Source organism: Peromyscus maniculatus, chromosome 1, assembly GCF_049852395.1.
Source record: "Peromyscus maniculatus bairdii isolate BWxNUB_F1_BW_parent chromosome 1, HU_Pman_BW_mat_3.1, whole genome shotgun sequence".
NCBI lineage: Eukaryota > Metazoa > Chordata > Mammalia > Rodentia > Cricetidae > Peromyscus > Peromyscus maniculatus.
Genome location: NC_134852.1, coordinates 152,692,180 through 152,748,910, shown reverse-complemented (window position 1 = coordinate 152,748,910; position 56,731 = coordinate 152,692,180). Strand labels below are relative to the sequence as shown.

At 47.3% G+C, this 56,731-nt stretch overlaps 2 protein-coding genes and 1 pseudogene across 2 annotated transcripts; all 3 read right to left on the bottom strand.

Moving 5' to 3' along the window:
• Positions 1 to 21,447: 21,447 nt before the first annotated feature.
• LOC102917319 (hyccin pseudogene) lies at positions 21,448 to 23,033 on the bottom strand (annotated as a pseudogene).
• A 1,745-nt stretch (positions 23,034 to 24,778) lies between these two features.
• Positions 24,779 to 25,402, bottom strand: LOC143272411 (uncharacterized). Its single transcript, XM_076567013.1, has one exon. It carries the CDS (start codon positions 25,400 to 25,402, stop codon positions 24,779 to 24,781), a length of 624 nt encoding a protein of 207 aa, XP_076423128.1.
• A 16,989-nt stretch (positions 25,403 to 42,391) lies between these two features.
• LOC143272410 (uncharacterized) lies at positions 42,392 to 43,099 on the bottom strand. The gene has a single exon (XM_076567004.1). It carries the CDS (start codon positions 43,097 to 43,099, stop codon positions 42,392 to 42,394), a length of 708 nt encoding a protein of 235 aa, XP_076423119.1.
• Between the last annotated feature and the right edge of the window lie 13,632 nt (positions 43,100 to 56,731).

Here is a 56,731-nt window from a genome sequence, read left to right as displayed (position 1 = left end):
TATTACAGAAGGGAGAATGGACTTGAGCAGGCTGTCCTCTGACCTCCACACATACACTACCATTCTCCTTCTCTCTCTCTCTCTCTCTCTCTCTCTCTCTCTCTCTCTCTCTCTCTCTCTTCCTCCCTCCTCTCTCTTTTTCTCTCTCTCTCAAACATAATGATTAAAACAAAGTCTTTCTGAGATCACTAAGTTTTCATGGACAAGAGGAGAAGGCAAGGGTGTGAAGACACTTGGACCCTGTGTTTTGGGTGGTCTATTAAATGACGGGGCCGCTCTGGCAAACGGCTTTGCTGTGTCTCTATACACAGACTTACCATGTTTCAACAGCTCCACCTGAGCACACCATTGAGAAAGGAAAGCATGTGCCCACATAAAACCTGGCTCACACATGGGCCAATGAGATGGTTCAGCAGGTGAAGAAGCTTGCAGCCAAACCTTAGAACCCACATTCAATCCCTGGGACCCACACTGGGTAAGGAGAGAACCAATCCTCACGGGTAGTCCTCTGACCTCCACTCATACACCACAGTACACGCATGGCCTCCTCCATAAGTAATAGATGTAAAAATTATCTTAAAAATTTGCATGCGTGGGTTCATAGCAGTAAAATCCCCAGAAGCCCCAAAGTGGAAACAAGGAACATCCCTCCATGTATATATGTGGGTTAATGCATTGTGGTATATCCATGCAATGGAACTGCGTTCAGCTGTAAGACGGGAGGAGACATGGATGAATCTAGAGTGAAAGAGACTAGTCACAAAGACCACATCTCAGGCGAGATTGAGAACATTCCATTTCTATCCAGGGCAAAGGGAGAAGGAGAAAGGGGATTCGCTGGTGTGTGGCCTTGGAGCAATGGTGGAGACGCAGGGCAGGCTGGTTGCTGACAGCTTTACAGTCCTTTGGGAATGGACTGGGCAATGTGGCCCAGCTCTGTGACTGAGTCCAGACCCACTGACTGCGCAACACTGTGCAATGTTGTATCTCAAGGAAGCCGTGAGTCCATTGGTCTGTGTTCTGGACCTGACGACTGCAAAGGTGAGCCATTGTTCTTTTCTAAGGCATGGTCTCGCTGTGGTACCCAGGCTGGCCTAGAACTCTCAGCCTTCCTTCCCCTACCTGTCCAGTGCTGGGACTGCATGCGTACACCACTACACTGGCCCCCAGCCTCTTACACAGCTGATCTCTCCAGCACCCTGTGAGAGAAAACAAGATCACTTGACCTCTTAGGCCCACACCCAGCTGCCCCATCTTCACCTCTCTATGCTGTCTCCTGCCTGCCCCACCATATCTCATGAGAGGACCAGACTGACAGGCCAGCGTTGGGACTCTAGTCCCCAAGATGGGCTCGGCCCTGTACCAATGGAAGAGTGTCTGCATCTCCCAGGGTGGATATCCTCTTCTCCTCTCCTCTCCTCTCCTCTCCTCTCCTCTCCTCTCCTCTCCTCTCCTCTCCTCTCCTCTCCTCTCTCTTAATTTTAAGGGCTGGCGAGCTGGCTCAGCAGGTAAAGGCACCTACACTAGACACAACCAGCTGAGTTTGGTTCTGGACCCACACAGTGGAAGGTGAGAACTGACTTCTGCCAGCCTTTCTCTGACCTCCACATGTGCCAAGGCGTGTGACTATCCTCCCCCCCCACCCCAAAATAAGTAAATAAATAACCTCATAAAGTGAATATTTTTAAAAACACCATTTGAAAAATATCCAAAGTGTTCATAGTTTCTTGTAATTTCTTTACCAGTGTAAGATTTTGGTGGTGCCGTTTCAGGGAGCTGGCATGGCGAGGCTCCAGAGTGGGCTGCAAGCCCACCTCCGACGGCTCTCAGGAGCACGTGGCTCTGAGGTGGCCTCACCGGGTTTGCTCTCTGTCACGTGACTGTCACTCCAGTGCAGTCGCCGCTTCTCTGGTGGAAGCTCCCATCTTCCCGTTAACTCATGGCCCGAGGAGGCACGAGCAGTGGCCGAGACAGTCTCCGTGGCCTTTTCCCTCTCCATTGCTCTGCTATCAGAAGATTCTTCTTTGATTCCACAGGAATGCTGTGCTTTCCTAGCGAGATGGAGGTAAAGTGTGCCACCCATGTCCCACAGAACCCTGCCTTGACCCCCAACATGGGCTCGCTCTCTCCCGGGAAGGTCATCTTGTACCCTCTAGAGCAGTGGTTCCCAGTCTTCCTAATGCTGCAGAGCCCTTAACACAGTTCCTCATGTCGTGGTGACCCCCACCCGTAAAGCTATCTTCATTGTTCCTTCATAACTGTAGCTACTGTTATGAGCTGTAATGTAAATATCTGTGTTTTCTGATGGTTTGGGGGGGGGGGGTTGTGACCTGCAGGTTGAGAACCACTGCTCTAGAGGCTAGGTTCAAATAGGTCTGAGTGTTTGGGAGAAGCAGATTACAGTCCCACTGTGGGACACCTGGGGCTGAGAAGCCAGGGACAGGCAGGCACTTCAAGGCCAAGGCTAGAAAAGAGTCTAAGGGCCTTGTGTAGGAGAGGCAGACCTGTATGTACAGCCTCCTCACAGGCAGGCCCCACTGTGAGCGGATTCCCACGGAAGAGCCATGAGGATTGACTCTGACCCTGTGTACTTTTCCCATGCCAGAGGAAAGCCGTTCCTGGCTCCGGAGGAGGGTGCTGGGCCAGCATCTGCTGATACTCACACTTGACATGTGGTACAATCAGGACTCCCGAGGGAGCCACCCTCCTCCAGCATGGTCAGCATGCCTGCCTGTGATCTGGCTGAGCTGCTTCCGGGCCCTGAGTCTCGATTTCCTTCAACGGGAAGCAAAGGGCCCAGGGGATGAGGCCAGCCTCAAAGCTGTCCTGGGAGCTGGGCATACACAGCTGATAAGGGATTATCTTCTCAGCCCTCACCTCTTTCCCTACCCTGTAGCCTGAAAGCTAATGGTGGGAGAGGCCTCTCTGCAGGATGTGTTTAGCAGGGTTTGATAAGGGTAGTTATGCACAGGCCTCCTAGGTCTCCCATAGCCGCAGACAAGAGGCCTGGTGTCACTCATTACAGACGTGTGTGTTTGTGAGTTAGCACTGAGGTCTCAGGGAATGGGCTGCCTTATCAGAGAGGCAAAGGTAAAGTCAAACGGCAAGTTCACAGTGTTATCCTCTGGCTGACATTCCTACGAGAGGGGCCTCTCATGGCCAGCAATGAAAATGTGCTGCGCTCTGCATGGCCACCCAGCCCTTCTGGTCTTGTGGCTCCCTTGGCTCTGCCGTTGGCTGGGACGGCCTCCTTCGACAGAGAGTTAGGAATGGCCACTGACCTCCACCACTCAGTGTCGGAAGCTGGGCATGCCCATGAAGGCAGCAAGGTGCCTGTCCTTAGTCCCTGGTAGTGTTGAGTATTGATTTCCACCCCCCCTGCCAGGCCAGCGGGCCTCACTGCTTTCTACCCCTAACAGAAGGCCACGACCGCCGCTCACTGGCACCACACTGCTCACCTCAAGAGCTTTGACAGTGCAGTAACAGATTGCCTATCCTGTGTGGAGTGTACCCCGTATACTCAACACGGAGCCAGGCCTGTCCTCGCAGCCATGACAGCAATGTCCACGTCTGACCTGCCTTTGTGTCCCCATGGAAACCGCACCACCTGACATGTGGGCACACACACAGCTGTGTGCAAAGAGCTGTGAGCCTAAGTAAGGAGCGCAGCCTAGCAATGTCCTGGAGAAGGAAATGGAGGGGACATCGGCATGTGCTCACAGTTTACACCCCTTCTACCGGAGAGAGGGGACCAGGGAGCTAGGACAGTGCCACATGAGAGCTAAGGTTACTGCTGTACCAGGCTGCTGAGCAGGGCCCCATGATGGCCACCTTTATCCCATCTGAGTAGATTAGGTTGTCCCCAAAGACTGAGACTGTCCCCAGCTGCTGGCCCATAGGCAGGGAGTGCTCTAGAACAAGGACACACTTTTTCTACACACAGCTCTCTTTTAATGTGAGCAATTCTAACACAAGCCCGGATGTATAGGTATACAGATAAGCACGCATTCATTTCCCACTGCTGACAAGCTCGCCTGCGGCCTGCTGTCAGGCAAAAATAGGGATGCAGAGCAACCATTTCCTGATAATTAATGTAATATTAAACTTTTGTGTAAATAAAATTATTTTAAAACAATTCTTCAGTAGGCATATCATTTTACCACTTAGTAAAGATGAGAAATTTGCTCCAGTGGAGAGATGGCTAAGCAGGTCAAGGAACTTGCTGTAAAAGAGCCTGGAGCCCTGAATTGTTCTGGGACTCACAGGAAGGCAGGAGAGAACCAGCTCTGTCAAGATGTCCTCTGACTTCCACATATGCTCTGTGTCACACACCCCCACACTCACACCACACCATACCGCCATACCACACATTCCACCCCCACCCCCCCACCTACCCACACATACCCCACCCCACACACACCACCCGCCCACCCACCCACCCATACCACACCACACCCCCATACCACACATACCACACACCCCCACACCCTACCTACCCCCACACACCATGCATACACCACACCCCCCACCACACATACCACTCCCACACACCACACACACACACCATACACACCCCCACACCAGACATACCACACCCTTCCCACCCTTCCCACACACACCATACAGGCACACCACACACACACACACACACACACACACACACACACACACACACACACACACAAATAAATTAAAAGAAAAGAACATGAGACAACCTTACCAGAAACACCATGGGTTCAGGACACGTTTGATTGTGAATTAAGTTTTTGTCTTTGTGAGTCCAGAACCTGTTACGGCTATCACATTTTCCACTACCCACATCCCACAGTTTGAGAAGCTGAGATCCATCTGTTTTTATGGGGCAGAATGCCTAGGATCCAAAGGGTCTAGAGACAACAGCCCAATACTTAGAGTGAGACCTGGAGCGCTGCACACACCCTCAACACCAGCACTCAGGAGGCAGACGCCATCGGATCTCTGGGAATTCAAGGCTAGCCTGTTCCTTCCGCATAGACAGTTCCAGCCAAGGCTCCATAGTGAGACCCTGCCTCCAACAAACAAATCAACAAGACCCAAAGCAACACTTTGGATGAAGCGAAAGCCCTCTCAGGGAGCACACAGAAACTGAGACAGGGAGAGTGGAGTGTCACAGAGATGGAGACCCCACCCTCAAATTCCACCCTGAGCCAGAAGACTTGACTGTGTGGGCCTGGGGCTTGTTCAGCAAGCTCTTCCTGTAAAGGACTCAACAACAAGCATTAACAAAATGCTTTGTGTCTGTGCACACACGTGCACATGTGTTCCCGGTGTCTGAAGAGGCCAGAAGAGGGTGCTGGGTCTCCTGGAGTTGGATCTCACACAAGCAGTTAATTGTGAGCCATCCAATATAGGTGCTGGGAACCAAACTCAGAGCTCTGGAAGACCGGCAAGTGCTCTTAGCCACTGAGCCAAGTGGGAGGTTGGGTGTGTGGGGTGGGTGTTTACCATCACTATGCTGGACCTCACCTCTTTCCAGTGTCTATGTGTCTAGGTCCACTCTTTCCTTGGTCTGGTATGTCTAGTGAGTTCTTGGGCCTGGATTCTCTGCTGTGATTCAAATACACCCATGTGCCTCTGTGGTTTCAATTCACTTTGATAAAACTCCCAGAGTTTTTTTATTTATCAATGTGGTGATGGACAGATGGTGCCATTCATGTGTCCACCAGGCACAGTCATCCTTCAATCTCAGAATGAAGTCAAACGCTACTCATAAAATGGAGTCTCTCTGGGCGACACATATCCTGAAAAACACTGTTGTTCGCAATATGGAGTCGCTTATGATGGGACACAGCCTGACCTCAACAATTCCCTGATGAAGACACTATCCTTGGTGCTGCCAACAGGCATGGCACAGGCCATAGGGGCCTAAGAGCCTCACACTCCACCAGCAGGGATCCAAGACCAGGTCTGGCTGCCCCCTTCCCCCAGGCCCCCAGGCCCTGAGAACAAGGCCATGGTTAATCCACTTCCCAGCAGATCCTCTGTCCAGCCAAGGTGGGTGGGAAACCAGAGCTGCTTCCTCAGCCAGAGAACATTCTATACCATTCTTGCTCATGCTGTTTAATTACCCGATGTTTTCCTTTGGGGGAGACCCGAAATTGCAGAGATCTTGGGGATTTTGGAGGAATGCAAGGCCTAATTTTGCCTAATTAGGAACCGTCTGGGCGGTGACGGTGATGCATCCCAGAGTTGGGCCATGCAGACCCTGGGCCTCCTGGGCGGCGGGGGGCTGGGGGCCGCTGACGCACATGTTTACCTGAGGTCCTGGGCCACAATCTGGTTCGCATTGGGAAATCAGACTGTTTACAGGAGGCCGCAGCTGTCTCCCTGTCTCCTTGCCTTTCATTTCTCTGTGACGTTTTGCAGGTCTCCCTGAGCCCCCTCGGGAGGGTCAGCAGCATCCTTCGAGTCTGCCCACCCCGTGCTGTGTGTGTCCCCTGCTCTCGCCAAGGCAGGAGTGTTGCTCTTGTGGAGACTCTGGGCCCATTTTGTCCTGGGATTTCTAGAAGTGTCCAATCTTCCCACCAGTGTCGGTCAGCACTCTGCACCCACGCAGCAGCAGCTGACTGCCGTAGCTGGTTCACTCTGCACCCATGCGGTGGCTGGCTGCAGTTATCTTAGCATTCTACACTCAGGCAGGTACTGACTGCAGCAGTGACCCAGTACAGCAACGTCCCAGGGATGAAGCACAGACACAGGGCTGCTTGCGGCCCTTCTCTTCCCTCCCCTCCCCTCCCCTCCCCTCCCCTCCCCTCCCCTCCCCTTCCTTCCCCTTCTCCTTTCCTCTCCCCATTTCCACATCTTCTCTTTTCACCGTGGTTCGATGCAGTTCGTACTCATGGTCACAGCTCCCTTAGGCCCACGATTCACTGGCTAGAACACTTAGCTCCTTAATAACTTCTGCGAGTTCTGGGTGTCAGTGAGGCCGACTGTGTCCTCCTAGGACACATTTGTCACTGCTGGAATTTGCTGGCTGTCGTTTAGCTTGTCATCTTGAACACTTTTCATTTGTTCTCTTGAGCACAAAGAGACAGGCGCCCGCGCAAGCACAAGCAAGCTGTCCCCTGAGTAAGAGAGACAAGGACCGTGACCTGCCTTCTGACTTCAAGCCTAGCGGCAGCAGAGCAGTAAACATCACTAATCACTCCTGATAATGAAGGGACAAGATCATGACCCCAACACCAGATCACCGCCACCGCCCCAGGGAGGACCCCAAGAAACTCAAGGCCTCCCCAGAGTCCTGGCATTCCACTCACACCCAGAGGGTTGGCAAACCGAGGAGTGGAAGGGGACAGCGACTCCTGGCTCAGAATACTATCCGCACCGAGATGGAGGTTTCCGAGCAGAGGGTGGTGAGGTGGGAACTACAGAGAGTCTTACAGAGGGGACAACACAGCCAGGTGGACGTCCTCTCTGTCTCCCGGAACCCCGACCTTGCCGGAGGAGACACTGTGAGCCTTTGGGCCCAGCACGGCTCTGACACTCGGGCCCCCACCCGGCCCAGTGTCTTCTCATGCTGTTAGTGTGTGTCCTGGGCTCATAGTATCATCCAGTGCAGTAAAGACTCTCGTTGCCAGCCAGCTCTGCCTGTTCCTGTCTGGGGTCAGTCCCCTCAGCCTCACTGTCCTCTGCTGATCAACAGTTTCTGTGAGGAACTCACAGACCCCAGAGTGGCCATCTGTGCCTTCCTCACCTCCTGGGCTGGGAGGGACCCCTTCCCTGCTGGCTGCCATGCTGCCATTAGCTGTGACACATGCTATGTGACAGCAAAACTGTGCCACATGATGGCCTCTGCGCTCACTGTCTCAATGCCCCATTCCCCTGCCATATGACTCAGGGTCACAGGGAACCAGAACTGAGTCAACCACCCTGGGCTGTACCTCTTTCTTCCTGCACAGTGGTCCTCACATCAGCTTCCCTTAGCTTCATTCTGCATGACCACACCTCTAGCCTTTCCCATCCTCCTTTGCGGCCATCCCAAAGCTCTCTTCCTATTGCTTGTGCCCGGTCTCTCCCATACCCCCCACTCCGACAACCCTGCAGCAGACACGACAGGGCCTCTCAGCCCCACCACCCAACACCCCTTTGCCCACTCTGGGGCCTCCCTGCCATCCCTGGGCGCAGGGCACAGCTCAAGGCCTTGAGAAGCCTGGCACTGAGGGGACTCGATGCAGCACAGACTTCCCATGGGACATGGAAGATGTGCTTTGTGTGCCTGGACAGACTAACAGCTCCCAAGTTTGATTATGAAATATTCGGGCTAAATCAGTTTTGTAGTCTCTTGCCCAAGGCTGCAAACCTTTTGTGTTAATTGATTTCGGCCGCCTCCATCCTCAGCCATGTTGTTGCCAAGGCTCTGTATATTTATGCTGTCGAAGCTGCCACCCCACACATAAACACCGTCTCCCCGGGATGGAAAAGCATGTCCTGCCAGGGGCTGTGTGCTCCACCTTGCAGGCAGCTTGCTTTTGTCTCTGGCGGGGGTTGGCTTGTCAGACGCTAGCCTCTGGCCCTCACTCTCTCTGCTTCTCATTTTTCCCTCCTTCTCATCTTTACCAAGACACTTCTTTTTCTCTTAAAAAATTATTAGGTTACAGGCTTTGCTCCTAATTTCTCTATAAATTGTCTTTAGCTGAGTGCCTAGGATATGCATGCAACTCTGCATCCTGGCACTATTATTACCTCTGTTTGATGCACAGCTCTAATTATTGGATAGATATTTGATCGCAGAGCCCGGGCGTCACTATCCTGGTTAATAAACTCACAGCAAGGCCTGAGAAGATGGCTCTGTTGGCAAAATGCTTGCCTTGCAAGTATGAAGCTTGGGGAACTGAATTTGGGGCCCGTGCGATAAGCCAGGTTCAGTGACACACATTTGTAACTCCAGTGTGGGTAAGATGGAGGCAGAGGCAGGGGCCTCCCAGACAGAGGACGGGCCAGCTAGCCTGGCCTACATGACGAAGTTCCAGGCCAATGAGAGACCCTGTCTCAAACAAAGGTTGAAGGAGTCAGAGGACCGGCATCTGGGTTGTCCTCTTACCTCCATACATCACACACATACACACACACACACACACACACACACACACGCACGCACGCACGCACGCACGCACGCACGCACGCATGCGCATGCAGGCACACTCACAGTGAACCCTCCCTCTGAATCCTTCTCACCCTGATCTTTGCAGCAGCCCATCTGTGCCCCAGCACCACCAGAGACAGAAGAGGACATCAGATCCCCTGGAAATGGAGTCATAGGTAGTTGTGAGTCACTGTACGGTGCTAGGAAGCGAGCCTTGGGCCTCTGCAGGAGCAGCAAGTGCTCTCGGCCTATGCGTCATCTCCCTGGCCCAATGTTTTCTTTTTTCTTTTTCTTTCTTTCTTTTTTTGCCACACAATGGGTACAGTACCACAACTTTCTTCAAACTTCATTGAGTCCAGGTTGCTTGGCAATACTTGATGTTGTACTGTTGCCTCCAAGACACAGGAACCTCTGCACATGCCCTATTTGTGACCATCTCTGTGCTGACAAGTGATCGTTAGAACTGACACCCAAAATAGGAGCAAGTCCTATGCCCAGAGGCTCACGGGAAGAGAGGCCAGCAGCGGCTGAACCTATGCCGTAGAAGGGCCAGAGCAGATGGGCTGCCTGCTCTCCAGAGGACTGGGGGTGGGGTGCCTGCCATCAGCCAACGGTGGTGGTAGGCAGCCACGGGGCCTGGTCTAAGAAAGCCCCCTTTTAGCACCAAAGGTTCAGTAGCCCTGGAACCTCCCACACCTGGACAAACCATGCGTCCAGACAGCAACCCTGCAGGGATCCAGCAAAGCAAGCTAACACTGGCCGTGCACACTGCCCGCCAGCCCTCCCCACCGGCCGGCGGCATCTTTGTGTGCAGCTCCAAGGTCTTAACCCACTGTGGTGGTCGGACTCACAGTCACTCACAGTGGTGACAGAGGCTCCTTCCTGGCTGTCCTCTGATTCAATGGCAACAGTTTGAGCTTCTAATCTGAGTGTGGGGGGCTCACACTAACTTTGAGAAAGTTCTGGGTTATCGTGTCGTGTTGTCCCCCCCCCCCCCCCGCCCCAACCCCCGGTGTTCAAGCATTTTCTTTCTGCCTTTGAGGCCGCGTCCCTTTACAAGCAGCTGTGGTACTTTATCCGGGGCATCTGCGTTAGGCACGGATATAGAATTCTCGCGTTTTATTAGCTTAGGCGGAAGTCATCTTTCACTGCTGCTGCTTTGGGGGGAAACCCTAGCCTGGGTGACTTTTGCAGGATGAGTGACCTTCCTCCAACAACAGAAGCCAATAAGCCAGGTCCTTCCTGCCCCCTTGGAGTGGAGGTCAGGTGAGCCTGGCCCGGAGGGTCATGGTGACAGCAGGCCCCGTGTGCAGGAGACACCTTCCGTCCCCTGGGACTTCCCCCACATGGCTTGTCCCTGTCTGAGTGCCCCCGAGTTGAGTGAGGAGCATGTTAGCCCCAAAGGTCTGTCAAGAGAGATAGGAGCGACTTCCTCCTCTCATTTCCGGCTGAGGCCTAACTGGGCCAGCGTGTGTATCCCCGGGCCACTGAACCCAGGCACAGAGCAGTAATCATGATGTCAGGCCGAGGGAGCGGAGTCCTGTGATAAGGTAGGCCGTAGGGGAAGACTTCCTACATTCTACAGGAGAGTCTCATGGAAAAGGCCGCAGGCCTGGAGCTGCTTTGCTGCACGTACACCAAGAAGAATGTGGACTCCGGCCCTAACCCCGCAGGGCCTGGGGCTTTCTGCCTTATGACTTCCAAACCTGGGAGTAAAGACAGGCAGACGCTAAGCAGGGCCATCAATATCTGACTATGGAGAGCCGAGTCCACCCCTAAGTTCCAAGGACCCCTTCAGGTCCTACCTGAAGTGTGTCTGCTGAGCGTCAGTCAAGCCCAGCCTGCAGAGCGCCGGCCACTCAACTGTGCATCCACTGAGGCCAGGTTCAGGACCTCTGGGCAGGAATGTGCTGTGCTTCATAGGTAGAAAGGGGCAGTTCTGGGACACGGGGACCACCCCCTCCGGCTTACAGGGTTTCAGCTGGAGACAAGGGAGGCAGGGTGGGGATACTGAGATGGGCAGTCACATTCTGCTCACAAATTGCAGAGCTGAGCCCAGATCCACAGATTACCTTCACCTCTCAGAAAGAATTGAGCCACCAGGACAGCACTCGCCACTCGCCCACTGCTCTGCCAGCACAGCCTCTCAACGCAGGGCAGGGCAGGGTGCTTCACATGGGCATCCAGTTCAGTGTGGTCGCTGCTGCCCTGCCTGAGTGAGGGGCTCTAGGCAGCCCAGCCAGCCACGACTTGTTCATTTTCTCAATCAACACTGCCACCTGGTGGTAGCCTCCTGCAACTGCAGTCAGCCTGTCCTTTAATTCCCAAGCCTGAAACTTTGGGTCCTTTTGGAGCCCAAGGTCCTTGTACTAGTCATTTTGTTCGGTGTTGTTTACGTTACTGAGACAAGTAGAGGCATCCATGCTGAATTCTGCAATCAGGTGTTGAAGTTGGGGCTGGAGAGAGCTCACCGGTTAAGAGAAGTTGCTTCTCTTGCAGAGGACTTGAGTTCAATTCTTAGCACCTACATGGCAGCTCACAACCACACCTGTAACCTCAGTTCCAGGAGATATGACACCCTCTTCTGACTTCCTCAGGCACCAGCTCCACTCTGGAAGTGGAGGCAGGAGGGTCAGAAGTTCTAATCATTATCAACTACACAGTGAGTTTGAGACCAGCCTGGTCTCCACGAGCCTCGGTCTGAAAACTATATATGCTCAAACTAGATCTATGTATACATAAAACATTCAAACTAAAAAACACACAAGTATCCTGGTGGTGTACGAGTTTAATCTTAGCATTCAAGAGACAAAGGCAGATGGATCTCTAAGTTTGAGGCCAGCCTAGTCTATAGAGCAAGTTCCAGGATGACCAGGGCTACACAGAGAAATCCTGTCTCCCCCCCCCCAAAAAAAAACCCAAAAAGAAAGAAAGAAAGAAAGAAAGAAAGAAGGAAGGAAGGAAGGAAGGAAGGAAAGAAAGAAAGAAAGAAAGAAAGAAAGAAAGAAAGAAAGAAAGAAAGAAAGAAAGAAAGAAAGAAAGAAGAAAAGAAAAGAAACATGTAAGTAAAATGGCCCAGCCATGCACCTGCTCAGGAGACCGCAATGGAGACAGTAATCAGAAGCCACCTCAGGTGGAAGCCATTTCTACGCTTCCCTTTAATTCTTTAGTTTCTCACAGTATACAGTTTGTAAATCAGCCAGTGCTTCCTCACGCTGGACAATGCTACACTAAGGTCCTGAGGAAGATGGTCCCTAAGCCACACCTTCTTGTCCTCCAGGCCCTGAGGTGACAGGGTTTTCTCAGCAGTTAATCTTTCCTGGAGCTGCTGTGGTCTCTGCTACAGATGATCACACGGGTGTGGGCATCCTTGGGAAAGTCAAAGGCCGAGTGCAGCAGCATTTCTCTGTTTTTAAACACACGCACATACACACGCACAAACACACAACACACAACACATACACATACACACCACACACCCACACCACACATCCACACACTCACACCACACACATATACACACGACACACCACATACACATACACACCACACACCCACACCACACATACACACAACACACACATACACCACATACACCATACACCTACATACCACACACACAGATATCACAAACACACCACATACATACACACTACACAAACACCACACACACACATAGACACCACACACACTGCACACATGCACACTACACAAATACCACACACACACACACACACACAAAGAGATGAGGAAGTCAGAGATAGACCTCAGATGTCATTCCTCGGGTGCCAACCTACCTGTTTTTCCTGACAGGATTTCTCACTAGAAGTGGAGATAACCAATTAGGCTAGACTGACTGGCCAGTGAGCCTCAGAGACCTCTAGTCTTTGCTTCCTCACTGCTGTGATTGACACATGCCACTGTACCCAGATTTTCACATGGGGGCTGGGGATTGATGCTTAGATGAAAAGCCCTTACTGACCGAGCCATTTCCACAGCCCATGTTGTTGGGTTTGTTTGTTTGTGTGACTAGTATACCTTTGTTGTACAAAGCAATGGGGTTCGCATGACATTTTAATTAAAGATATCAGCCACTTGGACTATGGTGGCCCCCACTACCCTCCCTGACTCCCCCCACTTTCACACCTGTCAAGTCCCATTCATCTCCTCAAACAGTGGGACTCCAGCCAGCTGGGCAGCCAGGCCTTGCCCTGCAGCCTATGGACACAGCTGCAGGCTCAGGCAGGGGCTGCATTCTCTAGTGCATGCTGGGAGTCATTCTCTGCATTGTTCCCTACTGGAAAATTCAAGTTCTCTGTCTTCCCAGAGGTGGGGGCTACATCTCCAGCTGAAAGATGGCCAGCTGCAAGGCTGCAGTTTAAACACCCTAAATCATGATGCCAGAGCACTCCCAAACCTGACAGAGTCTGTTACTGAAGTCATGGCACCATTTGAACCAGGATTTTATGGGCAGATCTCTCCAGATTGCCAAAGCCTACACAATCTCCAGGACATGGTGTTGAGATCTGGCTATTCCCTGATCTAAGTTACTCTATATTGTGTAAACAGTGGCTTTCAGGCTATGCCTTGCCCTGGGTGACTCCATTTCACAAAGTGAAATTTGGCTCCATTGTGAGGGCAAATATAGAGTCAGGATGATTCTACACTTCCCCGTGCAAGTAGACACCATTCCCTATCCCGGACCAGCCATGAAGCACAGACTGACAACCTAGTTCTAAATGTCACAAGGGGCCATGCCACAAACTCAGCAAAGCAAACTGGGACCATGTGAGCACAGGGGCACAGCAAGAATATTTTCAGGAAAGCTGGGGTCAAGAACTTACTGAACACTCCAGACCGACAACAGGGTGCAATACTCTCATCTGGAATCCATAAAGATGAAGACACCTAACATGTCGATGGCAGCAGCTCACCCACCTGTAATCTGACCACTCGGCATCAAGGAACCAAAAGAGAACTCCCAACTGTTTCAGGAGCTTCAGCTCAGCTTACCCCCACTGCTGACACAGCCTACTTAAATAGTCACCTCTCCATGCACCCATCTCTCCATCCACCCACCTATCCATTCATCTATCCATCCACCCATCTACCCCCAACCCATCCATCCATCTATCCATCCATCTAACTATCCCCAAACCATCCATCCATCTATGCACCCATCTACCTGTCCATCCACCTATTCACTTATTCACCCACCCTTTCATCTATCCACCCATCTATCCATTCAAATGCAGTTTTCCATCTAATCACTGCAACTCCACTCCACTTTGAGTTTTGGTGTGTCCTCCCCAACAGAGTTTCTTATCTGATCACCTCCATCCCCCTGCTCCCCATCTCTATCAATTCTCTGCTTCTGCCTTCAGTTAGGCCTCTCTGAACTCCTTGAATTCTGTGGTGGCCTTTTAGCTCTTTATTGTCAGTCTGTAGTAGCCTGAATATTTAATATATAAAGCAATTAATTACCATGTGAAGTATAATGTATGATCTGAGAATTGATACTGGTATTAAACACCATATTTGCAGATATGTGTGTAAGCCTTTGTCCTTCTTGTAGATGGTGTAGTGTTTGTGGGGATATCACTCAATCCTCTTGGTTTTGATTTTTATTTTGTTTTGTTTTGTAATACTATTTTTTGAGGCAGAGTCTTGAAATGTCTTAGTAGTTAAGATAGGAATAACTTTGGCAATAGTAAGGTATTGTGGGAAATTGAAACCACTTGGCAGATTATAGCCAATGAAACCAATGTACCTTGTGTACTTATTGTATTTAACCCACAGCAACACCGTGGAGTCCATCTCTGTTTTGGAAATGCTCACAACAGACACCTCTGGGTGTCTTGTAAGCCACTGCCAAGGGACAGTCTCCCACTGACAAAGGACAATTCTGGTTTTGTGTGGGAACAGCAGGATGCTACCATGTTTTCCTCCCCTTTTTTTTCTTTTTTATTGAATCATAAGAATGTGTGCTGTGTACCACTTGAAACCCAACCATGCATGAACCACTGTGTTAGAGGTTCAGAGAAAATCTGGGGCTTTGTTCCCATCCAGCTCTCACAAACCCCACATACCTCCCACCCCCTACTCCAACTGCAGGCCACTTTTGCAATGGCCACAACAGGCAGCTGCTTGCTGTCTGTTAAGGAGGGGGAGGAGGGGGAAAAAGGAGGAGGAGGAAGGGGGAGAGGAGGGGGAGAAGGGGATGAGGAGGAGAAGGGGAGGGGGAGGAGAAGGGGGAGGAGGAGGAGGAGAAGGGTGAAGAGAAGGAGGAGAAGGGAAGAAAAGGAGGGGAGGAGGAAGAGAAGGGGATGAGAACAGAGAGGAGTAAGGAAGGGGAAGGAGAAGAGGAGGGAAGAGGAGGAGAAGAAGGGAGAGAAAAACAGCTTGAAAAACCCAGACTCCATGTTATTTCCATTTCAAAAAACTATTTTCCCAAGAGAAAAGACCTCATCAGTGCTCACTAGCATAGCCCATTTTAACAAAGATGCCTGAGACATGGTTCCCATGAGGAGTGAGCATCACTAGACCATAACCAGAAATATTGTCTTCCCTCAGCATCCACAGGGGAATGGTCCCTAGAGTACCTGAACTTCAGAACGTTGAATATTCTGTTCCTTAGGCTGAGATGGTACGTGTATGAATTTTTTTCTATCTTATAATTTGACTCTACTCTACTTTAGAAGTGGGGTCTTAGTTGCAGCACTCAGGAGAGTGCCCCCTGCACCTCACCTGGGCAACAACAGTAGAGCTGGTCCTGATGGTGGAGGTGTGGGGGAGCCAACCCTGAGGAACATAAAAGCAGGACTGACTCTGCCCCTTGCTCATGCTACAAGGGGTGAACTAGCCAGGACAATGCAGGAGAGCTCCCCCTGGTGGTGAAGACAAGGGAGAGCTGGCAGGCTGAGCAACCCTGCAACTACCCAGGCCTAGAACCAGGGTTATGTGTTGGCCCACCCCAACATTCACCCAATCTATTATCTCCTGGAGCATGTGAAGGAGCCGGTCCTGAAAACCCAAAGCTGCAGGATCTCCGTGACACAGGGCAACAACAGGATATCCAAGAGGAGTCCCAGTGAGGACCCAGCATCAACAGTGTAGCAGAGACCAGAGGCCTCGAACCTCGAACCAGACTGATGACTCTTTGCAATGAACACTTGCAAGTCACTATATATGGATAAAAGGGTTTACTGTGTGACTCACTGTGACACACTACAGCTTCCATGACAAGACTGATTTTTTTTTCTTTTTTCTTTTCTCTTAAATTTTATTTTATTTTGGGAGGGGGTTGTAAGAGCAGAGGGTGGATACAAAGGGATTAGGAAATGAATGGGATGCAGATGCATGATGTGAGAGACACAAAGAATAAACAAAGAGAAGGTTAAAAAAAGAAGTGGGGTCTTGCTTTGGGATTATAGTGGGTACGGATGCACTCCCATGCTCAAAGTGAACTTTAACCCATGCCTGACCTCTGGAAACCCAGCAGTGTCAGCACCATTGATCAGCTGCTATTCTATATTGCCAAGAGCACAACTTCAAGTCCAAGTCATGGACACATAAGGGGAACAGGTGCAAGACACTTGACCTGGTCACCTATTCTGAAACCTACCCCTGTAGATGTAACCAACCGTCTTATTAAATAAGAAACACAGAAACAATGTAAAAGAGAAAGCCGAGAAGTCAGAGCTCAGAGCTAAAATCTCACCCTTCTTCCTGCTGTCCCAGCTTCGCGAAAAGAGACCTACTTCCTGTCGGTTCGTTTTTTTATAGTATGTTGTTCTGCCTTCTCATTGGTTGTAAACCCAAACACATGACTGCCTCGTCACTGTCTGAATGTACAGCCCCCTAGGTCTTAAAGGCATATGTCTCCAATGCTGACTATATCCCTGAACACACAGAGATCTTATGGGATTAAAGGCGTGTGCCACCACCGCCACACTCTTGCTATGGCTCTAATAGCTCTGACCCTGAACACACAGATATCTATGGGATTAAAGGCGTGTGCCACCACCGCCCGGCTCTTGCTATGGCTCTAATAGCTCTGACCCCCGGACAACTTTATTTATTAACATACAATCAAAATAATAATTCAGTACAATTAGATTACCACCACATACCCCTTACTTTAAGAAAGCTATAACATGTGATTTAAGGTTCTCAGAATGGAAAGAAGAAATGCCTGGGTGAGGTTCTACCAGGCTGAGCAAACAATTCAAACTCCTGTGGCTGTGGAGAGCTGGGGTTTTGTAGAAGAGGGGGGTCTTAGGCTCTTCAGCAGCCATTCATTGCAAACCTCCATTTCTGAACTAAAAAACTTAACATTCTTATGACCATGAGGTAAAATCCTTCAGAATACACAAATAGACTCTGATCTCCCCAAAGCTGAGGATGCCCCCAGGTAACACCTGAGGCCTACAGCAGAGGTGCCCTGCTTGGCTATAACTATTCTATCTGATGTTTCTACCAAAGAATTTGGGAAGTGTTATGGCTTATGGTTTTCTTCAGAACATGGAATTTGGGGTAACACAAATCTGTGTTCTGGATCATGGTCATTCATGCTTGGCTCCAGTATAAACTTGTGTTTATGCACTGGCAAAAATGATTATTTTGAACACAGGAAATGTTATCAGCACACACACACTGAATGTCCATCACACACATACACACACACACACACACACACACAAAACACATTTTATTATGACTTAAAATTATTTGAACATTTTGAAGTAGAGTTCAAAGATCATCATCTTGGTATGACTGATATATTTATACTGTTTTAAACTCCTTGTAGCATCTACAAAATGTAACAGTTTGAGGGGAGGACCTGGAGATGAGGCATCCAAAGATACAGCTGAACCTCTACTTATGTCTGAATGGAGAAGAAAATAGAGTTCCGAGTGCCCACAGGGGACACAGCCACACCAGGCTGCCCAGCAGGCAGCCGGCGAAGCTGTTGCATCCACTCCCTGGCATGTGTGTGTGGAGGGCTTGAGGTCAACCCTGAATGTTGTTCTTCCTGTGTTTATTTTGTTTTTGAGGCAGGGTCTCTCACTGACCGAGAACCTATGGCTAGGCTCCCAGGCGAGCAAGCAGGTCAGAGAGGCAGGATTCCTTATCGCTGCCTTCCTGGGGCTAATGTTATCAGTGCACACCATAGCACCCAACATTTTCACTTGAATTCTTGGGAATGAACTTGGGTTCTCTTGCTTGTAAGGCAGCCTCTTTATGAGTAAAGCCGTCTCCCCAGCCATGCATATACCTTTAAAATCATCCTATCAGTGTAAGCACAGGCAGACTGGGGCTTGGATTATGATAAGTTTGAGACCTTTCTAGTCTACATATCAGGTTCCAGGATAGCCAGTGCTACATAGTGAGAGAAAAAAAAAAAAAACCAGACAGCCGGGGGGGGGGGGGGGTGGGGGGGGGTGGGGGGGGGTGGGGGTGGGGGGTGGTGGTGGTGGTGGTGGTGGTGGTGGTGGTGGTGGTGGTGGTGGTGGTGGTGGTGGCACATGCCTTTAATCCCAGCACTTGGGAGGCAGAGGCAGGCAGATCTCTGTGAGTTCGAGGCCAGCCTGGTCTACAAAGAAAGTTCCAGGAAAGGTGCAAAGCTACACAGAGAAACCCTGTCTCGAAAAACAAAACAAAACAAAACAAAACAAAAACCAAACAGACAACAAATGCATGGTTGGTTTTCATCAGGTCTTTGTTTGGTTTCAGAACAAGGTTACTTTTTACATGGGCATGTGATGTGGTTTGGTCCTATCCTCTCCATCATTTCTTTTTTTTTTTCCACAAAGATGAATGCATCACTAGGGGCCTTGCTAAAATGCCAGTTTTCATTTACTAGGTCTGCCCCTAAAATTGTGAAGTTTTATTAAAATACCAGGCAATACCAATGGTTTTTGTATCACATGAGTAGCAAATGTCTTCAACAATATCAAAATGAGGTTTCATTATGGTAGCTGAACATTATCCTGATCTCTCATTTATGCCAGATAATGTTTCTTTGAACTTATTCTATGCTGAGGCAAGCACCTCAACTTGCCTAATGACAATCTTTTCAATTTCTTCTTAATGTTATCAATACTGCTAGTAACTAGGTGTAAGAAAAATTCTTTGTTAAAGAATTACAAAAAGACAACAGGAAATTCACAGTGACATTTTACAAACATTTTCAACTCTACACAAGATTACTACTGAATCATTCCACTATTAATTTTACTGTCTACTTACAAACTTGAGGACAGTTTAAGCCAACAGTTCATTCTATTACTGAAACTAAAGTGGTATACTCATTTATGCTAAGAAGCACAGGTCTTGGATAATTAGGCTTAACCTGGTAGGGAAGCATGTAAAACTGTGTCTCAGCTGTAAATGTTTCACACTCTACAACATGTGCAGTTTTGTCCTCTATATGAGCTGGACCCATGCAGGTTCAAAAGGGAAACACACGCATGTTCTTGTGATCCCAGCTAGGGACCATGAATAAGGAGACCTTGATGGACCGAGAGTCAATGAAACCAATGAAACCAATAAGTGGTCAGCTTCCCAGGTCTTTCCCACTGCCCTTGCTTCCTCTCACTCCAATCTCTACTCGAACACACCAGCCTCAGAGCTGCTTCACCAACCACAGACCACCGCAGACACCGAGCTCTTGAGTCCACAGAATTCACAGAGGTCACAAAGTTCACAGAGTTCTCGAGAGCTACATTTGGTTAGCTTCTGCCTTATCACCTTCCTTAGCACAGGCGTTTGATTGGCAGGATGGGTGTGTAACTGAATTATTCTTTCTACATAACAAGAACACTTAAAGCTCACAAACAAGAAGCACATTCTTCTTTTCTTATGTTAAATTTAACAAGACAAACACAAGCAATCCTAAGTTAAAAATGCACAAGTGTCCTTTGTCCATATTCACTAGCTTCGTTTTCTTTTATCACATTCTGTAGATGAAAAATGATCTAATTTCCTTCATGTGTAGACAATTCACTATTAAACGCTTGATACTGGTGTCTTGGGAGCTGTGTTGCCAGATTTACAGTGGTTTCCAGGAAGTCTTCTGGGATGCGAGCTCTGAACTCCAAAATACAAACTAACCAGGGCTTCCAAAGTCGAGCAGCAGAGTCAAGCAGCTTTATGGCTGGTTACACTTTAGAAACCGGAAGGGCCTTTCACGGTGGAATCCAGATCAAACACTTGACAACGTTGCCTACCAGCAATTTCAGTTCGCTGTTTAACGTTCTAAGGACACCAACAGCAATCCCCCCACCTTCCCTTCGCAACTGTCCTGCCCACCACTCAGTGTGTGAGGCACCTGTCCTCACTTAAGGGAGGAGACTGCTCGCAGAGCTCACGTGGCACTTGGCGTCCCCAGTGCTCCAGGGCTCCGTCCCGTCACACGCCTGTTTGTCACCGTGGCTTCATGGACTCGCTCCTCTGTCCAGGCTCTACAGCCGCGTCCTCTCACACACAGACTCTCATGACTTCTCAGGGCAAATACTCAGACGCTAAAATATGAGGTATTAAAAACGACCTTACCGAGGATGGAACCAACTCAGACGACTGCAAAAACGGATCGTCACACTGACAATCTTAGAGCACCAGTAACAAACAACAGGAAGGAGGAAGAAAAGAATAGAGAACTCAATCAAGGGGCGAAGGGTACCCAAGAAATAACAAGCCCATATCTCAGCTTACTGCAAACTAGACATTGTTCCCTTCATAGTCCAAGGAGCCTTCAGAAGTCAAGACACAGGCCAGGAGCAGGCATGAAGGACTCGGGACTTTCATACAGGAGCAAAGCCATATTCGGGCTTCCCTGCTTATCGGAGAGAAGGAAGTTACAAGTTAGTCTGCAGACAGCGTGATGCTAATACTGGGCGGTCCGACCGCCTGGTGCTTCATCGCAAGCTCAGTCCTTTCTGACACGTAAGTAAGCTTTTCTTCTTGGAGACTACAAGCAGAAAATCTATGGGCATCTGCCCCAGCAACACAGCCAACGGCAGGAGAGGGGCTGCGTGGGCCTGGGTCGCCACTGACCTGTTCAAAGGATTTACTAAACACAGTGGCTGCAGTCTTGGCCAAGCCTTGGCTGCTGGGCTTGGGCAGGGACCGGCTGGAGGTCAAGGTCAGTCTCTTCAGAGAGAGAAGCTCGAGGTTCTCGCTCTGGGCTCTCTGGGTTTGTTTGCCAGCAAAGTGGTCTCTGCAAGACTCCCCTGCCGTTTCTCTCTCTCTTGCTCCCGCTCTGCTTCCTCCTGACCGTCTCTGGTTCTTCCCTACACTTGTCTTGTTACTACAGTTGTGACTACTGTTTGATAGACCCGACTGGCTGGTGCTAGACGCAGCCCTGGAATAAAATCCCTCGTCAACTTCAGTTATGTCCGTCAGTTCTTCTTGACCTGTTAATTCTGTGTCTCCTTGGGGTGTGGCTATAAAGTGCTCTGCTAAAACTGCACTCTGCCAGCTGTGGCCATTCCATCTTCCATCATTTTTCTTACCGATTTCTGCCTCCTGAGCTCAGGCAAGCCTTTGCTCTCACTTCTAGGGTCTGTGGCTGTCTCCTGCATGCCCTGAATATGCTGGGCATCAATGTCTCCTAGCGCTCTGCCTTTTTCCCCATTCCCGGGTCTCTCTCCGGACACATTTATGACACTAATCTCAGGAATGACAAGGATGCCCACTTCAGTAGCATCATTATTGCTGTCAGGTTGCTCATGTCTTTTCCACCTGTGACCTCTAATTGACATGCTGGTAACTGCATTTCTTGATATTCTAGAGGAAGTTGGTGTGATTTCAACTTGAATACACACCTTGTACCTTCCTTACTAGATTTCATGGCACCATGAGGCAATGAAGCCTTTATTGCATTAGCAACCAACAGTGGCCCTGGATATAATTCTAGCTGGGCTCTGTATATAATATCATTCAATGCTTTCTGAGCTAGATCCCATTCACCATTGTATAAGGCAAAATAGACTCCTGTTAGCATCTGCACCATGAATCCGGATGAAATTGGTATCCTGCTACTTACACCTTTGTATTTTCTTACATGTTGTCGAGGATAGCCACAGACACAGATTCTTGAACAAATCTGACACAGTGATTGAAGAGAAACACTGGGCATATAGGTTAAGGCAGCATTGTAACACAACAAAAGGAATGTCAACACTTCAAACCTGTTCTGTGCTGTAAGCATTTCCCTTTGAGGATGGGGCCCACTGTACACAACTTTGGATAAGCCATGCTGGGATAGCGCACTCTCAGTCAGAGCCATAGACCCAATGCTGGAAGGTTCATGATATACAGATGGTTTGGATAAAGATGGAATTGTAAAACTCAATACTTTACTATGTCCCTGTTTGTCAACTATTTCCAGGTTGTAAACCCCTAGAAGAAGGGCCTCGATGCAGCCACTGCTGTGCACATTTCTGCTGGCTGACACGGCGAGGTAGCACCAGACCAGCTCCGGGAGGAACTGCAGGGTGAACCGCAGCAGCTGCTCCTCCCAGCTGCGGTAGAACTCAAAGAGCTGGTGACACACAGGCTCTAGCAACTCACTTTGTGGCTCCTGGATAACTTTGTAGAGAGATGAAACTAAAGAACTCTTGTCTTTCAAATTTGTGGCATAATTTGGCAAAGATGTTTCTGGGAGTGTCTTAAATTCTGACAGCCATTCTTCCACAACCCCTATCTCTGAGGTGAACATCTTTCCACATTTGTTCTGAACCTTCAACCAGAGCAGCCCTGGGACCCACCGCGGCCTCGCCTCGCGACCACCACGGCGACCACAGCCACCGGGTGACTGCGCTCCGCCAGCAGCCGCGCCACCTGCCCCTCTCCTCCTAGCAGCACCGGTCCGGGCAGCCATCTTCCCTCCTGTCTCTGACTGACAATCCAGCCCCGACAGCCTCCACTCTCCATCATTTCTTAATCCCCTCCCCTTTGCACTTCTGCAAACTCCACCATCCCCTTTCACATTCATCTCCATTTTTTAAAAGCAAACACATATTTGTAATGATATAATTATAAATAAAATCTTTTATATAATTGTTTATGAAAGCACCATTATTTTTTTTATTTGTTTGCAGTGCTGGGGAAGAAGCCACAGCCTTGGTCTACCAGGCAAGGGCTCTACTACTGAGCTACACTCTATGCTCCCTGCCCTAAACCCCATTCATCTGCCTGTAGGTCTTGTTTCCTGCCATCTAATTACATTGGCTTATTAGTTCAAGTAAACTGTTTGAATCTCATACATAAAAACACATTGTTTATGATCTGTAGCATTTTTTCTACCCAATATTAGCTTTTCTTGCCTTATTGAAGTGGTCACCATCACATGACATCCTCCTCTGTGTGCCTGTCTGTGCCCTTAGTTTCCTTCTGAGTGGTAGATCCCACTCAGTATTTGACAGGATTGTCTCTTGTAAAAATCTAGTCTGATCAAGATCCTCCATGGAGGACCAAGCTGTTGAGCTTCATTAGGTGACCTCAAGGATGACTTGTCATTTGTCTTAGTTGGGGTTTCTATTGCTTGGACAAAATACCATGATCGAAAAGCAAGTTGTGAGGAGAGGGTTTATTTGCCTTACATTGGCAGATCATAGTCCATCATTGGAGGAAGTCCAAACAGGAACTCAAATAGGGCAGGATCCTAGAGGCAGAAGCTGATGCAGAGGCCATGGAGGAGAGCTGATTACTGGCTTCTTCCCCATGGCTTGCTCAGCCTGTTTTCTTATAGAAACCAGGACCACCAGCCCAGGGATGGTACCACATTCTATTGGCTGGGCCCTCCCTCATTGATTACTATCTGAGAAAATGCCTTACGGCTGGATCTCACGGAGGCGTTTCCTCAACTGAGGCTTTTCCTCTCTGATGACTCTACTTTGTGTCACATTGACACAAAACTAGCCTGTGCATCATGCCTATCCAGTATGCATAGAAGACTTGTTACACCAGTCTTCCTGGAGTGTCTTGGGATAAAACTCAACAACTGCAATCCCTCTAAGTAAGGCTTTCTCCAGACACCAGGCTTCTGAGATACCATGTGCCAGAGGAGCACTGCTTGCCCATACATCGACCCCTCCATCACATGATCCCAACTACCGGTTCCTTCCCACACCAGTCACTGCACCTGTCTTCAATGCTGCCCACCCACATTCAATGGACAACTAAACTCTAATTGGCTTTATACCTAGCGCACAACAGAGGGGAGGTATAGCACAGAAAACCATGAGGTCAGTTCTAAGGGGCAAACTAAATGGGTTGGGTGTGGGTGAAGGGAATGAGAGGAGGAAAAGAAGAAGGCAGGAGACTGAGTTTGTGCTGTGTACACTTTATTTAGGACTCCAGAACCAGGACCTGATCCACAGGAAGCCAGGATGTTCAAGACTGGTCAATCTGGGTGAAAGGGCAGCTGTCAGATTAGACTTACAAAGAGGGTCAGACAAGGAAATAACCTACCAGAGAAGAGGTGAGGATAGAGCCAGGAGTGGAGTCCAGTAGAAGGAATCCTGGACTCGTCTCCATGATGCAAACATCTTTGGCGGCAGTAGTGTGAAAAGTATTGAGCTTCAGAACAAAGCAACTAGACAGCCAGGGTACCTGAACCAGCTCTGCCACCTGATGTCAGAGGCCAGAGTCTCAGATCTTACACTGGCAGCACACAGGGGCACAGCAGCTGGACTGACAGCAGCAGGGCTTGCAGCAGCTGCACTCACAGCAGCAGGGTTTGCAGCAGCTGGACTGACAGCAGCAGGGCTTGCAGCAGCTGGACTGACAGCAACAGGGCTTGCAGCAGCTGGACTGGCAGCAGCAGGGCTTGCAGCAGCTGCACTCACAGCAGCAGGGCTTGCAGCAGCTGGACTGACAGCAACAAGGCTTGCAGCAGCTGGACTGGCAGCAGCAGGGCTTGCAACAGCTGGACTGACAGCAGCAGGGCTTGCAACAGCTGGACTGACAGCAGCAGGGCTTACAACAACCACAGGAGCCACAGCCTCCCTTGCAGCCCCCACAGGAACCACAGCCTCCCTTGCAGCCTCCACAGGAGCCACAGCCTCCCTTGCAGCCTCCACAGGAACCACAGCCTCCCTTGCAGCCTCCACAGGAACCACAGCCCCCACAGGAACCACAGCCTCCACAGCTGGAGCAGGAACAGGCAGGCACACAGCAGCACACAGGTTTGCAGCAGCACACAGGCTTGCAGCAGCTGGAGCCACAGCCTCCACAGCTGGAGCCACAGCCTCCTGAACAGCCACAGCAGCTCATGGTTCTGGTGTTTGGTTGAGGATGCAGTAGTTTAGAGGAGCAGATAGAGGGAAGTGTGCAGGTGTGGAGTCTCCTGAGTCTGGGCCCTTTATATCCCTGCCAGGGTCAAGTGTGAGGTTGCACGTGGTCACTTCCTGGTTCCTGTCTGTGTCATAGTCTAGGACTCTCTTCTGCATGGTGTTGTCTATTACCTCTGCTTTCCTTGTGCCTTTCCCAAACAGACGGCCATGTCCCCCAAAGAATGTTCCTCCTCAGTAAACATTAACAAGAGTCCAGGAGGTGTCCCCTTTCTTTGGGGCTGTAGCAAAGCACAGAGAACAGGAATGAATGACTCAGGTACATTGGACTTGCAGGTTTACTTGAGCACAGCTTCTGTATTGTTCTTCCCAAGGCCACTTTTTAACATTTTCTGTAAAGACAGAGTTTCTCTATAGGTAGCTCAGGTTGGCCATGCTCCCATTTTGTAGCTCAGGCTGACCTGGAACTACAGCTCTCCTCTCTGCCTCATGCCTTCTAGTGCTGGTATTACAGGTGTGCTCCACATGTCTGGCCCAGCATTGCCTTCTAATGCTATGTTTCTTGCTGAAGCAGAACCAGAGCACTGTGGTCCTGGCCTTTAGAAGTCCAACCTAGGGACTGATTTTTCAGATCTGGGGCCTTGGCTCAGCTCTGATGTATGCTGGGCTCCTTTCTGCTCAAGACATCATGGGAAGCTGTGAGTGTAGACTAAAAAACACCATCAAAAGACTTGACCCCAGAGCTCAGCTCCACTCCACATAGTGAGTATTTCTATTTAGAAAGACACATTCTAGACCTTTCAGACTATTGCCCAGTGGTAGACAGGTGTAGGGAAGACACCAGCTGTCCAAGGACACTTTAATGCAATTTCCTGTAGATATGTCTAGAGTCCTGCCTGGGGTCTGGGCAGGGGAAGATGCTCCATGCTGTTCCCCCAGAGGCCACAGGGTGGCACTGTGAGAGGCCGGCTGTCCTGCAGCCTCACACTCTCCAGAGGTTCCTCCAGCTGAAGGGTCCTCTTGCTGCCTTTCCCATTCCACCTTCCTCACTTCCTGTCTTGTTTGAGAAGTAGTAGCTGCATCTGGAAGCAGGTGCAAAGATGCCAAAGAAAACTCTGGGCAGCCGAAGCACATCCAGAAGCAGCCAGCCCATCCAGGTCCTCATCCAATCCCTGCAGCCTTTCTTCATTATCTACTCAGATCCAAGTGCTTGAATAATTTACCAAGTTCAGTCAGAGCTCCTCTAACTGTACTTGGCCAGGCTCTCTCTGGGCTTAGAGGGGACCTCACTCCCACAGGCCCTTGTTCTTCACACTCCATTTAATGTCTTTAGGATTTTAGCTCTAACAGTAAAGGGGGAAATAATAAGCCATCCCCACTGAACCATTAACATGGAACAACACACCAGGACTCTCCTGTTTTGATAGTTGCCATCCCTAAATGGGTTTTGAGCCCTGTCCTCCAGTGTGCTTATATGATGTAGGCATGCTTCTATCTAAGTGTCCATTATTTATTGTCAGTATACAAATTTGATCATTTTAGGCTTAAAATACTAGTGTATTTTAGCATCCTGGTTTTGTTGGGGTGTGGGGGCATGTCCTGCAGATTAAACTCCTTCAGAAAGGAGTTTAAAGAGCTCTAAAGACAACAGACTAAATCTGGGCATGGTGGTGCACCCCTGAGACAGGAGGATTGCCACAAGTTCCAAGCATGGCTATAGAGCAAGATCATGGCAAAAAGTTTAAACATACAGCTACAACTGTTTAAAAAGCAATTTGATAAAACCAGAAGCAACTTTTATTAGTGGACTTGAAAACTTGAAGAAATGGACATATTTTTGGAAAAGTATGAAATTGTCAAATTCATAGGAAATAATTTTGAAAAGCTGGACAAACCAACAAAACCTTGAAAGGCACTGAAATGATCCTCGATTTAAGTCCAAACACCCAAGAAGTGCAGCATTTGTGGAATGGGAGAAAGACTTGATGTTGTCTCTTTACAGCTCAAAGGAAGGGGGCTGAGTATCACCTAGATACTTGTCAGTGTTTACTGGGGAGCATTATTTCCTGGGAGATGTGGCAGTCTGTCAGGAAAAGGCACAAGGATATAGAGGTAATAAGTAGCACCATGCAGAAGACAGTCCTAGACTATGACACAAACAGGAACCAGGAAGTGACCACGTGCAACCTCACACTTTATCCTGGGCAGGGATATAAAGGGCCCAGGAGCAGGAGGCTCCACACCTGCACACTTCCCTCTATCTGCTCCTCTAAACTACTGCATCCTCAACCAAACACCAGAACCATGAGCTGCTGTGGCTGTTCAGGAGGCTGTGGCTCCAGCTGTGGAGGCTGTGGCTCCAGCTGTGGAGGCTGTGGCTCCAGCTGTGGAGGCTGTGGCTCCAGCTGTGGAGGCTGTGGTTCCTGTGGGGGCTGTGGCTCCAGCTGTGGAGGTTGTAGCTCCTGCTGCTGCAAGCCTGTGTGCTGCTGCAAGCCTGTGTGCTGCTGTGTGCCTGTCTGTTCCTGCTCCAGCTGTGGGAGCTGCAAGCCCTGCTGCTGTCAATCAAGTTGCTGCAAGCCCTGCTGCTCTTCAGGCTGCGGGTCTTCCTGCTGTCAATCCAGCTGCTGCAAACCCTGCTGCTGCCAGTCCAGCTGCTGCAAACCCTGCTGCTGCCAGTCCAGCTGCTGCAAACCCTGCTGCTGTCAGTCCAGCTGTTGCAAGCCCTGCTGCTGTCAGTCCAGCTGCTGCAAACCCTGCTGCTGTCAGTCCTGCTGCTGCAAGCCCTGCTGCTCTTCAGACTGTGGGTCTTCCTGTTGCCAGTCTAGCTGCTGCAAGCCTTGCTGCTGCCAGTCCAGCTGCTGCAAACCCTGCTGCTGTCAGTCCAGCTGCTGCAAGCCCTGCTGCTCTCAGTCCAGCTGCTGCTGTAAGCCCTGCTGCTCTTCAGGCTGTGGGTCTTCCTGCTGTTAGTCCAGCTGCCAAAGCCATCATGCTATGTCCCCATGTCCTGCCAGTGCAAGATCTGAAGCTCTCATCTTGACATTGTCTTTCTGAATGAGCTTCTTCAGCTGTGTCCTTCAGTTTATCACTGGGTCTCAGACTATGATGCATGTTCCCTTAGTACCCCTGCTTCCCACAGGACCAAATCAATATTGGCTTCCAGTTCCCAAGAAGAGGTCATCTTCTTATCAACTGTCTCTTAACAAATTCTTTTCTGGAGTCATACTACCTACAGTGTCCTCACCATAGCCTGCCCACTTAGCCATCTGAGCTCACGAGACCATTCCTGCCATGGCTTTTTATCTTAGCAGGAGTCAACACTTGGTGTTGCCACAAAAAGGTGAGTATAAAGACTTTCTTGGACTAGTATGCAGAGAAACAACCTCTGCTTTCTCTCAAACTGAGTAACACAAACCAATAAAAAGTATCACATGGACCAACTGTAACCATGCCTCATTCATTCTGACAGTTGCTCATCACTCCATGGTTTCCACATTGTCTTGTTTTGTGTGGGATTCCACCAGCATGATGGTGGTGCTGAAGGCAGTTAGGGTCTCTCCTGCCTCCCATCTCCTTCTACCTCTCTCTTCTCCCTCTCTTGGGACCCTGCTCCATTCATGCCTTACTAGATTTGGTAGGAGAGAAACCAGACTGCTAGGCCAAAAGAGGCTCTGAAGCTGTGACAGGTCCTGGCCGGGTCAGACCCACTCCTCCGACAACTCCCTTTGGAAGGCTCTGACTTTCTCAGCAGACATTTAAGTGGCCTGAGGATCTCTGAGAGCACCCACATGCCTAGCCTCACCAAGCTCTTCTCTCTGGATATTTTCTTCTAGCTTCCAGCAGGTGGCATTCTTTCCTAACATGGAGCTGTCTGTAAAGAAGACCTAACTGTCATGTCCTTCAGCAGAGGAGGGCTGTACACCCAGCCTGCCCTCTAAAAGCTCTCCAAAGCCCCCTGAGCTAGGAGAAGTGGAGACATTCATTCACGAGCAGCCTGTGTCCTATGTAAAGGGGAGCCCCAAAAGCAAAGGTCTGGTCCTGCTCTTCAGGACCTGTGTAGGGGTGGCAGTGAAAATGGCGTCACTCCAGCACCGCAAACACGTGACCAGGTTGATAAAGGGAACTAGGAACTGGGGATGCTTGGCGGAGAGAGCAAAGCTCTACTTCTTGAATCGGGCACTTCAGTAGGAAAACTAGATGTGTTTTTCTTTAATTTAATAGATTATTATTTAGCAATATATACATGTGCACACACACATACACACACACATTTCAGGAGAAGGTTTCTCCTTTCTCTTGGATTCTGGGATTCAAACTCAGGTTGTCAGGCTTACATGGAAAACACTTTTACCCATGGGGACATCTTGATAGTCTTACTTCTTTCTTTAAAATATTGTATCTAAGCTGGACATGGAGACTCACACCTACAATCCAACACTCGGGAGGCTGAGGATTCTCAAGTGTCATAGTTTGCTTCAGCTGTCAACTTGACACAAACCTTAAGTCACTTGGGAAGAAGGAACCTTCACTGAAGAATTGCCCAGATCAGATTGCCCTGTGGGAATATTTGGGGCATTTTCTTGATTAATGACTTATTTGGAAAAGCCCAGGCCACTGTGGGCACTGCCCCCCTGGGAAGATGGTTTTGCATTGTATGAAAAAGCAAATAGAACAAGCCATGGGGAGCAACCCAGTAAGCAGTGCTCCTCCATGGCCTCTGCTTCAGCTCCTTCTCCAAACTCCTGCTCTGACTTCCCTTCCTTCCTACCAAATTCGCTTTTGGTCATGGTGTTCATCACAGCCTGAGGCCAAATAAGACACACTGTTGTGTAACCTCCCAGAGAGCAGGGGGTGCTGCTCTGGATGGCATAATTGGGTCCATGTGGGTTGACCCAGAAACCTCATTACAGGAATTGTGGCCTTAGTTTATTGGCTGGGTGGTGAGTGAGGTGGGAGGTTTTAGCCTCTTACCTCTGGGGTGAAGTTGGGAAAACACACTGTCCCCTTCATGCTGGCTGCTGTAGCAGCAGTTAGTGAAGAAGTGGGATACATGAACTAAAGGGAGTATCTCACATGCAGAAGAAAAGATGTAGAAAATGAATGGAAATTTAGGAAAACTACATAGTCTCCTAAATTAAATTAAAGATAAAATGAACGCAATTTACTTTATTTTGTTTTAATGTGTGTGAATAAATCGTTTCTATTGCTATGATGAAACACCATGACCAAAACAACTTGGAGAGGAAGGGATTTGTGTGGCTTACACTTCCATATCACTGTTCATCACTGAAGGACAGGAACTCAAGCAGGGAGGAACCTGGAGGCAGGAGCTGATGCAGAGACTATGGAGGGTGCTGCTTACTGGATTGCTCCCCATGTTTTGCTGGGCTTCTTTCTTCTACAGCACGGGACCACCTGCCCACACCACAGGCCCCCTAATGGACTGGGGCCTCTTCCAATATCAAAAGAAAATGCTATACAGGCTTGCTTACAACCGCACCATATGGAGGCATTCTCTTAATTGAGGTTTCCTCCTCTCCGATGACATTAGCTTGTATTAAGTTGATGTAAAACTAGCCAATACAACGTGTGAACACATGTGTGGAGACCAGAGAGCAACTTCAGGTCTCACTATCAGGACCTTTGTCCACTTCTATTGAGGCAGGGTCTCTCATGAGAATGAGGCTTGCTGACTAGACTAGGCTGGCTGGCCAGTGATCCCCAGAGACTTTGCTATCTCTGTCTTCCTTGAGATGAGACACTACCTGGCATTTCACATGGTTCCTGGGGATGAATCAGGGGTCTTTGTACTTGCAAAGTGCATGGCAAGTGCTTTTTCAAAGGAGCTGTCCTGCCAGATCTTAACAACCCCATTTTAAATGTGCATCTCCATGCTGCACAAGGTTAAGCAACACACACACACACACACACACACACACACACACACACACACACACACATACCACAAAATACAATAGATGCGTCTTCCTAGATGGTAGGGTGGGAACTGCCGAGGAACTAGTATTTCCAGGAATGATCACTGCTCACCTTTCACAGTAGTTTTTATAGGTATCTGTCTTGCTGATTGAAAGTAGTTCTTCCTTGGAAGATGAGAAGCCTATAGCCCAGAAAACCTTGAAGCCTACAGCACAAGATCAGACCAACCAACACCACAATTGGCAGAGAAAGGCCTGCTGCTACTGTAGGTCCATTGAAAATGGATGGGCCAAGATTGTGCATGAAATGGTTACAGGTTGAGGGAGAGAAGGGAAGGGTGCTGGTTAGCTAACTGGAAAAGGTCTCAAAGAGGGATTGTCTACATTGAGTTGACTTGTGTGGGATTGTCTACATTGAGTTGACTTGTGTGGGATTGTCTTGATTAAGTTCATTGATGTGGGCAGCACCATTCCCTAGGCAGAGTACTGAATTGCATGAGAGTTGAGAAATGAAGCTGAGCACAAGGAAGCAAGCAAGCACACATGCATTCACTTCTCTAAGTTCTTGACTGCACAGATGTTGTGACTAGCTTTCTGAAGTTCCTGTCTTGACTTCCTTACAGTGAGTGTCCATAATTGTAAGCTGAAATAAACCTTGATTTTCCATAACTGTCCTCTTGCCGGGGTATTTTATTGCAGCAACAAAAGTAAAACTAAAACAGGAAGAAATGAAAGAAAAACTAAAATCCTTTCACTGCATTGCAGTCATGCCTCTGTGGCTGCAACTGTCTTAGGTACATTTCCTCTGCTAGCATTACACACAAACTGAATGCAGCTATAACTCAAGGGATGCTGCACATCCCACAAAACACAGAGGATCCATGACACTATGAAAGTGACCAAAGAACAGTGGCTGAACAGTGCCAAAGCCAGAGACAGTAAACTCCAGCACTTAGAACAAGAAACAGGTCCTGGTTGACAAGTGTAGGGGCTCTGGTGTGGGTGGAACATAGACAGGTGAATGTGATAAAAGTGGGCTCCACCACCCTTTTTTTTTTTTTTGTATGGGAATCCTCCTTTGCAGAATGATTAACTATCTGGCAATAAGAGGAGGATTTCCATACCATTGACATCATGGAATCCTCTGTGTTTTGTGGTTTGTGGTGTGTGTGTGTGTGTGTGTGTGTGTGTGTGTGTGTGTGTGTCTATCTGTTAGTGCACACTTGCATGTATCTGTAAAGATATTTGCTATTGGTTAGTGGATGAGCTCCAGAGAGCTGCATTATTCCACATATGATCAAAGAGCGTGTGAGTTAATTTTTTCAAGTCTTAATGATTTATTTCCTGATTGGGAACTTGAATAATCCAAACTGAGGGAGAATCACAGGATGTCTGCTCTAAGGGCAAAGACAAACTGTCCTGAAGTGAATGGATGGTGACAGCTCAGGCCTGAAGAATTCTCTTGACTCCCAGGAGCCTCATCTCCTGGGCTCCTTCTACACTATCTGTCTGGAGACATGTTTGGAAGGATAGACCATGTGACAATGACTAGCAAGCACTAACTAAGGCCATGTCTTAGTTAGGTTTACTATTGCTGTGAAGAGACACCTTGTCCACAGCAACTCTTATAAAATATTTAATTGGGTGGCTCACTTACAGTTTTAGAAGTTCAATCCATTATGATCATGATGGGGATCATGGCAATGTGCAGCAGAGGTGGTTTTGGCTACATCCTGCAGGCAAAAAGGAAGTTGATTGACTGTCACACTCAATGAAGTTTGAGAAAAACACATCTCAAGGCCCACCCACACAGTGACATGCTTCCTCCAACAAGACCACACCTACTCCAACAAAGCCACACCTCCTAATAGTGCCACTCCCTTTGAGGGCCATTTTCTTTCAAAGCACCACAGGCCTGTGAGGGTGAAGTCCAGACAGAAAGCTGAGGTTACAGGGGAAGGAAGAGAAACGCACGAGTGAGCCTGGTCCAGGAGATCAGTCAATGGGGCCACCAATAGCCCCCGATCTGCTTTGGAACCTGCCCCTTCCAAGCCAGTTCCATCATGGTAATAATGGGTGGCCCCACTGTCCCAGTACTCAGACCCACCTCCTTATTATCACCACCTACTTCCAAACAGAGACAACTCATATTCATTAATTATAAACATCAACTCACCCCAGCAATCAAAAACTCTTCTGAACTGTCCACTCCTTTCTTAGAGATTTAATGGTTCATTTTTGGATAGCTCTGAGTTCATGTATAGTATTCACAGAGCATAAAGGGGATCCAAGTTCTCTGTCATAGCTTTCACATGGCACCGTCCTAAAAATAGTGTCACCCCAGGATGCTTTTATTAATATAGTACAGATAGGGTGGACATGATTAAAATACATTGTATACATGTATAAAACTCTCAAAAATTAAATAAAAGTCAATATCATATTTTAAAATGAACTAAATGAATAGCATTTTTCAAAAAAGAAAGAAAAGCCTGGAGAGATGGCTCAGCAGTTAAAATCACTGGGTGCTATTCCAGAGGTGCCAGGGTTCATTTCCAAGCACACATAGGGCAACTCACAATTATCTGTAATTCCAGTCCTAGGGGCATCTGACACCCTCTACTGGCCTCCTCAGGCACTGCATACATGTAGTGCAGATACATACATGCAAGAAAACACCCATACAACTATAATAAATAAACAAATCTTTAAAAAACCCTGTCTTGCAAAACCAAGATGAATGAATGAATGAATGAATGAATGAATGAATGAATGAATGAATGAATGAAAAGAAACTACCCTAACAGTTGACAGCATCATCTCACCGGCTTGGGTCTAGAGTGAATAAGGAGAGAGGGAGCATCCATCTCTCTGTTCCTGCTGCCATACCTTTCAGCACTCTGAAACTGTGAGCCATAATATTCATACACATAAAATAAATAAACCTCAAAAATTAATAAAAGATAAAGTACAGATTACCAGGAATTACACTAAGAAAATCAACATCGGTATTATAAGAGAAATGAAAAATCCAAACTATACTGGGTTCTGCCTCATCCCAGTCAAAATAGTTCCCATTAAAAATGAATAACAATGCAAGCAGTGACACACACCGTTAATCCCAGCACTCAGGAGACAGAGGCAGGTGGATATCTGTGAGTTTGAGGGCAGCCTGGTCTACAGATCAAGTTCCAGGATGAAAAGACCTATGCAGAGAAATCCTGTCTTGAAAAAACAAACAAATAAATAAATAAAAAAGGAAAAGAAAGAAATAGAGAGGAAGGAAGGAAGAAAAAAACCAAAGAAAGAAAGAAGAGTGAAAAAAAAGAAGAAAAGAAGAGAAACATGTAAGTAAAATGGCCCGGCCATGCACCATGCATTGTGCTCAGGAGCCACAGTGGAGACAGTGCTCAGAAGCCGCTCTTACACGTACAGTGGAAGCCATTTCTACACTTCCCTTTAATTCTTTAGTTTCTCACAGTATACAGTTTGTAAATCAGCCAGTGCTTCCTCACGCTGGACAATGCTACACTAAGGTCCTGAAGAAGATGGTCCATAAGTCACACCTTCTTGTTCTCCAGGCCCTGAGGCGGCAGGGTTTTCTCAGCAGTTAATCTTTCCTGGTGCTGCTGTGGTCTCTGCTACAGATGATCACACAGGTGTGGGCATCCTTGGGAAAGTCAAAGGCCGAGTGCAGCACCATTTCTCTGTTTTTACACACACACACACACACACACACACACACACACACACACACACACACCACAGCGTACACACATACACACCACACACATAGTACACACACATACCACACACACCACACACACAGTGCACACACAACACACATACACAGTGCACACACACGGTACACACACACACATACATACCACCCATACCATACACACACACACACACACACACACACACACCACACTTACATACACACCACACACAAACACATGCTGTAGGATGATGCTTTTGTACACTGGTTTAATAAGACACTGATTGGCCAGTAGCAAAGCAGGAATTATAGGCGGCACGAGCAGACCAGGAGAATTCTGGAAAGAGGAAGGCTGAGTCAGGAGTCACCAGCCAGACACAAGGAAGCGAGATGTGAATGCAGAACTGAGAAAAGGTACCAAGACACATGGCTAAACCTAAATAAGAATTATGGGTTAATTTAAGTGTAAGAGCTGGTCAGTAACAAGCTTGAGCTAAGATCTTATAGTTCATAAATAATTTAAGCCTCTGTGTGTTTCCTCGGGTCCGAACAGCAGTGTGACCAGTGGGTGAGAGAGATTTTTCCTGACTATGGTCCAGGCAGAACACAGGAAAACTTCAGTTATAAACACATACACACAACATACACTGCATACACAAACACTGCACACACATACACTCACACACACACACCACAAACACATAAACACACCACAGATACACCACACACATACATACCACACAAATACATCATACCACACACACCACACTACACCATACACCATATATACACATACATACCACACACACCACACACACACATACATACCACACAAATAACACATACCACATATACCACACACAAACATCACACACCACACATACACCACACAACACCATACACCATACATACACATACATACCATACACACACCACACACACACACAAACACCCACACCCACAGACCACACACACAAACACCCACACACTACACACCACACACACACACAGAGCGATGAGAAAGTAAGAGATAGACCTCAGGTGTCATTCCTCAGGTGCCAACCTACCTGTTTTTCCTGACAGGATTTCTCACTAGAAGTGGAGATAATCAATTAGGCTAGACTGACTGGCCAGTGAGCCTCAGAGACCTTCAGTCTTTGCTTCCTCACTGCTGTGATTGACACATGCCACTGTACCCAGCTTTTCACATGGGGGCTGGGGATTGATGCTTAGATGAAAAGCCCTTACTGACCGAGCCATTTCCACAGCCCATGTTGTTGGGTTTGTTTGTTTGTTTGTTTGTTTGTTTGACTAGTATACCTTTGTTGTACAAAGCAATGGGGTTCACATGACACTTTAATTAAAGACATCAGCCACTTGGACTATGGTGGCCCCCACTACCCTCCCCTGACTCCCCCTACTTTCACACCTGTCAAGTCCCATTCATCTCCTCAAACAGTGGGACTCCAGCCAGCTGGGCAGCCAGGCCTTGCCCTGCAGCCTATGGACACAGCTGCAGGCTCAGGCAGGGGCTACATTCTCTAGTGCATGCTGGGAGTCATTCTCTGCATTGTTTCCTACTGGAAAATTCAAGTTCTCTGTCTTCCCAGAGGTGGGGGCTACATCTCCAGCTGAAAGATGGCCAGCTGCAAGGCTGCAGTTTAAACACCCTAAATCACGATGCCCGAGCACTCCCAAACCTGACAGAGTCTGTTACTGAAGTCATGGCACCATTTGAACCAGGATTTTATGGGCAGATCTGTCCAGATTGCCAAAGCCAACACAATATTCAGGACATGGTGTTGAGATCTGGCTATTCCCTGATCTAAGTTACTCTATATTGTGTAAACAGTGGCTTTCAGGCTATGCCTTGCCCTGGGTGACTCCATTTCACAAAGTGAAATTTGGCTCCATTGTGAGTGCAAATATAGAGTGTCAGGATGATTCTACACTTCCCCGTGCAAGTAGACACCATTCCCTGCCCAGCAGCAGCCATGAAGCACAGACTGACAACCTAGTTCTAAATGTCACAAGGGGCCACGCCACACACTTAGCAAAGCAGACTGGGACCATGTGGGCACAGGGGCACAGCAAGAATATTTTCAGGAAAGCTAGGGTCAAGGACTTACTGAACACTCCAGAACGACAACAGGGTGCCATACTCTCTTCTGGAATCCATAAAGAGGAAGACACCTAACATGTCGATGGCCACAGACCACTCACCTGTAATCTGACCACTCGGCATCAAGGAACCAAAAGAGAACTCCCAACTGTCTCAGGAGCTTCAGCTCAGCTTACCCCCACTGCTGACACAGCCTACTTAAATAGCCACCTCTCCATGCACCCATCTCTCGATCCACCCACCTATCCATCTATCCATCCATCTATTCATCCATCTAACTATCTCACAATCCAACCATCCACCTATTCACCTATTATCTGTCCATCTACCAATCCATCTATATATCTAACCTTCCATCCATTCATCTATCTACTCATCCATCTAACTATCCACCAATCCATCCATCCCCTATCCACACATCTATGCATCCACTTATCTATTCATCCACCCATCTACCCATCCATCCATTCATCCATCCATCCATCCATCCACCCATCCATTCATCCGCCCATCTATTCACCCACACATTCATCTATCCATCCATCCACTCATCTATCCACCCACCCATCCTTCCAGATCCCGTTTTCCATCTAATCTCTGCAACTCCACTCCACTTTGAGGCTTGGTGTGTCCTCCCCAACAGAGTTTCTTATCTGATCACCTCCATCCCCCTGCTCCCCATCTCTATCAGTTCTCTGCTTCTGCCTTCAGTTAGACCTCTCTGAACTCCTTGAATTCTGTCTTGGCCTTTTAGCTCTTTATTGCCATCTGAATATTGATATATAAAGCAATTAATTACCCTGTGAAGTATAATGTATGATCTGAGAGTTGATTCTGATATTAAACATATTTGCAGGTATGTGTGTAAGCCTTGGTCCTTCTTGTAGATGGTGTAGTGTTATGGTGATATTTGTGCTGAAAAATGATTTCATTTGTATGATAATAAATAAAGTTGCCTGGGGGTCAGAGCTAATAGCAAGCCATACCAGAAGCTGGGCAGTGGTGCCTCACAACTTTAATCTGATCACATGACAGGCAGATCTCTGTGTGATCAAGGATACAGACACCATGGAGACACACGCCTTTAATCTCAATACCAACCATAGAGACCTTGAGGTCTGGATAGACATGCAGTGATGAGGAGGTCATGTAGTTGTGTTTACAACCAATAAGAAGGCAGAACAGGAAGTCAATAAAAAGAGAGACACACAGGAAGTAGGCCTCTTTCTGAGGGGAAGGACTGTAGCGGCAGGAAGGGTAAGAAGGTGGTTTTAAGTCTCAGCTCTTAGCTACTGCTCTGAACTCTTGGGCTTTAACTCTACATTTGGCTCTGTGTTTCTTATTTAATAAGACTGTTACATCTACATAGTGTTTATGTGGATATCACTCAATCCTCTTGGTTTTGATTTTTATTTTGTTTTTGTTTTACATTACTATTATTATAGACAGAGTCTTGCCATGTCTTAGTAGTTAAGATAGGAATAACTTTGCCAATAGTAAGGTATTGTGGGAAATCAAAACCACTTGGCAGATTATAGCCAATGAAACCAATGTACCTTGTGTACTTATTGTATTTAATCCATAGCAACACTGTAGAGTCCACCTCTGTTTTGGAAATGCTCATAACAGACACCTCTGGGTGTCTTGTAATCCACTGGCAATGGACAGTCTCCCATTGCCAAAGAACAATTCAGGTTTTGTGTGGGAACAGCAGGATGCTACCATGTTTTCCTCCCTTTTTTTCTTTTTTGTTGAATCATAAGAATGTCTGCTGTGTACCACTTGAAACCCACCCATGCATGAACCAGTGTTAGAGGTTCAGAGAAAAACTGAGGCTTTGCTCCCATCCTGCTCTCACCAACACCCACATACCTCCCACCCCCTACTCCAAGTGCAGGTCAGTTTTGCAATGGCCACAACAGGCAGGAGGAGGAAGAAGGGGATGGAGGGGGAAGGGTAAGGAGGAGGAGAAGGAGAAAAGGGGGCAGAGGAGGAGAAAGGGAAGGGGGAGGAAGAGAAGGGGTGGAGGAGGAAGATGAGGAGGAAGAGGGAGATTAGAAGGGTGAGGAGGAGGGAAAGGAAGAGGAGGGGGATGAGGAAGAGAAGAGGGAGGAGTCATGCAGAAGGAAGAGGGGGAGGAAAAGGACAGGGAGGAGAAGGGGGAAGGAGAGGAGGAGGAAGAGGGAAAGAGAGAAAAACAGCCTGAAAAAAACCCAGACTCCATGGTATTTCCATTTCAAAAATTATTTTCAAGGATACATCCAAGCTTGGTGACACAGGCCTTTAATCCAAGAAGGCGAGCCTTTAATCCCAGGGAGTGATGGTAGAAGGCAGAAAGATATATAAGGCGTGAGGACCAGGAACTAGAAGCATTTGGTTGGTTAAGCTTTCAGGTTTCTAGCAGCACAATTCAGCTGAGATTCATTCTGGATGAGGACTCAGAGGCTTCCAGTCTGAGGAAAAAGGAACAGCTAAGGAACTGGCAAGGTGAGGTAGCTGTGTCTTGTTCGGCTTCTCTGATCTTCCAGCATTCACCCCAATAACTGGCCTCAGGTTTGATTTTATTAATAAGAACTTTTAGGATACCTGCTACAATTTTCCAAAGAGAAAAGACCTCATCAGTGCTCACTAGCATAGCCAATTTTTATCAATATGAATGAGACATGGTTCCCATGAGGAGTGAACATCACTATACCATAACCAGAAATATTGTCTTCCCTCAGCATACATAGGGAAATGGTCGCTAGAGTACCTGGAACTTCAGAACGTTGAATATTCTGTTCCTTAGGCTGAGCTGGTATGTGTATGAATTTTGTTTCTATCTTATAATTTGACTCCACTCTACTTTAGAAGTGGGGTCTTAGCTGCAGCACTCAGGAGAGTGCCCCCTGCACCTCACCTGGGCAACAACAATAGAGCTGGTCCTGATGGTGTAGGTTGGGGGAGCCAACCCTGAGGGCCATAAAAGCAGAACTGACTCTGCCCCTTGCTCATGCTACAAGGGGTGAACTAGCCAGGGCAATGCAGGAGCGCTCCCCCTGGTGGTGAAGACAAGGGAGAGCTGGCAGGCTGAGCAACCCTGCAACTACCCAGGCCTACAACCAGGGTTATGTGTTGGCCTACCTCAACATCCACCCAGTCTATAATCTGCTGGAGCATGGGTAAGAGCTGGTTCTTAAAACCCAAAGCTGCAGGATCTCCATGACACAGGGCAACAACAGGATATCCAAGAGGAATCCCAGTGAGGACCCAGCATCAACAGTGTAGTCCAGAGGTCACGAACCAGACTAATGACTTTTTGCAATGAATACTTGCAAGGAAAGATATATGAATAAAAGGGTTTACTGTGTGACTCACTGTGACACACTACAGCTTCCATGACAAGACTGATTTTTTTCTTTTTTCTTTTCTCTTAAATTTTATTTTATTTTGGGAGGGGGTTGTAAGAGCAGAGGGTGGATACAAAGGGATTAGGAAATGAATGGGATGCAGATGCATGATGTGAGAGACACAAAGAATAAACAAAGAGAAGGTTAAAAAGAGAAGTGGAGTCTTGCTTTGGGATTAAAGTGGGTACAGATGCACTCCCATGCTCAAAGTGATCTTTAACCCATGCCTGACCTGTCTGGAAACCTAGCAGTGTCAGCACCATTGATCAGCTGCTATTCTATATTGCCAAGGGCACAACTTCAAGTCCAAGTCATGGACACATAAGGGGAACAGGTGCAAGACACTCGACCTGGTCACCTATTCTGAAACCTACCCCTTACTTTAAGACAACTATAAAATGTGATTTAAGGTTCCCAGAATGGAAAGAAGAAATGCCTTGGTGAGGTTCTACCAGGCTGAGCAAACAGTTCATACTCCTGTGGCTCTGGAGAGCTGGGGTGTTGTAGAAGAGGGGGGTCTTAGGCTCTTCAGCAGCCATTCATTGCAAACCTCCATTTCTGAACTAAAAAACTTAACATTTTTTTTTTTTTGGTTTTTGAGACAGGGTTTCTCCGTGTAGCTTTGTGCCTTTCCTGGAACTCACTTGGTAGCCCAGGCTGGCCTCGAACTCACAGAGATCTGCCTGCCTCTGCCTCCTGAGTGCTGGGATTAAAGGCATGAGCCACCACCGCCCGGCTAACATCTTTTTTCTTAAAACACTGAATTTGGTTTTACTTGATATCATGTGGGATTTCATATATTGCACAGTGATATTTAAAAAGACACAGTTACACTTTAAAACAATTTTCATTAAGAAAAAAATAAAGCAAAGCTATAACATACCTAGCCTCTATGGGGAGAGAGGAAGAAGATTCTGTGGAACCAGGTGCTTTCTTGGGAAGAGGAAAAGAATAAAGAGTTGTCCTGGGTCTTGGAGATCTTACTTCAGTGTTGGGCATTTACTCTTTGAAATTGTAAAGAGAAAATCCGAATTGAAGCAAAAGTTATTTCTGAGTAGAGACTGCATTTGAAAATAAAGTTAGTAGTAGCATGCAGAGGGGACTTGTTAAACCAGTCTTCCTGGAGTGTCTTGGGACAAAACTCAACAACTGTAATCCCTCTAGGTAAGACTTTCTCCAGACACCAGGATTCTGAGACACCATGTGCCAGAGGAGCACTGCTTGCCCATACATCGACCCCTATATCACGTGACCCCAACAATCACTGGTTCCTTCCTATACCAGGCACTGCACCTGTCTTCAATGTTGCCCACCCACATTCAATGGACAAATAAACTCTAATTGGCTCTATACCTAGAGCACAACAGAGGGGAGGGACAGCACAGAAAACCATGAGGTCAGTACTAAGAGGCAGACTAGATGGGTTGGGTGTGGGTGAAGGGAATGATAGGAGGAAAAGAAGAAGAAGGCAGGAGACTGAGTTTGTGCTGTGTACACTGTTTATTTAGGGCTCCAGAACCAGGACCTGATCCACAGGAAGCCAGGAGCTTCAAGACTGGTCAATCTGGGTGAAAGGGCAGCTGTCAGATTGGACTTACAGAGAGGGGCAGACAAGGAAATAACCTACCAGAGAAGAGGTGAGATTGGAGCCAGGAGTGGAGTCCAGTAGAAGGAATCCTGGACTCATCTCCATGATGCAAACATCTTTAGTGGCAGTAGTGTGAAAAGTATTGAGCTTCAGAACAGAGCAACTAGACAGCCAGGGTACCTGCACCAGCTCTGCCACCTGAGGTCAGAGGACAGAGTCTCAGATCTTACACTGGCAGCACACAGGGGCACAGCAGCTGGACTGACAGCAGCAGGGCTTGCAACAGCTGGACTGACAGCAGCAGAGCTTGCAGCAGCTGCACTCACAGCAGCAGGGTTTGCAGCAGCTGCACTGACAGCAGCAGGGTTTGCAGCAGCTGGACTGACAGCAGCAGGGCTTGCAGCAGCTGCACTGACAGCAGCAGGGCTTGCAGCAGCTGCACTGACAGCAGCAGGACTTACAGCCCCCACAGGAACCACAGCCTCCCTTGCAGCCTCCACAGGAACCACAGCCTCCACAGGAACCACAGCCTCCCTTGCAGCCCCCACAGGAACCACAGCCTCCCTTACAGCATCCACAGGAGCCACAGCCTCCCTTGCAGCCTCCACAGGAACCACAGCCTCCACAGGAACCACAGCCTCCCTTGCAGCCTCCACAGGAATCACAGCCTCCACAAGATCCACAGCCTCCACAGGAACCACAGCCTCCACAAGATCCACAGCCCCCACAGGAACCACAGCCTCCCTTGCAGCCCCCACAGGAACCACAGCCTCCCTTACAGCATCCACAGGAGCCACAGCCTCCCTTGCTACACCCACAGCTGGAGCAGGAACAGGCTGGCACACAGCAGCACACAGGCTTGCAGCAGCTGGAGCCACAGCCTCCACAGCTGGAGCCACAGCGTCCTGAACAGCCACAGCAGCTCATGATTCTGGTGTTTGGTTGAGGATGGAGTAGGTTAGAGAAGCAGGTAGAGAGGAAGTGTGCAGATGTGGAGCCTCCTGGGTCTGGGCCCTTTATATCCCTACCCAGGGTCAAGTGTGAGGTTGCACGTGGTCACTTCCTGGTTCCTGTCTGTGTCATAGTCTAGGACTCTCTTCTGCATGGTGTTGCCTATTACCTCTGCTTTCCTCGTGCCTTTCCCAAATAGATGGCCATGTTCCCCAAAGAATGTTGCTCCTCAGTAAACATTAACAAGAGTCCAGGAGGTGTCCCCTTTCTTTGGGGCTGTAGCAAAGCACAGAGAACAGGAATGAATGACTCAAGTACATGGGACTTGCAGGGTTTCTTGAGCACAGCTTCTGTATTGTTCTTCCCAAGGCCACTTTTTAACATTTTCTGTAAAAATAGGGTTTCTCTATAGGTAGCTCAGGCTGGCCATGCTCCCATTTTGTAGCTCAGGCTGACCTGGAACTACAGCTCTCCTCTCTGCCTCATGCCTTCTAGTGCTGGTATTACAGGTGTGCTCCACATGCCTGGCCCAGCATTGCCTTCTAATGCTATGTTCTTGCTGAAGCAGAACCAGAGCACTGTGGTCCTGGCCTTTGGAAGTCCAACCTAGGGACTGATTTTTCAGATCTGGGGGCCTGGGCTCAGCTCTGATGTCTGCTGAGCTCCTGTCTGGTCAAGACATCATGGGAAGCTGTGAGTGTAGACTAAAACACCATCAAAAGACTTGACCCCAGAGCTCAGTTCCACTCCACATAGTGAGTATTTCTATTTAGAAAGACACATTCTAGACCTTTCAGACTATTGCCCAGTGGTAGACAGGTGTAGGGAAGACACCAGCTGTCCAAGGACACTTTAATGCAATTTTGTGTAGATATGTCTAGAATTCAGCCTGGGGTCTGAGCAGGGGAAGAGGCTCCATGCTGTTCCCCCAGAGGCCACAGGGTGGCACTGTGAGAGGCCGGCTGTCCTGCAGCCTCACACTCTCCAGAGGTTCCTCCAGCTGAAGGGTCCTCTTGCTGCCTTTCCCATTCCACCTTCCACACTTCCTGTCTTGTTTGAGAAGTAGTAGCTGCATCTGGAAGCAGGTGCAAAGATGCCAAAGAAAACTCTGGGCAGCCGAAGCACAACCAGGAGCAGCCAGCCCATCCAGGTCCTCATCCAGTCCCTGGAGCCATTCTTCATTTTCTACTCAGATCAAGTGCTTGAATAATTTACCAAGTTCAGTCAGAGCTCCTCTAACTGTACTTGGCCAGGCTCTCTCTGGGGTTAGAGGGGACCTCACTCCCACAGGCCCTTGTTCTTCAGACTCCATTTAATGTCTTTAGGATTTTAGCTCTAACAGTAAAGGGGGAAATAATAAGCCATCCCCACTGAACCATTAACATGGAACAACACACCAGGACTCTCCTGTTTTGATAGTTGCCATCCCTAAATGGGTTTTGAGCCCTGTCCTCCAGTGTGCTTATATGATGTAGGCATGCTTCTATCTAAGTGTCCATTATTTATTGTCAGTATACAAATTTGATCATTTTAGGCTTAAAATACTAGTGTATTTTAGCATCCTGGTTTTGTTGGGGTGTGGGGGCATGTCCTGCAGATTAAACTCCTTCAGAAAGGAGTTTAAAGAGCTCTAAAGACAACAGACTAAATCTGGGCATGGTGGTGCACCCCTGAGGCAGGAGGATTGCCACAAGTTTCATGCATGGCTATAGAGCAAGATCATGGCAAAAAGTTTAAACATACAGATATGACTGTTTAAAAAGCAATTTGATAAAACCAGAAACAATTTTTATAAGTGGACTTGAAAACTTGAAGAAATGGACATATTTTTGGAAAAGTATGAAATTGCCAACTTCATAGGAAATAATTTTGAAAAGCTGGACAAACCAATAAAACCTTGAAAGGCACTGAAATGATCCTCAGATTTAAGTCCAAATACCCAAGAAGTACAGCATTTGTGGAATGGGAAAAAGACTTGATGTTGTCTCTTTACAGCTCAAAGAAAGGGGGCAGAGTATCACCCAGATACTTGTCAGTGTTTACTGGGGAGCATTATTTCCTGGGAGATGTGGCAGTCTGTCGGGAAAAGGCACAAGGATATAGAGGTAATAAGTAGCACCATGCAGAAGAGAGTCCTAGACTATGACACAGACAGGAACCAGGAAGTGACCACGTGCAACCTCACACCTGACCTGGGCAGGGATATAAAGGGCCCAGGCTCAGGAGGCTCCACATCTGCACACTTCCCTCTCTCCACCTGTTCCTCTAACCTACTCCATCCTCAACCAAACACCAGAACCATGAGCTGCTGTGGCTGTTCAGGAGGCTGTGGCTCCAGCTGTGGAGGCTGTGGTTCCTGTGGGGGCTGTGGCTCCAGCTGTGGAGGCTGTAGCTCCTGCTGCTGCAAGCCTGTGTGCTGCTGCAAGCCTGTGTGCTGCTGTGTGCCTGTCTGTTCCTGCTCCAGCTGTGGGAGCTGCAAGCCCTGCTGCTGTCAATCAAGTTGCTGCAAGCCCTGCTGCTCTTCAGGCTGCGGGTCTTCCTGCTGTCAATCCAGCTGCTGCAAACCCTGCTGCTGCCAGTCCAGCTGCTGCAAACCCTGCTGCTGCCAGTCCAGCTGTTGCAAGCCCTGCTGCTGTCAGTCCAGCTGCTGCAAACCCTGCTGCTGTCAGTCCTGCTGCTGCAAGCCCTGCTGCTCTTCAGACTGTGGGTCTTCCTGTTGCCAGTCTAGCTGCTGTAAGCCTTGTTGCTGCCAGTCCAGCTGCTGCAAGCCCTGCTGCTGTCAGTCCTGCTGCTGCAAGCCTTGCTGCTCTTCAGACTGTGGGTCTTCCTGTTGCCAGTCCAGCTGTTGCAAGCCCTGCTGCTGTCAGTCCAGCTGCTGTAAGCCTTGTTGCTGTCAGTCCAGCTGCTGCAAGCCCTGCTGCTGTCAGTCCAGCTGCTGCTGTAAGCCCTGCTGCTCCTCAGGCTGTGGGTCTTCCTGCTGTTAGTCCAGCTGCCGAAGCCATCATGCTATGTCCCCATGTCCTGCCAGTGCAAGATCTGAAGCTCTCAACTTGACATTGTCTTTCTGAACGAGCTTCCTCAGCTGTGTCCTTCAGTTTATCACTAGGTCTCAGACTATGATGCATGGTCCCTTAGTACCCCTGCTTCCCACAGGACCAAGTCAATATTGGCTTCCAGTTCCCAAGAAGAGGTCATCTTCTCATCAACTGTCTCCTAACAAATTCTTTTCTGGAGTCATACTACCTACAGTGTCCTCACCATAGTCCACCCACTTAGCCATCTGAGCTCATGATACCGTTTCTGCCATGTCTTTTTTATCTTGGCAGGAGTCAACCCTTGGTGTTGCTGCAATAAGGTGAGTATAAAGACTTTCTTGGACTAGTATGCAGAGAAACAACAACCTCTGCTTTCTCTCAAACTGAGTAACACAAACCAATAAAAAGTATCACATGGACCAACTGTAACCATGCCTCATTCATTCTGTCACTCGCTCATCACTCCATGGTTTCCACATTGTCTTGTTTTGTGTGGGATTCCACCAGCATGATGGTGGTGCTGAAGGCAGTTAGGGTCTCTCCTGCCTCCCATCTCCTTCTACCTCTCTCCTCCCTCTCTTGGGACCCTGCTCCATTCATGCCTTACTAGATTTGGTAGGAGAGAAACCAGACTCCTAGGGCAAAAGAGGCTCTGAAGCTGTGACAGGTCCCGGCCGGGTCAGACCCACTCCTCCGACAACTCCCTTTGGAAGGCTCTGACTTTCTCAGCAGACATTTCAGTGGCCTGAGGATCTCTGAGAGCACCCACATGCCTAGCCTCACCAAGCTCTTCTCTCTGGATATTTTCTCTAGCTTCCAGCAGGTGGCATTCTTTCCTAACATGGAGCTGTGTGTAAAGGAGACCTAACTGTCATGTCCTTCAGCAGAGGAGGGCTGTACACCCAGCCTGCCCTCTAAAAGCTCTCCAAAGCCCCCTGAGCTAGGAGAAGTGGAGACATTCATTCACGAGCAGCCTGTGTCCTATGTAAAGGGGAGCCCCAAAAGCAAAGGTCTGGTCCTGCTCTTCAGGACCTGTGTAGGGGTGGCAGTGAAAATGGCGTCACTCCAGCACCGCAAACACGTGACCAGGTTGACAAAGGGAACTAGGAACTGGGGATGCTTGGCGGAGAGAGCAAAGCTCTACTTCTTGAATCTGGAACTTCAGTAGGAAACCTAAATGTGTTTTTCTTTAATTAATTTAGTTGATTATTATTTAGCAATATATACATGTGCACATACACATACACACACACACACACATTTCAGGAGAAGGTTTTCTCCTTTCTCTTGGATTCTGGGACTCAAACTCAGGTTTTCAGGCTTACATGGAAAACACTTTTACCCATGGGGACATCTTGACAGTTTTACTTCTTTCTTTAAAATATTGTATCTAAGCCGAGCAGTGGTGGCACACACCTTTAATCCCAGCACTTGGGAGGCAGAGGCAGGCAGATCTCTGTAAATTCAAGGCCAGCCTGGTCTACAAAGTGAGTTCCAGGAAAGGCACAAAGCTCACAAAGAAACCCTGTCTCAATAAAATAAAATAAAATAAAATAAAATAAAATAAAATAAAATAAAATAAAATAAAATAAAATAAAATAAATAAAATAAAATATAGTATCTAAGCTGGACATGGAGACTCACACCTATAATCCTAGCACTCGGGAGGCTAAGGCAGAAGGATTCTCACATGTCGTAGTTTGCTTCAGCTGTCAACTTGACACAAACCTAGAGTCACCTGGGAAGAAGGAACCTTCACTGATGAATTTCCCAGACCAGATTGTCCTGTGGGAATATTTGGGGCATTTTCTTGATTAATGATTTATTTGGAAAAGCCCAGGCCACTGTGGGCACTGCCCCCCTGGGAAGATGGTCCTGCATTGTATGAAAAAGCAAATAGAAGAAGCCATGGGGAGCAACCCAGTAAGCAGTGCTCCTCCATGGCCTCTGCTTCAGCTCCTTCTCCATACTCCTACTCTGACTTCCTTTCCTTTCCTCCCAAAGTCGCTTTTGGTCATGGTGTTCATCACAGCCTGAGGCCAAATAAGACACACTGTTGTGTAACCTCCCAGAGAGCAGGGGGTGCTGCTCTGGATGGCATAATTGGGTCCATGTGGGTTGACCCAGAAACCTCATTACAGGAATTGTGGCCTTAGTTTATTGGCTGGGTGGTGAGTGAGATGGGAGGTTTTAGCCTCTTACCTCTGGGGTGAAATTGGGAAAACACACTGTCCCCTTCATGCTGGCTGCTGTAGCAGCAGTTAGTGAAGAACTGGAATACATGAACTTAAGGGAGTATCTCATGTGCAGAAGAAAAGATGTAGAAAATGAATGGAAATTTGTAACATCTACCGAGTCTCCTAAATTAAATTTAAGATTAAATGAACCCAATTTACTTTATTTTATTTCAATGTGTGTAACCAAATGGTTTCTATTTTTATGATGAAACACCATGACCAAAACAACTTGGAGAGGAAGGGATTTGTGTGGCTTACACTTCCATATCACTGTTCATCACTGAAGGACAGGAATCAAGCAGGGAGGAACCTGGAGGCAGGAGCTGATGCAGAGACTATGGAGGGTGCTGCTTACTAGATTGCTCCCCATGTTTTGCTGGGCTTCTTTCCTCTATAGCGCGGGACCACCTGCCCAGACCACAGGCCCCCCAATGGACTGGGGCCTCTTCCAATATCAAAAGAAAATGCTATGCAGGCTTGCTTACAACTGCACCATATGGAGGCATTCTCTTAATTGAGGTTTCCTCCTCCCCGATGACATGTGTGGAGACCAGGGAGAAACTTCAGGTCTCACTATCAGGAACTTTGTCCACCTCTTTTGAGGCAAGGTCTCTCATGAGAATGAGGCTTGCTGACTGGACTATGCCAGCTGGCCAGTGATCCCCAGGGACTCTGCTATCTCTTTCTCCTTGAGATGAGACTCTACCTGGCATTTCACATGGTTCCTGGGGATGAATCAGGGGTCTTTGTACTTGCAAAGTGCATGGCAAGTGCTTTACCAAAGGAGCTGTCCGCCAGATCTGAACAACCCATTTTAAATGTCCTCTTGCAAGCTGCACAAGGCTGAGCAACACACATTCACACACACACACACACACACACACACACACACACACACACACACCACACATGCGCACACACACACCACAGAATACAATAGATGTGTCTTCCTAGATGGTAGGGTGGGATCTGCTGAGGAACCAGTAGTTCCAGAAATGAGCACTCCCCACCTTTGACAGAGGTTTGGAGGTATCTGTTTTACTGATGGGAAGTAGTTCTTCCATGTAAGATGAGGAGCCATAGCCCAGAAAACCTTGAAGCCTATAGTTCAAGATGAAACAACTCAACACCACAAGTGTCAGAGAAAGGCCTGCTGCTACTGTGGGTCCATTCAAAATGGAATGGGCCATGATTCTGCATGAAAGGATTATTATGGGTGGAGGGAGAGAAGGGAAGGGCGCTGGTCAGTTACCTGGGAAGAATCTCAATGACAGATTCTCTACTCAATGAGAGATTGAGGTGACTTGTGTGGTTTTGTCTTGATTAAGTTCATTGATGTGGGCAGCACCATTCCCTAGGCAGAGTCCTGAATTGTATGAGAGTTGAGAAATGGAGCTGAGCACAAGCAAGCAAGCAAGCACACATGCATTCACTTCTCTAAGCTCTTGACTGCACAGATGTTGTGACTAGCTTTCTGAAGTTCCTGTCTTGACTTCCTTACAGTGAGTGTCCATAATTGTAAGCTGAAATAAACCTTGATTTCCCATAATTGTCCTCTTGCCGGGGTATTTTATTGCAGCAACAAAAGTAAAACTAAAACAGGAAGAAATGAAAGAAAAACTAAAATCTTTTCACTGCATTGCAGTCTGTATTAGGTACTGTATTACATACTGCAACTGTATTAGGTACATTTCCTCTGCTAGCATTACACACAAACTGAATGCAGCTATAGCTCCAGGGGAAGCTGCACATCCCACAAAACACAGAGGATCCATGACACTATGAAAGTGACCAAAGAACAGTGGCTGAACAGTGCCAAAGCCAGAGACATTGAACTCCAGCACTTAGAACAAGAAACAGGTCCTGGTTGACAAGTGTAAGGGGCTCTGGTGTGGGTGGAGCATAGACAGAGGTGAATGTGATAAAAGTGGGCTCCACCACCTTTTTTTTTTTCTTTTCTTTTTTTTTTTTTTTTTTTTTTTTTTTTTTTTTTTTTTTGGTGGGAATCCTTCTCTGCAGAATGATTGACTGTCTGGTAGTGAGAGGAGGATCTCCATACCAAAATGGTGGAGCCCACTCTCATTGACATCATGGAATCCTCTGTGTTTTGTGGTGTGTGTGTCCATCTGTGAGCACACACTTGTGTGTATCTGTAAAGACAATTGCTATTGGTTAGTGGATGAACTCCAGAGAGCTGCATTATTCCAGACAAGTTCAATGTGTGTGTGTGTGTGTGTGTGTGTGTGTGTGTGTGTGTGTGTGTGTGTGTGTTAATATTTTCAAGTCTGCATGATTTATTTCCTGATCAGGAACTTGAATAATCTGAACTCAGGGTGAATCCCACAGTGTCTGCTGCAGAGTCAAAGAGAAACTGTCCTGAAGTGAATGGATGGTGACAGCTCAGGCCTGAAGAATTCTTCATGACTCCCAGGAGCCTCATCTCCTGGGCTCCTTCTACACTATCTGTCTGGCGACATGTTTGGAAGGATAGACCATGTGACAATGACTAGCAGGTACTAACTAAGGCCATGTTTTAGTTAGGGCTACTATTGCTGTGGAGAGACACCTTGACCAGGGCACCTCTTCTAAAGAAAACATTTAATTGGGTGGCTCACTTACAGTTTCAGAGGTTCAGTCCATTGTGATCATGAAGGGGAGCATGGCGACATTCAAGCAGAGGTGGTTTTGGCTACATCTTGCAGGCAAAGGAAGTTGATTGACTGTCACAACCAGTGAAGTTTGAGAAAAACACATCTCAAGGCCCACACACACAGTGACACACTTCCTCCAACAAGACCACACCTATTCCAACAAAGCCACACCTCCTAATAGTGTCACTCCCTTTGAGGGCCATTTTCTTTCAAACCACCACAGGCCTGTGAGGGTGAAATCCAGACAGAAAGCTGAGGTTCCAAGGGAAGAGAGAGGATGCACAGGTGAGCCTGGTCCAGGAGATCAGTCAATGGGGCCACCAATAGCCCCCTGCTGTGCTTTGGAACCTGCCCCTTCCAGGCCTGGTCCATCATGGTAATAATGGCCCCACTGTCCCAGTACTCAGACCCACCTCCTTAGTGTCACCACCCACTTCCAATCAGAGGCAACCCCAATTAATTAATAATAATCTTCAACCCAATCCAGCAATCAGAATCTCTTCTGAGCTGCCTACTCCTTTCTTAGTGATTTAATGGTTCATTTTTGGATAGCTGTGGGTTCATGTATAGTATCTACAGAGCATAAAGAGGACCCACGGTATCTGTCCCAGCATTCACATGGAACTGTCCTAAAAATATAATAGTGTCAACCCAGGATGCTTTTATTAATACAGAAGAGATAGGGTGGATAAGATTAAAATACATTGTATACATGTATAAAGCTCTAAAAATTAAATCAAAGTAAATATCATATTAAAATGAATGAAATGAATAGCATTTTTCAAAAAAGAAAGAAAAGCCTGGAGAGATGGCTCAGCAGTTAAGAGCACTCAGTGCTCTTCCAGAGGACCCAGGGTTCAATTCCAAGCACTCACAATTCCATAGGGCAACTCACAATTATCTGTAATTCCAGTTCCAGGAACATCTGACACCCCCTACTGGTCTCCTCAGGCACTGCATGCATGTAGTGCACATACATACATGCAGGCAAAACACCCATACACATAAAATAAATAAATAAATCTCTAAAAACAAGAAAGGAAAAGAAACTACCCTGACACTTGACAGCAATATCCCATGGGCTTGGGTCAAGAGTGAATAAGGAGAAAGGGAGCATCCATCTCTCTGTTCCCAATGAATTAACAGCACAACTGAAAGCTCTGGAAAAAAAGAAACAAACTCACCCAGGAGAAATAGATGCCAGGAAATAATCAAATTGAGGGCTGAAATCAATGAAATAGAAACCAAGAGAACAATACAAAAAAATCAATGAAACAAAGAGTTGGTTCTTTGAAAAAAATCAACAAGATAGACAAACCCCTAGCCAAATTAACCAAAAGGCAAAGAGAGAGCACCCAAATTAACAAAATCAGAAATGAAAAGGGAGACATAACAACAGACAGTGAGGAAATCCAGAGAATCATCAGGCCATACTTCAAAAACCTGTACTCCACAAAATTGGAAAATCTGGAATAAATGAACAATTTTCTGGATAGATATCACATACCAAAGTTAAAACAAGACCAGATAAACTATTTAACTAGACCAATAACCCCTAAAGAAATAGAAACAGCCATCAAAAGTCTCCCAACCAAAAAAAAGCCCAGGACTAGATGGTTTTAGTGCAGAATACTACCAGATTTTCAAAGAAGAACTAATTCCAATACTCTTCAAATTGTTCCACACAATAGAAACAGAAGGAACACTACCAAACTTTTTTTTTAATGAGGCTACAATTATCCTGATACCCAAACCACACAAAGATGCAACAAAGAAAGAGAATTACAGACCAATCTCCCTCATGAACATTGATGCAAAAATACTCAACAAAATATTGGCAAACCGAATCCAAGAACACATAAAAAAAAATATATATATATATATATCCACCATGACCAAGTAGGTGTCATCCCAGGGATGCAAGGATGGTTCAACATACAAAAAACTCTGTCAATGTAATACACCATATAGACAAACTGAAAGAAAATAATCTCATGACCATCTCATTAGATGCTGAAAAAGCCTTTGACAAAATCCAATCCCCCTTCATGATAAAGATCTTAGAGAGATCAGGAATACAAGGAACATTCCTAAACATCATAAAGGCAATTTACAGCAAGCCAACAGCCATCATCAAATTAAACAAAGAGAAACTCAAAGTGATTCCACTAAAATCAGGAACAAGGCAAGGCTGTCCACTCTCCCCATATTTATTCAATATAGTACTTGAAATTCTAGCTAGAGTAATAAGATAACAAAAGGAGATCAAAGTGATACAAATTGGAAAGGAAGAAGTCAAACTTTCACTATTTGCAGATGATATGATAGTATACATAAGTGACCCCAAAAATTCTACCAGGTAACTCCTACAGCTGATAAACTCCTCTAGTTAAGTGGCCGGTTACAAGATCAAGTCAAAAAAACCAGTAGCCCTCCTATACACAAATGATAAAAGGGCTGAGAAAGAAGTCAGAGAAACATCACCTTTTACAATAGCCACAAATAATATAAAATACCTTGGGATAACACTAACTAAACAAATGAAGGACCTGTTTGATAAGAACTTTAAATCTCTAAAGAAAGAAATTGAAGATATCAGAAAATGGAAGGATCTCCCATGCTCATGGATAGGTAGGATTAACATAGTAAAAATGGCAATCTTACCAAAAGCAATCTACAGATTCAATGCAATCCCCATCAAAATCCCAACACAATTCTTCACAGACTTGGAAAGAGAAATACTCAACCTCATATGGAAAAACAAAAGACCCAGGATAGCTAAAAGAATCCTGTGTAATAAAGCAACCTCTGGAGGCATCACCACCCCTGACCTCAAGCTCTACTATAGAGCTATAATAATAAAAACAGCTTGGTACTAGCATAAAAACTGACATACAGACCAATGGAATCAAATTAAGGACCCTGACATTAACCCACGCACATATGAACACTGATTTTTGACAAAGAAGCCAAAACTATACAATGGAAAAAAGAAAGTATCTTCCACAAATGGTGCTGGCATAACTGGATTTTAATATATAAAAGATTACAAATAGATCCACATCTCTCCCCATGCACAAAACTCAAGTCCAAGTGGATCAAAGACCTCAACATAAATCCAGTTACACTAAACTTAATAGAAGAGAAAGTAGGAAGTACTCTTGAACGCATTAGCACAGGAGATCACTTCCTAAATATAACACCAGCAGCACAGACACTGAGCACAACAAATAATAAATGGGACCTCTTGAAACTGAGAAGCTTTTGTAGGGCAAAAGACACGGTCAAAAAGACAGCCTACAGAATGGGAAAAGACCTTCACCAACCCAACATCTGACAGAGGACTGATCTCCAAAGTATATAAAGAACTCAAGAAAATAGACATCAAAATACTGAAGAATCCAATTAAAAAATGGGCTAAAGAGATAAACAGAGAATTCTCAAAAGAAGAATCACAAATGGCTGAAAAATATTTAAAGAAATGCTCACCATCCTTAGTCATCAGAGAAATGCAAATCAAAACAACTCTGAGATACAATCTTACACCTGTCAGAATGGCTAAGATCAAAAACACTAATGACAGTCTATGTTGGAGAGGATGCAGAGCAAAGGGAACACTCCTTCACTGTTGGTGGGAATGCAAACTTGTACAACCACTGTGGAAATCAGTATGGTGGTTTCTCTGAAAATTGGGAATCAATCTACCTCAAGACCCAGCCATCCCACTCTTGGGCATATATACCCAAGGAATGCTAAATCATACCGCAAAGATACATGCTCGACTATGTTCATAGCAGCACTATTCATAAAAACCAGAACCTGGAAACAACCTAGATGCCCATCAACTGAAGAATGGATTAAGGAAATGTGGTACATATACACAATGGAGGACTACACAGCAGAGAAAAACAATGACAGCATGAAATTTGCGGGCAAATGGATGGAAACATCATCCTGAGTCAGGTAACCCCAACCCAGAATGACAAACATGGTATGTACTCACTCATAAGCAGATACTAGACATAAAGCAAAGAACAATCAGACTGCAACCCACAGAACCAGGGAGGCTACATAGCAGGAGGGACGCTAGGATGACTGTGGCTAATAATAAGTTTTGGTTTTACTCAAATACTGGGCAAGCCTCAATAAAACATTTCACTATCACTATTAGGATAATAATTTATACTGTATCAAGCTGATAATAGAAAAATAAATAAATGAATGAATGAATAAGTAAGTAAATAAATAAATAAATAAAATGAAAAACAAAAGAAAAAGAAAATTAAAAAAAGAATTATGGGTTAATTTAAGTGTAAGAGCTAGACCGTAATAAGCTTGAGCTAATGCCCTTACAGTTCATAAATGAGATAAGCCTCTGTGTGTTTGCTCAGGTACAAAGGGCAGCAGACCTGTGGGTGAGAGAGATATTTTCCTGACCATAGGCTAGGCAGAACACAGGAAAACTTCAGTTACAAACACATACACACAACATACACTGCATATACATATACTACACACACATATACTCACACACACACCACAAACATATACACACACCACACACTCATATATAACACACACACCAACACATACATACCACACAAACATTACATACTACACAAAACAAACACACACACATCACACACCACACACCACACACCACACACACATACACACACCATGCCACACACACAGACACATCATACACCATAGGTACACATACATACCATACACACACCATACACACACATACACCCACACCCACACACCACACACCACACACACACACAGCGATGAGGAAGTCAGAGATAGACCTCAGGTGTCATTCCTCGGGTGCCAACCTACCTGTTTTTCCTGACAGGATTTCTCACTAGAAGTGGAGATAACCAATTAGGCTAGACTGACTGGCCAGTGAGCCTCAGAGACCTCTAGTCTTTGCTTCCTCACTGCTGTGATTGACACATGCCACTGTACCCAGCTTTTCACATGGGGGCTGGGCATTGATGCTTAGATGAAAAGCCCTTACTGACCGAGCCATTTCCACAGCCCATGTTGTTTGTTTGTTTGTGTGACTAGTATACCTTTGTTGTACAAAGCAATGGGGTTCACATGACACTTTAATTAAAGATATCAGCCACTTGGACTATGGTGGCCCCCACTACCCTCCCTGACTCCCCTCACTTCCACACCTGTCAAGTCCCATTCATCTCCTCAAACAGTGGGACTCCAGCCAGCTGGGCAGCCAGGCCTTGCCCTGCAGCCTATGGACACAGCTGCAGGCTCAGGCAGGGGCTGCATTCCCTAGTGCATGCTGGGAGTCATTCTCTGCATTGTTTCCTACTGGAAATTCAAGTTCTCTGTCTTCCCAGAGGTGGGGGCTACATCTCCAGCTGAAAGATGGCCAGCTGCAAGGCTACAGTTTAAACACCCTAAATCACGATGCCAGAGCACTCCCAAACCTGACAGAGTCTGTTACTGAAGTCATGGCACCATTTGAACCAGGATTTTATGGGCAGATCTGTCCAGATTGCCAAAGCCAACACAATATCCAGGACATGGTGTTGAGATCTGGCTATTCCCTGATCTAAGTTACTCTATATTGTGTAAACAGTGGTTTTCAGACTATGCCTTGCCCTGGGTGACTCCATTTCACAAAGAGAAATTTGGCTCCATTGTGAGGGCAAA

What these genes read in the sequence shown, in the direction of transcription:
- LOC143272411 (XM_076567013.1), bottom strand. Translation starts at nt 25,402, where the DNA reads ATGAGCTGCTGTGGCTGTTCAGGAGGCTGTGGCTCCAGCTGTGGAGGC.
- LOC143272410 (XM_076567004.1), bottom strand. Translation starts at nt 43,099, where the DNA reads ATGAGCTGCTGTGGCTGTTCAGGACGCTGTGGCTCCAGCTGTGGAGGC.